Raw genomic sequence first — 72,089 nt, forward strand, 5'->3', positions numbered from 1 at the left:
TTGTGACTGAGTCATTTAGCTATTCATTTAATACGTTATTGGCAAGTAACACACCTCGCGTTGCAGAATTATATGCCTGTTAGTCAGCTCTGTCACTACTGACGGATTCACTTTTTCCTTCCTAATGGAAAATAAATCCCTAGCTGGCAAAGGCTGAAAAATTATTTCCGTTGCTAGCTCTAAGTTTCTGTTAAGTCTGATGCGACATTTGCCATTGGCCTGGTTCTTGCCATGCAGCCGCATGCCAGGAAGCAGTGCAGTTGGTGTCCACGCTTCTGACCAGCTGTGTACTGCATGGCTGCTCTGTCCACCTGGCCCTCATCTGGCAAAGCGTGATGCTTTTGGGTATGCCAGGAGGCTGAGTGCGTGCATTAGGGCTGCCTGCAGGTTGTCTGTCCCTGGGTAGATGCTTCAAGAACACTCCCTCTGGGGCTGGGCTGGAGCGTGCAGCAGCTTTTTTTTCTCACCTATGCAGCTGGATAATAAAATTCATGCAAAAGACAGAGTGGATGTACTGTCTTAAACTAGCATTGTGCTATATTTGTCTGGCTACACCCACAGGACTCCTCTTCTACTTTGTTTTTAAGCAGGAAGCTAAAGGGGCAGCACCCACTCAGTCTGTGTAAGCAGCATGGAGGGAGAGGGTTCAGAGAACACTGACCCCAGCCACAAGCCAGGGATTAAACTTTTCTGTAGTGCTTTTCCACGTCACTTAAGACGGACCAAAAATTTAAGATAAATGAAAGTTTGGGTGGTTTGTTTTTTTTTTTTTTTTTTTAAATTGGTACTTTTTTCAAGTTTTGCAACAATTTAGCTTCTATAAAAATAGTTCCATGTTGTGTACTGTCATGTCAAAGGCTGACTTAGAGAAGCTGTGAGAGACCACGCTTCTGGCTCCTGTACCAGTGCTTTTCTGAAAGTTCTCTGAATGCTGAAAAAGGTTTTCTTGGAGGGAGGGACTTGCCCTCAACCAGTGTCTTTGGCTTTCCCAAAGGCTATTTAGCTGCTAATACTGCATTGAGAGACCAGCGGACAAATCACAGTACATTACTGCAGGCATGTTGCTCTTCTTTTGAATGTGGGAAGGCTGCTGCATCACAGGAGTGCTAAAGTCTTTTAAATAAAATGGTGTATTAGGGGTGCGATACTAAGCCTGTCCTTGTTTGAATCTCAATAATTCTGTACTGAATTACAATTTTAACAATTGCCCTTGCATGTTTCAAATTACCACAAAATGGGCATATAATAAGGAATTTAAAAAGATTATTAGCCCAGTTACCTATTTTTAAGGAAGCAAGATGTCTTTTAGGAAACTATATGTTGTGGTTTAACACCAGTTGGCAACTAAGCACCACATAGCCACTTGCTCACCCTCCCCCACCCCGCAGTGCAATGGGGGAGAGAATTGGAAAAAAAAAAGTAACACCCCTGGGTTGAGGTAAAGGCAGTTTAACAGGACAGCAGAGAAAGAGGAAGTAATAATAATAATAATAATAATAAAGATAAAAGAATATACAAAACAAGTGATGCCCATCCAGTTCCTGAGCAGCGATCCCTGCCCCCTGGCCAACTCCCCCCAGTTTCTATAGTGAGCATGACATCATATGGTATGGAATAGCCCTTTGGTCAGTTTGGGTCAGCTGTCCTGGCTGTGCCCCCTCCCAGCTTCTTGTGTACCTGGCAGAGCATGGGAAGCTGAAAATGTCCTTGACTGCTATAAACACTACTTAGCAACAACTAAAACATCAGTGTGTTATCAGCATTATCCTCATGCTAAATCCAAAACACAGCACTATACCAGCTGCTAGGAAGAAAATTAACTCTATCCCAGCTGAAACCAGGGCAAGTATAGTGTTTGGGACTAGAGGCATTTTTGTTCAATGAAGGCTTTGTAAAACAGGTGTGTTTTTTGAAGGACAAGGTTGGCTTTTTCTACCCTTTTTTAGAAACTTAAGATAGACATTTGATTCAAATAGCTGGACTTCTAGAAATGAAGCAAAGAGGATTTTTATTATGATAATTTAAAAAGTGCAAGGTTGCAATATTTTGAGAATATATGTAGGTATGGAGTGGTTGAAAGCTTTAAGTCTAGTTCAAGGTATATGTTCTAACAAGTGCAGTTGAATTAGTAACTGGTGGGTATGCAATAGCACTCTAAAGCAGGTTTTGATTGTTTCATGTAAACATTTGATTCTGAATTTGTTCTCCTCCAGCTGTGATGAAGATGTGATGAGCTGAGCAGCAACTACTGCAGTTGATGTAAAATTAATCGTTAATGTAGGACAGGTGAAGTGCAAATTGCACTTTTAGCACTTTCTCTCTGGACTTACAGATATCTTTCAATTTCTACTGCTGTCAATTAAATATGTTCCCCTTTGCAGTGCTGGGTTTCCTACTGGCTTGAAACAACAGGCACAAGCTATAGAGTCACTGCTCACTGGTGAGGGGATGCAGAGCTCGCAAAGAATTCAGCTTGGCTTTTAGAGCAGGACTGTGAAGTTAACCTTTTTTTTGCCTCTGGCAGAGAGGCAAAAAGAATGAGTGCAGTTTTCTGCTTCTGAAAATAAAACTTATATAGCTATTCTTTGTAATAATAACTATCCAGGGCAGTTGGTTTTGACCTTATTGATTTATGGAATGAGGAAGAATTAAATTCTCCAGTGAGAACATTTAAAAAATTTCATTTATGTTGGTGGTTGAGCACACACAGATAACTTGCCTCTGGGGGAACCTTTACTGCCTGTGTATATGTTAGGAAGTGGTGGAGCTCATTTTCAACAAATCTCAAAGGCAAAACATTTGGTGCAGATGACCCAGTACTCGTACATAGAGGGATCTTACCTGAGACTAATCTGATTCTGTGGACTGAATGCCGAAAGCAGTTGTTGCACCTCTGGTTTGGCTTCACCTGAAAGGAATCTGTCTCGTGCCCTGTGACCGCTTCTGGAATTGAACCAAAGCATAGGAAGTGGGGATGACTGGGCCATCCTGTTCAAAAGTGAATTTCTAATATGAAGTCAGTGGTGACATTGACTCGGTGTAGCGCAGTGTTGTCTAGGGATATGCAGACTGCTGTATGAAAACTTGGTCTGGAGAGAATGATAGCAGATATTTCTATGAACTCTTCATCTTCGCAGAGTCTTTCCTGGGACACTGCATGAGTTTAACCTTCTCACCCTCCTTATTTTCATACTTTTATTTGAACACCTCTTAAAAACTTGGTGCTTATGGAATGGTAAAGGGTTTCCAGAGTTCATTCAGGCTTCCATGTGATAGGTAGGGTAGTACTGAAGCCCCTGGGGTTGAGTGGTCTGGAAAGATCTGATCCTACAAGAAATTAATTTTTTTTTAAGTTTGAACAATCTGAGCACAACTTGAAACAATTTGTTTTTTAAATCCATGTTTTTGCATTGCTGCATTTTTAGGTTGAGTCATTATTTTTAATTGAAGCCAAGTGCTGACTTCAGAATGAAAAAAGTTACATTAGAGGTAACGTGGTGGGAGGAATGACTGAAAACCTGAAATCTTTGCATGAAAATCAAAATTCTGTCAAAAGGCTGATTGGTTGCTTGGTTACAATTTTTTGGAAAAAAGTGGCTGGGAAGGGGAACTGACCAGGGAGAAGTTTCTGCTAATCCTGCTTTTTTAAAGTCCCTAACCCCTTCTGCAAAAGGAAGAAAGCTGGTATGTTACTGTACTGGATGTTCCAGGGTCTGCTTGACAGGCGGCGAGAAGTCATTTCATGATCAGTGAGTTGCTTTTGAAGTGCAAGAATCTGTCTGATTAATAGCTAGGATTGTTTTCAGTGATGTGTAGCTTCAGTGAGGTGTAACAGGGATAAATATTTCATAACTGGGTGATGTCTCAGGTTTGTGCTTCTTGGTTTTATGACTGCTATCCCATCCACCAAGCAATCATTTTAATTCATGTTCTTCAAGAATTGCTTGCTGAGAAATATTTGTGCAAGTGTTTCCTTTTAATCTGTTCTACCTGAAGCAGCCTGGAGGAAGTTGGCAGATGCTAATGGAGTGACTGTGCTCCTTTCCTTTTTGCTTGGTGCTGGGGCTGGTAAGAGAGCTGGCTTAGATGTGTTTTCTAAATGAAGCGGTTTACAGAATTCACGAGATCTGGGAGAAGAGATACGCGATGAAAAACAAAAGGGAAAATAAGGGGCAATGGTAACTGTGCAACTAGAAATTAATCTACTACTATTATTTATTTTACCTAATCTTAGATGGATAAACTGTTGTCTGTACCATACTTCATACTTTTATAATGATGTTACGGAAGGTTAGTGATGGTCTCTCACACTACAAAAAGAGTTGACAAATTAACTGCAAGTCTTGCCTCTTTCTGAACTGGCTGTCTCCACATCTGATGGGTGAAAGCATGTGTCCAATTAGCTAATATTCTGGTTTTTGTTTGGTTGGTTTTCTATTTTTTTTTTCCTGTTCTGTTATATCTTAAATAGATTGTAATTACTAATTGGAAAGATGTAGCTTTTATAATTTCTTTTTCTCAAAACTGTTCTGAATAATCTGTAGACATTGTCAACTGTCAAATGCTCCTGAAGGCATCACTGAGGACAGGAACAATGATCCTGATTAACTTCATGGTTACATCTGTATCTCCCAGAAATCCAAAGCAGGCAAATCTGTCATGCAATATGATAAACAGCATCTTACAGAAGAAAAGAAATAGGGCAGGGCATGGATTATATGAATCTATTTGGAATGATGTTTAGATGGGGAGAGAGGGAACAGCCATAGCAAATAGGAGGAAAACTGTTTTTCTGTCTGCTTTGTCACCTGGTCTACATTGGTTAACTAGACAGTTCCTTACTTCATGTTGGTGTTTGGGCAGAGATTTCTGAGAGGTGGGAGAGAGAAGGATAAAATAGAATAGAACAAATAGAATCTGAAACCATTGTATGTATGTATGTATAAGTAGAAACAACCTTGCCTTTTTCTAAAGTTGGTGGGTATATACTGGGGAAGCCTCCCATATCATTGCTTTTCTTGGCCAGGTAGTGATGTTTAAGTCCCTGAAACAAACTACTTCCTGTACAAGTGTGTCATACAAGCAACACTGTATGTATCTTGGAAGCAGTAATTTTATTTAGCATTATCTTATAAGAACCAAATACATAGTAATATTTTGTCAGTTTTCTTGCTGTATAAGTTACAGCCTTTTGCAAGGCTTCAAAACCAAAAATGGATGCTTTTAATCCGGTTGGCAGACTAGTTGTTTTCATTGCTCTTCAGGATATGGATATATTTACCCCCTCCACCTCCTCAATGTGTCATTTGGAAACAAAATAAGAAAATCTTCAGGTCATTGTTTTATCTTGGCTGCTCAGCCTGCAGAAGCTGCTCTACATCAATGAACTTGGGGGGATGTATGTGTGTAGGTAAAATAATTCCAAAATCCCAGCAATCTAATTTAACAGTGATTAAAAACAATTTACAGACTTGCAGGTGCTCCCGTGGCAACACTCACTGACAGTGCACCTAGGTGTGCAGGTTGTGCCTGCTTCACGTGGGAGAACTTGTGTCTCATAAGAACTTTCAATTTTGCTTATGTGAAGTCTAGGAGCAGACTAACTTCATTGTTCCATTAAAATCTGGCCCTTTGTTAACCATTTTTAATAGCAATTTATTCCTTATTCAAACCGTATTTTCTTTTTGTTGTCCACCAAGTTTCTCAGTTTTCGTTCAATTTCTGAACTGGCTGAGTATGTGGCAATATGAGCTTTGATAGAATATGTAACATGAGTAAATCCTTGCATTGCAAATGCTTTTGCAAGATCTGCAGATGCACTTCTAGATTTCTTCTCTCCCTCCCTAACTTGTGGGAAGTGTGGGAATCAACTCCTCTCCTGCCTGCTTCACCTGGAAGATGGGGTTGTATGATTTTGTTAACTGTAAGCTGAACGAGAGGTTTGGGCTGTCTCTTGACCAGTCTTTAGGATTGTTGGCTTGTCATCATTTATGAGATCAAGCTCTGTGTTATTCTTCTCAATTTGTAATATGAACGGGTTGGAGGGAAGAAGAAGCCTTCTAAGTGATTCATGATTTTAAAGATTCCACAAGAATTTATAGATTGCTTGAAGTCAATGGCTTAAGCTTTTTGGTGTTCAGTCCATCAGTCCTGCATCTTTCTACATGCAGAGGATAAACATGAAGCAATTATACATGCCTTGAAATTGTAACACTCTTAGGAAAAAAAAAAAGTGTGTTTTTGGGTTTTGGGGCTTTTTTAAAAACTGAATTGAACATTTTTGAATCACAACATTATTTTTCCTGTTTGGAGGAATAATTCACTCATGAGCCTCTACCCTGTTTTCATTCTAAGATGTGAGATAGCAAACAATTAGATATGCAAAGACCTGTTTCTTTTATTCACCTCAGCAGCACACTGGTCTGCAAGCAGCTCTGCTGATTTGAATGGAGTAGTTTCTGAATAATGTTAGAAGAGTTAGAGCATATTTAGAAGGTCATATCTGATTCCAGTGAGGCTACAGCTGTGCGAAAGTGTTCAAAATTAGTATGAGTTGCCAAACATGGCCTTATTACAAATGGGCAATTATGCAAATGTGAATGTGGCCTTCCATGTCTGGAGTTGTCTTCCTTCAATAGTGAAACTATACATTCTAGTGTTATACCACCTTAGATCAAGGTGGTGTGCAGAGTATTTCACCTATTGTCTGCTTGAGCAATGGACTGTTCTTGCATTTATTTCAAAATTCTATTCTATGGGTTTGTACATAAAATTTCAGTAGAAATAAGATTGTTTTTCTTGGTTATCTTTTATGGGTCTTTTACAAATAGCTCATGAGCATCACCCTAGAGCACAAAACCAGTGGCCTAGGATATAAAAAACTCATTGCTTGTCACTGAAGTAGAAGTGTCTCTAGAGAGGAGGATGATGGGTTTACGCTGAACTGGACACAAGCACCATTTTTTTTAGGAGTAAAGCTGTCTTAGCCAATTGAATGTGCTAGCAGAATGTTAAATATGGAGTCAAATGATCACATTCATTGACTGAATAATATCCCTGGTGTTAGTGTATCTTTTGTGAAATAAAAAATGTGTGATGGGGTCTTTGATGACAGTAACTCGTGAACCCTGCATCTTTCCCAAAGGCCTTGATGGTTTTTGTGTGTGTGTGTTAAACCATATAACAGGGTCACTGGCCTAACCATGCTTTTGGCCTAATCCAGACAGCCTGTGCATGTTATTAATTTTAAGCACGAAAATGTTTTTGTTACCATGTATAGAAGCATTGAAGCGCTGCAGAAAATGAAGTGACAGCTATTGAATATGTACTACTGTTTCTCCAACTGGAAAAATCACCTGAACGTTTTCTGAGATCTCATTGTTCATTAATATGGAGACACTAGCAAGCCGTCTTGGGAAATTATATAATATCAAACATAGGGCATTCTGTAGATGGTGACACTGAAAACAGACTCTGCACTATGACTGCTTGAAATTTGCTGGATAACCGTGGTGTGATATGATGCTTGGGAGGTGGTAGTAAATATCTATTTTCATTACATTGTATCTGTGTCCATTCCTGGGGTAAGCTGAAGGCAAACATTTTTGGACTAGATTTGATCAATGCCTGCAATACTGAGTTTGGCCCACTGACTAAATTGGTCAGACAATGTGGTTCATGGACTTCAATAAAGCTGTACCAGAAGATGTCAGTACTATGCTGGTTTACTACCATCACTTGGTTCAGTCAACAGTTGTGAAAAAAAGCTGTAAGAACTAACACTGGTGTAGTTCTGTCTACTATACATGATGTAGAGAAGATGTAAATGAACACCAAATCACTGTTTGATCCAAAATATCAAATTATCTAGAGGGATAACTCATCAAGACTTTTTTCTGTTAGTTGAATTGCAAGGTCAGAATAATCACTGCAATTACTTGGTGATTCTGAATGTGAAGATATATGGGTATATATGGTGGTACTCTATAGTCACCTTTTTCATTTAAATCATAAGTTAATCTCCATTAAAGGGAAATCTTTGAAATAGAAAAGTAGATGCTGTGAAATAGGCAAAATCACATTTGAAGCATTGCATCCAAAGAAAGTGACACACAGAATATTACGCACCTGAAAAGTAGAGTTCTTCCAATATAAAACTACATATGGCTAGGAAAACTTGTACTAGCCACAAATATTGAATTGAACCCATGAATCTGATGAAGCTGTGCTTGGCCCTTTCTCATCAGCACTTCTGTGAAGTTCCTATTCCAAATTTCAGCATGTGGTCGAGGTGCCATTTGAAAATGGCTCCTGTATGAGGAAAGATGTCCAAATCTTCATGATATGCATGGTTTTAACAATTATGTTTATGTACACTTAACATATTTGTTACCAAATTATGATAGGTAAAGGCTTAGATATCTGTTTTTTTGCAGCTGATTCCTATGAAAATACGATGAGTTTTGCTTATGACTGTAACAGCTGGTATTACATGGTACCTGGTGGCCAAGGATATGAATTCAACTCCTCTCTCTTTTTAAAATGATGTGACAGGGAAAAGCCTGTTGAAAAAGTGAGAACAATAAGCAAGGTTCTGTAATATACCAAAGAGTATCCCTGAGTGCAGCCATAATGCAGCTATGTAAGAAATAACACTTGCCTTGCTGTTAAGGGAGAAGTATTGGGAATAGCAGCTAATTACTTCCTAGATCTTTAAAAAAAAAAAAAAAAAGAGACACTCGTGACTTCTGCTCAGAGATAAAAGTTAAGGCTTCTAAGGAAAGCTGGGCAAGCTCTCTATTTAAGAATTTGTTGCCTGATTGCAGAATGCCTTACTTGATTAAGAGAATGAACATTAATGAATTGTAGAGAAACCTGGAAGTGCAGCATTTGGTGTATGTGTGTTTGTTTGGAAATGGGGATTGGAAGTCATTAGGAAGAACACCTCTGTCTGTTCTCTGCCCTATTACTGGGTAATGAACTGTTTGCTGAACAGCAGCAATGAGAACCTGATGGTCAGCAGCAGCTGATTCTCCATGAAAATGATGACACTTTCACAGAAATAAGTATTGATTTCATTCTCCTTCTGCCTTCTGGCTAACGGAAGTTGGTAGTGGAAGTACTGACACATAAATTCCTGAGTCTGTCAGGAGCCTGGTGAGATATTCTATTGGATAAGCCTTCCCAAGAAGGAAGGCTGGGTGTGGGAAGCAGTGCTGTGTTCAGTGCTCTGGCAGTTCATTTTTGGGGATTTTGCAGACTTGAATGATGAACTCTTTTAATCCTGACTGGATGAGGAATATCAGTCTTACTACAATAAACTTTCTCTTGAGGAGTCTTTGACTATTATGAAATGGTCAGATTGGTCTGTAATACTACTGGTTCTGCAGCTATATATGAAAAAGGGATCAGGCATCCAAATTACATGGCTTTTTGATGCTTAAGTAAGAACAAGACAATCCTTTCCTTTGTCACCCCTCAAGTACTGAACTCAAAACATACTGGGTCTCTTGCTTTTCTCTGCATCATGACTTTCTCTGACTGAAATCTGGTTATTTCTAGGAAGTTTACCTTCATTTTATAACTCTTCATGCCGGGATCTGCCTCCCTTTCATTCCTCTGGGAGCTCAACCGTAGGTCCTGTGCATAGCAGCTTATTTCCACAAAAGCTTAGTCTCATATTATACCTGTTGTACCTGGACAGATTTGGGTTGGTATGTCAAAAATATTGGAAAAATACGGTTTGTAATACCATTCTTTTTTTGCCTCACACAGGAGAAGGCATGCTTCCTCTCAGCTGCAGAGGGAGTTGAACATCAGTCTTCATCTCTTTAGATAAGTAAACAATGAATTATTGCGTAGAGATGAGGGACTATTGTTTCTTCTTCACTTGGACCTTTTGTATGTTGCTGTAAATATGGGCAGGGAGCAAGAGAAATGTCACCTGATTTTTGGTTGGCCATATGCAGCAAGGGCCAGAGAGTAGGGGGTTGTATGGAATAATCAAAACAATAATGTCTTGAGAACATGGACTGGAGCTCTGACTTCCCTTTTAAAGGTCACTTGATCTTGAGGCTGAAGAACCGGTCTCCTGCTTGTTCATTACTTTTCAGATTATGACATTTCTTTCTACAGAGGGCTGGTGAGTGTTTTTTCTCCCAGCAGAGTGCTGTCAGAACATTTCCTTAATCAGCTGAAGGACAGGAAGAAATCTGTGAAGCAACCCCAAGGGTTCTTGGGGAAAAAGAGGGGTTGCTGTGACTGCTAGGTGTGCATTACCTTCTAATGAGACAAGAAATACATTGGAAGATTTAAGTTTTCACAAGAAGTAAACTGACCTAGTTGGCAGGAAGAGAGAGGGTTACATTTTCATAAATAAATTTCTAAGAGTAAATGTGTTTTTCTTTATAGGAGTGAAGAGGAAGTGTGAACCAATACTGTGTTAAATAGGATAAATGTTAGTTGGATGCAAATGCAAACTCAAGGGTTTTTTTTTAATACTCCACTGAAACACTGGATTAATGTTTAATCCTGATGACTATATCCATTAATACATATATTTCTTACTATCTTAGATAAATGAGCTTTTCCAGCAATTTTGTTATTCCCTCAGGGCATGGTTTCCTCTTGCCTGAGTATTGCTGTAATTAGATGATGACACAGTATCGCAGTAGCTATTTTTAAGATATGGTATCTCTGTCACTAGACAATACGTTTAGTTTGGCTTCTTTGTTTTTAATTAATGAAGAGCAGGTCTTTTTGAAGGAATCAGATGATACTCTTTGGGGATATGAAGTATTTAGTATCATAACAGGCAGGGCAGAACAGATAGACTGAATTTAGAAGGTACAGAAGATCTTTGCTGCAAAAGGCAGTTCCCACAAGTCCTTCTATGTCTTCCATTTTCTTGGGTCTCAAAATAATTAAATTCTTATTTTACTAAAGCAGAAACTACCATACTCTGTAATTGGCTTTCAAACAAAAGTTATTGTTTGAAGTTATATCACACAAATCAAGGGGCACTGGAGAAGTTGAACTTCTCTGTTAAAACAGTTTGGTAGGTGCAGTTAACTGAAACCTACAGAATAGCTGAGTTGATGGTGGAGGTTCTTCATATTCTGTGTGATAGCTCATGATGGGAATGTGTACTACTGATGCATGGCTGACATTGGAGGATGCAGTCTGGCTATAGATAACAAATCTGGAGTAAAAAAAAATCCTTTTTAATTCAGCTACAAAGCTGAGGCTTCAATGACTGGATGCATTTTCCAACAACTGTTTACATAAAGGTTTTTTGCCTGGCTTAAGCCATCGCTCCGTTTCTTCCATCTGCTTGTGTGACAGCTATTACTACTATCATTTACATTGCTCTAGTTCACGAGCACAGTAGAATGTGAGTCCTTGGGTGGCAAGTACATTGATTTTCTTCATACCTGCTAGATGCTTGACCTGTGTAGAATCATTCTTAGCACTTGACAACATGAAAGAATAGCTTGTCTAACTTTATCTAAAGTATAATATTAGGCAACCATATTTAAAAATAAAGACCAGAAATCCTTGAATTATAGAATGATAAGGTTGGAAGGGGACCAATGAAGATCATCTAGCCCTGCTTGAAACAGAGGCTAAACTAGCTTCAAAGCTAAGTCAGGGTGCTTATAGCCTTGTTCTGCCAAATTTTAAATAGCTCCAAGAATGTACATCCCCAGACCTCTCAGGGCAATCTGTTCCAGTGCTTATCCATGCTCACTGTGAAGCTTTTTTCCCTTTTATATCTAGCAGTAATTTGCAATGTTGCAACTAGTGACTATTGCTCACAGAATCATAGAATGGTTTGCGTTGGAAGAGACCTTAAAGATGATCTAGTTCCAACCCCCCTGCTATGGCCAGGGACACCTTCCACCACACCAGGTTGCTCAAAGCCTCATCCAACTTGGCCTTGAACACTTCCGGGGATGGGGCATCCTCAGCTTCTCTGGGCAACCTGTTCCAGTGCCTCACCACCCTCCTAGTGAAGAATTTCTTCCTTATATCTAATCTAAATCTACCCCCTTTAAGTTTAAAGCCATTTCGCCTTGTCCTATCACTACATGCCCTTGTAAAAAGTCCCTCTCCGGCTTTCTTGTAGGCCCCCATCAGGTACTGGAAGGCTGCTATAAGGAATCCCTGGAGCCTTCTCTCCTCCAGGCTGAACAACCCCAACTGTCTCAGCCTGTTCTCATAGGAGAGGTGCTCCAGCCCTATGATCATCCTCATGGCCCTCCTCTGGACTTGGTCCAACAGGTCCATGTCCTTCTTATGTTGGGGGCCCTAGAGCTGAACTCAGTACTCCAGGTAGGGTCTCCCAAAAGCAGAGTAGAGGAGGAGAATTGCCTCCCTTGACCTGCTGGCCATGCTTCTTTTGATGCAGCCCAGGATACGGTTGGCTTTCTGGGCTGTGAGCGCACATTTCTGGGTCATGTTGAGCTTCTCATCAACGAACACCCCCAAGTCCTTCTCCTCAGGGCTGCTCTCAACCCATTCTCTCCCCAGCCTGTATGGGTGCTTGGGGTTGCCCCGACCCATGTGCGGGACCTTGCACTTGGCCTTGTTGAACTTCATGATGGTCACACAGGCCACCTCTCAAGCCTGTCAAGGTCCCTCTGGATGGCATCCCTTCCCTCCAGCGTATTGACCGCACCACACAGCTTGGTGTCGTCAGCAAACTTGCTGAGGATGCACTCAATCCCACTATCCATGTCACTGACAAAGATGTTAAACAACAACAGTCCCAATATTGACCCCTGAGGAATGCCACTCATCACTGGTCTCCACTTGGGTGTTCAGCCATTGACCACAACTCTCTGAGTGTGACTATCCAGTCAATCCCTTACCCACTGAGTGGTCCATCTGTCAAATCCATGTCTCTCCAATTTAAAGAAAAGGATGTCATGCGGGACAGTGTCAAATGCTTTGCACAAGTCCAGGTAGATGATATCAGTTGCTCTTCCCTTATCCACCAATGCTGGAACCCCATCATAGAAGGCCATCAGATTTGTCAGGCACAATTTGCCCTTAGTGAAGCCATGTTGGCTGTCACCAATCACCTCCTTATTTTCCATGTGCCTTAGCATAGTTTCCAGGAGGATCTGCTCCATGATCTTGCCAGGCACAGAGGTGAGACTGACTGGCCTGTAGTTCTCTGGGTCTTCCTTTTGTCCCTTTTTAAAAATGGGGGCTATGTTTCCCCTTTTCCAGTCAGTGGGAACTTCACCGGACTGCTATGACTTCTCAAATATGATGGATAGTGGCTTAGCAACTTCATCTGCCAGTTCCATCAGGACCCGCAGATGCATCTCATCAGGTCCCATGGACTTGTGCACCTTCAGGTTCCTTAGATGGTCTCGAAGCTGATCTTCTCCTACAGTGGGTGGTTCTTCATTCTCCCAGTCCCTGCCTTTGCCTTCTGCAACTTGGGCAGTGTGGCTTGAGCACTTGTCGGTGAAGACTGAGGCAAAAAAGTCGCTGAGTACCTCAGCCTTCTCCATATCCCAGGTAACCAGGGCTCCCATTTCCTTCTGGAGAGGGCCCACATTTTTCGTAGTCTTCCTTTTATCACTGATGTACCTATAGAAGCTTTTCTTGTTGCCCTTGGCGTCCCTGGTCAGATTTAATTCTATCAAGGCTTTAGCTTTCCTAACCTGATCCCTGGCTGCTCAGACAATTTCTCTGTATTCCTCCCAGGCTACCTGTCCTTGCTTCCACGCTCTGTAGGCTTCCTTTTTGTGTTTGAGTTTGTCCAGGAGCTCCTTGTTCATCAATGCAGGCATCCTGGTGTTTTTGCCTGACTTCCTCTTTGTTGGATGAGCTTAGAGGAGGTGATCCTTGAGTATTAAGCAGCTTTCTTGGGTCCCTCTTCCCTCCAGAGCTTTATCCTATGGCACCCTACCAAGCAGATCCCTGAAGAGGCCAAAGTCTGCTCTCCTGAAGTCCTGGGTAGTGAGCTTGCTGTGTGTCCTCCCTTGTGTCTTAAGGATCTTGAACTCCACCATTCCATGGTCACTGCAGCCAAGGCTGCCCTTGAGCTTCACACTCCTTGTTGGTGAGAACAAGGCCCAGCATAGCACCTCTCCTCGTTGACTCCTCTATCACTTGGAGAAGGAAGTTATCATCAACACGTTGCAGGAACCTCCTGGGTTGCTTATGCCCTGCTGTGTTGTCCCTCCAACAGATATGGGGGTGGTTGAAGTCCCCCCTGAGGACCAGGGCTTGTGAATGTGAGGCTGCTGCTATCTGTCTGTAGAGGGCCTCATCTGCTTGGTCTTCCTGGTCGGGTGGCCTGTAGCAGACCCCCACTATAATGTCACCTGTCTTTGCCCTCCCTTTAATCCTGACCCATAAGCTGCTTGAAATTTGCTGATAACCATGCTGTTATATGCAGACTGATTAGAGGAAATAAAGATATTCTGTTCCTTAAGTAGTCAATACATTTTATTGCAACTCCATACTAAGATGCTTCTTGGCACAGATCAGTGTTGCAGTAGAAGAAATCCTTGTAGTTTTCCTACAGTGGGAAACCATAGTTTCCTAAACCACAGGAGACCAGGTTTAGGAAACTGTAGGAGTTGGTGGAGGAAGCACTGAAGGGTTGGATTGACTTCAGGGGTGATTGAAATCTTACCTAAAATTTTTCTTCTTTCTGTATCAGTTTGTCCCTTTCAAAACTTCATGTCCAAAGTAGATTTCTTCTATCTGAAAACAGAACAAAACAAAACACATAATTTAAAATACAATTTGTGTTTCCAACAAAGAATTTTCACTACATCTTGACTTTTACATAGTGCTCCTATTCCCCAAAGACCACTGTGTTAACAAATTGGGAAAATACCATGCATTTGGAACTACAGTGATGTATCAGAGCTATATGATCACTACCTTTTGTGCTTTGTGGGCTGACTGTAGTTAGGCCCTGATGAAAGGGCAGCGTGTTTCACAGTTACTGGTGGCTGCTGATTAGACAGAAATTAAGCGTTATGCTGTCAGAAAGTCTCTTCAGCAGCATTTCTTTTTTTTTTTGCATCAAGATTTGATGTTCTAGTTCTCAGTTTAGGTCCCTGCTCATGAAATTTAGTGTTATCTTTTGGGATTTTCCTTCTGTACCTAGCATACATCTGTGTGCTTATATACTGTTACTTTTATACACAGTCCTGTTAAAGGAGTGTTATGTAAAACAGTTGCTAAGAAATTACATTTACCTCTGAGATCCTGAAGTTAGGCTTGATCTGAGTCAAATGAACAGGTAATATTGGGAAGGCATGAAGAGTAAAGATTTCAATAAATAGAGATGGAAACAGAATCCTGGTGGTTGGATATTGGGATTAAGGATACACAGACTCAAGCTCTTGCTCAGCTTCAGTCAAAGGCTTTTAGCATAGATTTTCCTGCCTCTGGCCAAGAGACACTGTTTGAACTTTAGTTTCTCACAGGCCAAGCCAGGATTTCAGCACTCATGCAACTTTACAAAATCTCTCCAGTGCCAGTATAGGACAAAACCTGACTTTAAGGGCTGTGATGAGACCAAATGACTTTTAATCAGTTTTCATGAACAATGGTAGTAAGCATGATATTAAATAACTACTTGCTTCCATAAAATGTATGACTTGACAGGAATGTTGATATGAGTTTTGACTTAGTCTTATGTGAAACTCGTAAGCCAAGAAGTTTAAAAGCAGAGAAATAGTCTTGACACTTTGAGAATAAGCTCTTTTTCCATCTTTTTCTTTTCTTGAGTCAGCTGCACTCATTTTTGTTTTAATTCCATTTTCCCTAAATGAAACAACCCTTTTTCAGTCTCATTTTGAAAGAATACAAATAGTGAGTCCAGCAAATGAGGTGTATAAATGTGTGAATTAGACACAAAATGTCAACACACAGTTGGCCTTTTTTGCATTTGCAGTTGTCATTGCCAAGGGAGTAAGTGACATTCAGCATTGGCTTCGGTGTTATATTGTAGCATGTCCCTGTGGCAGTATCCCAATGAGGCAGACAGAGTTTCAGAGTGAGAAGTGCAGAAGCAAATATCTTTTTTTTTTTCCTGTGAGTGGTTTCATGATGTTTTCCTTTGTGTGAAGGTAACACTGAAATAGCATAATCTAAGGCAAGTAAATTAGTTGTTAGTGAAAGAATTTCTTCTAGGGTGAGAGTTTTCAGCAGAGGGGAATATGAAGAGGAAGGATGCCTCAGTGCTGGAGTGCTGACATGAGTCTTGGAGACCGAGGTTCATTCAGCTTCTTTCTCTGAGAGCTACTTCTTATTAAATTGTTCTTTCCTCACTACCTCTGCTGTTTGAAGGGCATTGAAAACAGAAAGCTGAAAGGCCTGTGAAGAGCTCAGGTTGTTAGCTATTGAAAGCCATGTCAACATTTTTACGATCAAAATTATGATTTCTAGTCCCAGCATTCTGGTGGAGTTCAGAATCGCCCAAGGTTCAATGGTGGGCATTTTGGGCAAAAGTCATCCACGAGCCTTTATACAAGGGAATGGTGCCACCTATCACTCTCTACGTACAGGGGTAACTTGAAAGGACAGGAAACCTTCTTGACAGGACAGTTACTTCCTGCAGACAGAGTACTTCAACCTCAAAGGAAAACCACTGTGCTAAATAAGCTTCTCAGCCTGTAATGTGAATTTTTGAGAGACTGTTAAAATTACTGCTAACTGCTGCCCAGTCTGGTTTTACAGACTGGATATGGATCACTTGTGTTACAACATTTGTGGATCATAACTGAAGTGAGTTACTGCTTTATTCCTCTGGATTTAAAATAGGCTAAGATGGCAAAGAGCAAGTAGGCTTAGGGATGGGAGGATGAGGACATAAGACTACATGTTAGAAGTGGTGATGCTTGCACTTCATCTAAGTAATTCTGTTTCTGCTGTAAAAACACTTAACAGGGCACAGGAGATTTTTTCTTTGGAGATTTTTGAGCTCAAGGCTTTTCACTGGTTATCACTGAAAACACATATCAGCTACGACTGTTTGAAATTTCTGTACAAACTGAAAACTGAAGCAGCTGTTACTATAACAGTCCCACTGGAAAGTGCTTTTCTGCTAGTGTGTTTACCTAACTGAAGAGGATCGTAGAAATATACAGACAGCTCTGAATATGACAGGAACAATGTTAAATTAGATTGTTAACTTTGAAAACTTTTTGTAAAGAAGTATTTTTTTTATAATTATACTATCCATTTGTTTAGGAAATCTAGCTGGGTACCAGGAGCTCTGTGCAAATGACTGTCTAGTAGAATCCTGCGCCCACAACTAGGTGAGCCTTGTTTGAGTTCATTGCTTTTGATTTACTTAAGTAGGGAGAGGAAAGACAGCCAAGAAGGAAGTTTTCAAAACTTAAGTACTCAGTCAGATAACTATAAAGTTAAGGATTTTCTTTTGCGAACAGGCTCCTGTTTTGCGCAGTACACTCTACAGTTCAGGAATCATATGCAGTAAAGCTGTCTCTGTGGCCTTTAGTGCTTTCATATGCTCTGTAATATATTTGTGCAACTCTTTCCAGTTGGAACCTTGCCTCATTTAGATGGACTGGCGAGTGATGGAGGCAGCTGTTCATGTTTATTTTCATCCTTGTCCTTAAACAAATGGACTTTCTCATTCTCAATATGCTTGTTTCACACCCTGTGGTCAGTCCGTTTGTCTACTGAAGGCCCAAACTACTCTCAAACTGGTAAAAATCTGAATTGTGTTCATTAACTTTACTGGATTTATTCCAGATTTACATGGCTGTTACAGTTAGAGTTTTGCTCAAAATAAGGCACAGATGCTGAAGAAGACAAAACAGCATGTGACTCATACAGTTGGCAGGGCTGGGTTAATCTCCCTGAACATCAGCTTATTTAGACATACACCAAGTAATTATTCCACACCATGGAATAAGAGTTCTTAAAATGCTTTTTAGTATTGTGAAATAACAATTCTGAGCAGTCTTGTTTCCATATATTTGTTAGAAAGTGCTTGGTCTAAATTATGGCTGTGGGTTTGAATTCAGCAAGCTAAATCATGTGTAGGTGAAGAAGTTGCTCTTTATGACCTTGAATTTGCAGCTAACTTATGCTTTTAGATCCTTACACCACTTGGTCCCCGACTTGGTCAATGAGATTAATATTGGGTAGGTGTTGTTTAAATAGGCTTTTATTCAAATTTCTTGGACATCAGGAACTCAAATATCAGTTCAAAACCCAAAGAACTCCCTTATTCCCCCTCCTGATACGTTTAAAATGCTTTGCTGTATTTGCCAGACTGTGCTGGCATTGTATGCAAAGGATATGCCTATGCATTCATGAGTTTGTGTGATTGCACAGTACTTGCCTACTGGGTTCTTTCATTTAGAAACTCCTCCGTTGAGCTGGGAAGTATCTGAGGCAGCTGCAAACACCTCTGCTTACCTTCATCACCTACACGTTCCACTTTAACAAATGGAAAAGAGTTTGCCTAATAGAATAGAAGTACATCACTTTGCTTTCACAAAGTACTTTTTGATACTGCCATTATGAGAGATAGGTGAGATATTTTCAAAGAAACAATAAAATTGGCTAATGTAAAGGTATTTTTAACTAGCCCTCGAAGATGTGTTTCCCTTCTGAATGTCTCTTATTTATCCTTCATGTTTCTGGATTCAATATATATGGCATTATTTAAATACAATTTGGTGTGAGGTATTCTGGAGCATACATTATTTCTTGCTCTATATATGTATAAATGTGAATTTTAAGAAAAAAACATACCTTCCTTGTGCTCTTCCTGTACTGTAGAATGGAGATTGCATCATTCCACTTGATGTTGGTTAGGGTTAAGGCATTTTTGGGGCTGTATTTCTGGAATATGGGAGGGCAGCTATCCCAGCTAAAAGAGCTGTCTGGCTGCTGTCCCATAGCTTTGCAGCTTAGTCAGAGCAGAAGGTATCAGTGAGATCACAGGGTAGAGAAGAAACTGGTGAATAATCACAAAGGGCCATCACTAATTGTTATCGCTTGAATATTTTGATCAGAGATAAGGCAATGACTATAGCTAAGGAAGAAAAGGGAGTCCTGTGATTGAGGTTGAAGTAAGGTGTCCTTATTTTCTACATTTTCCTGTGAAGAGCACAAGCTATTCATTCCAGGAGAGGCAACGGGATAGTCCTGTGAGGTGTGTTCTTTTCTTGCAGGAAAATGGAAAGCGGTTTGGAGTAAATAATAGCTAGCATGTATATCTCAGACTAAAGAGACAAGGCTAAGGCACTTGTACTGAGAAAGGCAAAGTAGAACCTCAAAAACCAAACCAACAAAAGCCATAAGCTCTGGTTGCTGTCACGGCATCATGCTGTTGCATTGAGTACCTATTATCATGGCCCAGAGAGCACTGGGAGCCTCAGTTGCTTGAAAGGCTGAATTGCCCTGACCAGATTCAGCAGGGACCTCCATCCATGGCAAGGAGCACCAGACAGAGCTCGATAGGCAGCCCTGTCTCTAGCAGTCCTGACTTGCTGCCTGAACATCCCAGACTGACCCTGGACCTGACCCTAGCTCACCCTGTGTGATGGTCCCCAGCCTCTGGCACTGTCCCCAGCCTGGCTCTGCTCAGGTTCTGTGGGGCTGTCCCGTTTGGTGGGGCAATGCCCTGCCTGGGCCATGGTCACAGCCTGGCTTCCCTTGCAGGGAGCAGCCCCCTGCTCCCTGACACCTGTGTTCAGTGTTTGTGTTGCTGAGCTAACAAGAGCTTTCTAAGCTCTTTTAGGCAGAGAGGGAATAGGAATGCATCCAGGATGAATGTTGCATCCTCATGGCACCATAATGGCAGAGAAACTGGCAAAAGGCTCATTATGCTGTAATAGTCAACACGTTGTCGGGAATAACAAGTGGCTGCTAAAGTTTTAGTGTGACTTAAATCTAGATAGGCCTGCTATTTTTTCTTTTCTATAATCTTCCATATTTCTTGATTTTTATGTGGAGGAAGATTGAGTATCTGCTTCCTGAGACCAGTGGAGATTAGGTGAGAGCATGCAGATGTTAATGTCTCTTGTACTTGGACATGAACTTTACAAAATGTTTTCTTTTTTCAAGACTTTAGGGAAAAATACATTATTCCAGTTCCTAATTTCCAAATGTGTACAGAGTTGCATGTGGAACTAATTAAAAAAGGTAGAAGGCGTTATCTTCATGTAGCAATATTGTGTCAGGGACCATTGAGACAAAAGTTCTTTCTGCCTGCTCAAGCCTACCAAGCCAAACCTGTGGATTTCTGGTGAGATCGTTCGTACTCCATGGCATAATTGCATTGTGAAAATGCTATTTTATTTTAACAATATAATGAAATACTCACTCCTGCATCACAGGAATTGTCATAAATATTTTTTTCCTTCTCTTCTCCTGTTCTCTCTTTCATTCCATTTATCTTTTATTCTCAAATAATCTTTGATTATTTACTTGCTGCACAGTGTTTGCTGGGTGGTATATTTTCTTTAACAATCTTACTGCAATATCCGTAATACAATTAACTTTCTTACAGTATTCAAGGTGTAATATCAATAGAAAGAGAGATAAAAGGCTTTTTAATTTGTATTTGCTTATTTACAAAATCTTGTGCAATTCCTTGGAAAACAAGGAGTTTAACTACTTATTAATGCCGTTTTGCAGGTACTATATTCACGTGCCTTTGAAATGAAATTGTTCGAATATTGGAATATGTCAGAAAGAGAAAATTTCCACTTTCTGTAATCCTTGACTTCTGGTTGACCATCTGATTTTTTCACATTCCAGTTAGCTTTGATATGCTCTAGGCAGGCGCTCTTTGTAGCGGGGAAGAGCTCTGGCTATATAAAAGGCTGGAAAGGCAGTGAGGCAGTTGAAGAACCCAGGCAAAAGAAAGACCAGTTGTTGGTGGTGCAGGTGTAGAGCTGACAACAGAAAAAGACTTCGTACTTCAGCCTTTAAGATAATGGTTCCCAAATTGGTAGTGTTGAAGAGCTGAGTGTCGCTTTACTCTGAAGGTTTGCTGCTCCTTACAACAAGGAGAGCCTTTTCAGGGTAGTAGAGGCTACAGAGCTGTGACCAGGGTAGAATGGCCCCTTTGATCCTAGTATGGATAACTTTGGAACATGTGGGAAAGGTGGCAGTGAGCAGAAGCTACAAAGCCAAATTCTGAGCTGCACTGTTGGGGCACCTGAAGTCATCTAGTGGATGTGTAGTTGGTCCCGTACAATTTCGAGAATCCTTAAGACAGCATTATATTTTGCAGGGCGACAAATTACTGAGCTGTATAGATAGGAGGGGCAAGGGCACGTAGCACAAACAATTGATTTATTCAGTCACTGAGTCTTTCAAACCACAGAAGCATCAGAAATAATCTCTAACAGAAAGAAGTAAAAATGCAGATGTATGTAGTGCCTCCTTTCCTTCTCCCCTGGAGCATTTTAAATTCATAAGGCATCATCTTTCTGACACTGATTCCTGTCTCTTTGCAGGTCAGCAGGGTGTTCTTCTGGAGTGATGGTAGGCTACAGGCTATACCCATGATTATCTATCTGCAATTATCTGCCTTTTAAAACTGTGCAGAACAAAAGATCACCAATTTACCTTCACCTAACAAATGGACAGTGAATGTTTGCAAGCCGCTAAATTTGAATAAAAGCCATTTGGAGTAAATAGTTAACATGGCTGACACGAGGAGTCTGCTGCAGGTTTTGAGCTCTTTGTATTCACTGGTGTATTGCTGCAAACTACCAGAAAGACAGAGGTAAAAGAGAGGAGATGGTTCCCCTAGAACAATAATAGAGCAGCAAAGTGTTCTAATATAGCTGGCAGGTTTGCTTATCTAATGCTATTTTAAGCTAATGAAAGCAGTATTTCATCTTTGGATCAAGGTTTATACGTATTCTTACAGTGGTGAGGGTTGTCAAAGTAATTGATGTACTGCCAAAACTGCAGTGAGGATACAAATAGATTCTTGTGTGGGTTGGAGTAGATCTCATGGTAATTTAGTGGCAATTGGTGTGTGTAGGAAGACTTGTTCTGAGGTGAAAACAGTCCATTGGTAATGTAGATCTTGAGGAAGATAGATGTTGCCTCTCTGAATTGGGCCAGTAATTTATCTAACCTTGTATTTTGCTTAGATCAATGGCCAAAACTTCAGAAGAAGATGCAACCATTTTTTAATGGCCTGGACTAGCTTCTCTTTACATCTGCGTATGATGGTTATGTTTTGGCCCTTTAACATGAGCAAAGGTATGGTCCCTGTGATCAGCTGCTGGTACGGATGCTTTGCGGGAGAGTGAGGAAAGTATTCATTGAGCTTGCTCTAGGTACCTAGCAAGGATGTGATGCACCACGCTAACCTTCAGAAGCCAGCATTTCTTGTATGTCAGCAAATAGCTGTGTGATCTTTCTGGGTGGCCTGACCGTGTTCTTCGTTCTCCTCCCTGTGCATTCTCGTGCTACAGTGCAACGGCACAACCCCCTTGTTCTGCGGTGTGCTCTGTGATCCCTGACACAGACTCCTCCAGATCAAGCGCTTGGCCACAGCATATGGCAGCTCTTATTCCTGCTTCTCATCATAAGAAAAACAAGGCTCAAAGGTGAGGCAGCAGTGAACCCCCAGGTCTTGTTCTGTTACAGACTTACGCAGTTACGGTGTGGATCTCTACTGGAAGCTCAGAAGTGTTTCTAGGTCCTTCACTTTAGATACAGGAAAGTGGCTTTGTGTACTTGATAGAGCCATTTTGTGTTAATTTATACTGCCCAAAGGTGCAACTGGGGAGTTAATGAAGACTAGCAAAGGTGTTGAATATGACTATGCATTTCACTGAATCAACAAATCCTTATGTTTCTTTTAATACAAAAAAATTTGATACTTCTCATGACACTACCCAGTTAAACCATGTCTTCTGCTCTCTTGAAATTAGAAAACAAGCTCTTAGATATGTGCAAGAGATGGATGATTGATTTCTAATAATGTATCTTAACTGAGGTTTTTTATTTTAAGAAGCTTCACCTTATGTTTCCAAAGGTGTCCCTTTTGGACAAATCTGCTTTCCAAGTAGAAGTGATGACATCTTGTGATGTGTCAGAGAGAAGTAGGCAGAGAGCTGGTCCAGCGTTTTGGTTTCTTTCTTTCCAGTGAAGAATGGCAGGGGCACTGCAGGCAAGAGTCGGGGAAGACTGAGCCCAGTAAAATATAGCCAAGGACAAAGGTGGGTGTAAATGACCTGATTACAATGAAAGGAAAAGCATACTGTGTTCAGTCACTGTTTCTGAAGAGGAACTGTATATTTTTTGCTGTTCCTACTGCTATACGGTTTAAGGTAGATCCTGTTTGCATTACAAACCTTTTTTAAAAACTGCAAAAATACAGGGCAATAAATAGCATTTTGTTTGGAGAAAGCCTACCAGTGATCTGTTACTGCTATGAAGCTCTAGTAATCAGTCACTGGTGTTACTGATGTAATGTATGTACCAGTTGATATGTATCAGCTAGATGGTACACAGATGACTTATTTGCTTGTTTTCACTTTGCCTGCTTTGGCATGAGTATGACTTGTAAGCTTTAAATATGTGAAAAAGTAAAAATAACAATGATAATATTTTCCTTGGCTATCCCAATTACCATGCACACCATCTAGATTTGTTTTCTTATGCAGTTTAGTTACTATGGTCCTGCTTTTTTTTTTTTTTTTTTTGGTCTGTGTCATGTGTCCACCCAGGATATTACACTAACCAGATCTGTGAAAATATTTAGGTGTCTTACGGACCTTTTTTGTTTGTTTGTTTTCTTTTGCAGGGCGTGGCTAGGGGTAGGAAGCAGTACTATTTTAATAGTTGAAGTAAGACAGTGATTTCCATTTTCTTTGATGTAGGTACCCTTTTCCAGTTGAGGTGAAGGCACACTAATAGCTAATTTAAGTCTGAAAATGGATTTGCTTTTCTTTTGCCTTTTATGAACTTCACAGAAATTGCCTGTGATCTTTCAAGGGTTGTTAGATGATTGAGAATCACTGAAGTATCAAAATTTGTATACAATGGGAATCGATTGAAAACAGTTGTAGGATTCTGCCAGTAGATGGTGCAGTTAGTAAAAATATACTGTAGAGACTTCAGCATGAATGAACAAATTTGGGGTTTTGTGACTTCTGACAAGATCTTTGGCTCATGAGGCAAATTAACTGGTTGGTTTGATTTAATATTTTCTTCTGTTACAGTAAATGTTGTGACCTGGTAATCTCAACTACAGAATTTAGAGAAAACTATAACTGCTACAGTACTCAAAATGATGAGTTTGGAAGTAAATTTGCAGTTATTCTGCTCAATGGTTGAATATGCTGTTAGGTTAAATTCTCTCTACCCTATATAGTGCAGACTAGTACTATGACAAATCTAGTCTTTCATACTTGGACAAAACATTTTGGAGCTTTCTAAGGTCACCTGCAGCTGGACCTTTTTGAGACAGCAGCATGCTGCAACTTGGTTTTCTTTTAAATTGGAGGTTCCCATACTTTAAGAACTAACAGACTACAGTTAATTTGAATGTTTTCTGAGAAATGCTATGTTCCTTGGAGGTACTGTGAAAAATTGCTGTAAAAACATTCTTCAGCATGGCTAAACTGATAAGCTACAGATTTTTTAATGCAGCTTCTAGAGGCTATGCTTGGAAACCTTTGGCATAAAGGATCAGTTTCTGCAATATATTTCAAAAATATTAGGGAGCACTATGAAGAGCTAAAACTGTCAGTATTCCAGAATCTGAGCTTGTTACTGATAGTAATGATGAACATCATTAAACTGAAGTTGTTGGAAGGATTTTCTTTAAAGTTTTAAGTTGACAGAAGTAAAGGTATAACGTATACCTCTGAGTCTGTATAAAACTGAAAGTATAGTTCTCAGGTATGAATTGACCATTTATTCAAATGGCTAGGTACTCAAATTAATGACTTTGTGATAACACAATGAAAAATTTCACAGTATTTAGGAAATTCAAGGAAACATTTTATGATGAGCTGCATCAGTCCTTTAGCTTGTGAAGCATGCTATTGGCCATGGAACAGTCAAAGTAAAAACCATTTTTCAGTTCTTGAGCACAATCTAAAAATGATAAAGATGGGATCAATAGCTGTCCCACTACTGTGGTTTTTGTTTGTTTGAATAACTCTGTAGGTAGTGTTGACTATATGTTTTGGAAGGGCTGAAGACAAGGCAAGAGAGGAAATTGGGAATAAAGGGAATAGTAGGGGGTAAAATTAGGGGAATTTTTGTAAGTTTGGCTAAAAGAACATGTGCAACTCTCCTGATGGGTTGCTTATTTTGCTCAACACTACGGCCAATATTTTCAAAAGCAATTAGAACAGTTGCATGCATCAATTTCATGCACCAAGTGAGACACCTCTTGCACTCTCTGCTCTCTAGAAATGCTGAATTACTGCTTTGCCTTTCAAAGGGAGATCTGTTCTTTTAAGATGCTGCTTATTGAACATCTGAAAATTAAGCGACTCGCTATCACTAGTAGAGTATGGTGAATTAGGCCAAGGTTGAGGAATGAGCTGATATTGATCATTTTGGCACAAAGTGGATAGGAATAAAGTACTTGTAAAACTACTGATCCACTTTTTATTTTTTAGGAAGCTGAGCTACTTTAGAAGAGTCATCCTGCTTTTTGACCCACTCACACTGCTAGAGAGAAGAGGTTCAAACCAGAAAGCTTTTGATGCTTCCTCTGCATGGCATTGTCTTACATAGCTTTCCAGTTAATAAATGCTGTGTTTTAAGCCCAAGCAGTGCACCAAGTTCTGCTGAAAATTTATTTTTGTGAACTAATTTCACTTCCAGGATTCTTGGTCCCTGCTGCCCATTGAGAGTGCTGCCTACACCCCAAGCCTATCAGCAAATCAAACCACCCCAAGACTTTCCTGACAGTTGTTTGCAAGCTGCTAAGTAAAGCCTTGCATCTGACACTGTGAATCATGGTATGCAATACCTAAAATGGCAGATGAATTGCCTGTTTCCCCTGAAGTGTTAGCTCCTCTCATCTTACACCGGGATTGTAAACTTTGTGTTTCACTGTATGTGGTGTTTGCCTGGTGTTCTGAGGCTGGGGGTAACTCGCAGGTGCTCTGTTTGTCAGCAGGTTATGAACTTGATGTTCTTGGAGAGTTTAGGGACTTTTTAACAAAAAACATGTTATTTCTTTTGGTCACGTTGCTTCTGTCATTGTTCCACAGGTGGCAAGAGACTATGCATTCCTAATCTTCAGTCTTCTCAGCTCTCCACAAGAAGTACATGTGCTGTAAATATCACACAGCTCCTTTAATTAGGTAATTAGCAGTGGAATGACAATGCTAAGAAATCAGGACTGGAAAAAATAATAGACTTTCTGGGCCTTAACAGTCCATCAGTTACTACAGTAATCTTTTAGTCTCATTCCTTTATGATCTAATATCCTCGGTGGTACTGTCATGTCTATAATTCTGTTCCTATCAGTGAAGCTGCACAGCCTAATAGATCTGTCCCAGGTAAGCAGTTTTCACTCTGCAAAACATAGATGCTTTGCCTACTCAATGGTCCATGTCAGCTATTAAGTACTGACAATGATATTCTCTGAATAGCCTTTCAGCAAACAGCTTATTTCTGTTAGCTGGCACAGTGCAACTGTAATATCATAGGGTGAAGTGTTTTTTGGTTGCTGGTTGGAGTTCTTGGTTATTTTTATTTTTCAGAAATGCTTTTCCGTATTCAGTATCAATTCAAGCAATAGTGATATCTTTATGCAAGTATATTGGGTCAAAAGTATGTCCTTACTCAACGTGGCTTTTAAGAAATTGGTGCACAAACTGTGACCTGCCATTAGCAGTTCATCCTTCAACTTACAGAACACATTTATTAATCATCCAGTATGCTTTGCCAGTTGGGAAAAGCTTTGAAGATTCATTGTTTCAGGGTTCATCAGTTGGGTGTTTTTACCTTTTTTCTTTATTTTCTAAAGAGAGAAACAGTAAGAATAGGATCTGCTTTTATGAAGTGCATTCTTTGACTTTTTCCACAGTATGCTGTTACTAAGATGATTAATTGCTCAGGCTAGAATATAGGACTCTTTTCAGAGAGACTTCTTTATCTGATAGAGGCTAAATTCATTGGGGGTGGGGAGAGGAAAATACATTGGTTTTGGCTTACAAAATGGTTTGTATATTTTAGAAGTAAAGTAAAAAACCCCCAGCATTTCTGAGAGGACAGACATGAGAGAAAAAGAAAGGAAGCTCTGGTACTGGTACTATGCATAGTTTTGCAAAGATCCAGACTAATTTTAAATAAACTTTAAAGTGCTCGGTTACAGGGAGAGATGGAGCAATGCCTTGTTTCCACAAATACTTGCAACGTAGCTCAGCTAGTTTGTAGCTTCAAAGACAAGCTAAACAAAAAGATGAAGTAAGTCCTGTTTGTTGTTTAGGAGCTAGTAGACCAAGCTGGCTGGCAACAGGAAGAGTTAATTCAATGTGTGTACACAGGAGACCTAACTGTGCTTTTATAGTAGTGCATTTGTCTGCAAACTAAGCCTCTGGACCCTCTGCATGACACCTTGTGCAAAGTCATTCACAGTTGCGTTGTGTGAGGTACTGTCTTCAGGAACATCATCTCGAGGGAAAGCCATCTGGGTTTGTGTTACTGGGGAAGTGTACTTGATATCACCTTTCTAGGAGAAAGGTTGGACTGTTGTCCTGTGGATCCAGCTGGCTCCTTGGAGTGTCCTGAGAACGGGGTCACCTCTGCTGGGATGTTCTCTGCACACCTCAGGTGAGATGCTGGATGGTGTCTAGAGCCCAAAGGAGGAGCTGGAGGAGAGGCCACTCAGGACCCAGAGCTCTGCATGGATTTTCACAAATAGTACTTTCTGCAAATGAAGAACCCTGCTGATCCTGGTGAGAGGTACAGATAGTCTTGGGAAAGAGAATGCAAACAAGCTTGTGTGCATTTGTTGTGCTCTCTTTCCAAGCTTAGATGCTGTCTGGACCTCGGATAACAAGTGCCATTTGTTGAGGATTTGCTTTAGTCTGGGGATGGATGAACAGCAAAATCTCTCAAAGAACATAACAACCTGTATGACAATAGTGATAAGTAAAGGATCAGAAGTAAATTCTGACTTGCTTTGTGGCCTAGAGACATACAAATATCTTTATCTTATCCTCTGTTCTTCAAAGGGTGGTCTGTGTGGATCCCCTGTTTTCCCTCTCTGTATTTCACTGTGTATGCCCTTCTGCAGTGAGTGTTGAGCAGATGGACTGGACTGGCATAGGTTGAGTTCCAGCAGCTGGTTCTTCTGTAACACAAAATAGGGAGGGATCCATCTTCTTTAGCAGCTATGAGAATGCCTGTTTTGCGGTGCTGACAAAATTGGGTTCAACTGCAGGACCCTATCTATGTAGGAATGTTTCTGGTGGTTTGATTCTTCTCCAAAGCCAGTCCTGCTTTCTGTTTGTGTCACAATGAATGGTCTGATACACTGTACACTACTGAGGAAAGCTATGGTGGCTTAATGTGTATCTCTAAGCTAGTGTGAACCGAGCCTGTGGCAGTGTTAGAGGTGATCTAAATCCAGGTGGCTTCGCTGGCTGTAGAGATTTTGACTGGGATGGGGAAAAATGAGGGAAAATCTTGTGAGGAGGGAAAATCCTTTTCCTTCTGCCTCTTTCTCTCTGTCTCTTTCCCTACCAGCTTCATGAGAGAAAACTTGTAGCTTTCAGGTCTGTATATTTTCCAAAAATTATTGCATTCTGTATATAATAGGTTGTTTCTTGTAAATGAAAAATAAAAGAAGGAATTTGGGCTCAGTCTAGAGTAGATTTTCTGGTTTTCCTTGAGGATTTTCATTTCTACAAAAATAAAGCAAGTTTTGTGCATAGACTTCTGTATTTTAACAGAACTTCTAATCTTTTTATACCCAAATAGCTACCCCTGCTTGTCTTCCTTATCACCATCCCAAGCTGCTCCTCCCACTCCAGATGAAACCTAAGAGCAGGTTGGAGTACTGGAGGTGTCCTTAGTGGTCAGACTGCATCTCTTAATCACCTCAGAAGGACAAGTTCTGTTTTTCAAGGAGTAGGTTAGAGAAAAAAGGAGCAGCACTGGAGCGGAAAAAAAATTGGGGCCTATTTTGGAATGCAAAATACCTCTCACCGCTATCAGCTCTTTTGTTCAGCCTTCAGAAATGCAAGCATTAATCCTGTCCCAGAGTTAGAATATCAAGCCACTACTTCTGTTGAGGCTTTCCTGCCTTCCTCTCGGTATCACTTATGCTGTATAACTAAATTTTGAGTTGTGTGAAATGATTAGTTATTATATGTGGGTTGAATTAGCCATACAATACATACTGCTTTAGATGTAAATAATGCAGCCAGAGGACAGACTAGATGATCTCTGGAAATTTTTCCTGCACTTTGATTCTGTTATGGATATGATGAGACGGTGATGGGTTTTTGTTTACCCAATGTGGTTGATAGGTTTTCCCTTTGAAAAAAATGAAAGATTGTTTTTGACAAGTTACTTCTGCCCCAAAGTTCCTTGCTCCTGCTACTTCATCTTGTCCATGAAAGATGAAAGACTTTTGCTACCTGCTCTAACTGACTGAGGGACAATGTGCAGAAAAAAGGGAAAATCCAGTGGGAGATGGAGGTGAAAGTAATGTCAGGGCAATGTATATCTTTATCTAAAATGGTCTTAAATATATAGGAATTTCTTATATGCAGTACTGGTGTGTGTGCAGCAATATCTATATAAAAATACCATATTTTGCCCCCATCTGACTACGATAAGGTAGGAGCTTTTGTAACTGGGACATTTGTTAGTAATTACAGTACAGATTTATCAGACTAACAGTTATATCTAGGGGGCGAAACAAGAAACAGTAATAGCACAAAAGATGCTTCAGTAACAAACTGGATAACAGAAAAGCTGATATCCTCCATCAGCTTTTTTACTCAGGTTGAGCAATTGGATCAGAGAAGTCAATGGCACCTTGTACACGCGATGTACAGGAGCATCACTGTCTGTGGATCCCAGCTGGAAAGTAACATGATAGCACATTTCTTCCTGCCAGCGGTGTCCCCTTGTCAGCAAAATTGTCATCATTAATCCTCTTCTTTCAGGTTGCAAAGCGGCTGTGAGAACGCCTGATTGGCCCCATTGTCATGGTGGTACAATATTGCTTGACTGAAGTTTTCTGATGGCAAAGACTCTGCATACTGTGAAGGTTCTGAAAATAAGGTTGTACAAATGTGTTCTGTGACATGTTAGCACTTTTTAACTATACATCAGGTATTGTTCTGCTTGTTTATAAAATGTATTCACCACAGCTTTAGGTGGTGGCTGGAAGAGTTGCTTGTTGTTTGTGCTGTGAACAGTAATGTAGTGACATAAACAGCAATGGCTGCTTCTAGGATGTTAGGAAAACTGAAATTAGCCCATAAACATTTTTATCAAATTTATTTTTGTTATTTATATAAATACCTAGTTCTTTAGGATGTACAAAACTGAGGTGGATGTTTCATGCAAACAAACTACCACAAATTCCTTCTTGTGTTTTTTGCTGCCATATTGGCCAGAAATATGAGCAGTCTTCTGCCTCTATAACATCAAAATATTAGAAGGTCTGTAAAACAGTGCATTTCTATTTTCTCTTCCTTTTTTTTTTTTTCTTTTTGTTTTGTGCTGGGATTTTTTTGTTTGTTTTTTGTTGAATCTTCAGTGCCAGGAAAAGTACTGGAACACTGTTTGAATCTGTCTGGGACTTTTTCCATTACAGAAGATACACACATTTGCTGTTTTTTTTTTTTTTTTTGGGGGGGGGGGGGTTTAGTCCTAGAGGACTTTTGTCATTTGCACCCTCAGCAAGTTTGCAGATGACACCAAGCTGAGTGAGTAGTGCAGTTGACACGCTAGAAGGGCAAGATGTCATGCAAAGGGACCTGGACAAGCTGGGGAGGTGGGCCTGTGTGAACCTCATGAGGTTCAACAAGGCCAAGTGCAAGGTCCTGCACCTGGGACGGGGGAACCACCAATATCAATACAGGTTGGGGGATGAAGAGATTGAGAGCAGCCCTGCGGGGAAAGACTTGGGGATACTGGTGGATGAAAAGCTGGACATGAGCCGGCAATGTGCGCTTGCAGCCCAGAAAGCCAACCGTATCCTGTGCTGCATCAAAAGAAGGATGGCCAGCAGGTCGAGGGAGGTGATTCTGCCCCTCTACTCTGCTCTGGTGAGACCCCACCTGGAGCACTGCATCCAGCTCTGGGGCCCTCAGCACAAGAAGGACATGGACCTGCTGGAGTGGGTCCAGAGGAGGGCCACCAAAATGATCCGAGGGCTGGAGCACCTCTCCTACAAGGACAGGCTGAGGGAGTTGGCTGAATTCAGCCTGGAGAAGAGAAGGCTGTGGGGAGACCTTATTGTGGCCTTTCAGTACTTAAAGGGGGCCTACAGGAAGGATGGAGACAATCTTTTTAGCAAGGCCTGTTGTGACAGGACAAGGAGTAATGGATTTAAACTAAAGAAGAATAGAGTTAGACTAGACATAAGGAAGACATTTTTTACAATGAGGGTGGTGAAGCACTGGAACAGGTTGCCCAGAGAGGTGGTAGAGGCCCCATCCCTGGCAACATTCAAGGTCAGGTTGGACGGGGCTCTGAGCAACCTGATCTGGTTAAAGCTGTCCCTGCTTACTGCAGGGGGTTGGGCTGGATGACCTCTAAAGGTCCCTTCCAACCCAAAGCATTCTGTGATTCTATGGTGTCTAAAGTGTATTCAAGAGTTTACCTGCTTAATACTTTAATCTACAGTGAAGGTAGGAAAAGAAGGAAAGTTGGAATATTAGGGTTATAATGGGGGGTAGAACATGTTAAGTTGTAATGAGTTATCTGGAGCACAAAGGGAGCAAGCACAGAACCAAAGAAGTAAGATTTGATCATTGTAGCAGAAAATAGGGGCAATAACTTATTTTTGATCCTAAGGAAGGATGGCAGTATATTGTTTTAATAGTATTGGAATTTGAAGTAACGGAGTCCTTGATGGAAGATGTAGTAATGTGTAAGGAGTTAAATGCTGATCTCAAAGATACTTATGCTGGGAAAGGTGAGCATGCATGAGCAAATGTGGTAAAGGATATACGTGATATTATACTTGCAAGATAGAATCATGAAGAAAGTACTGGCCTTGGCTACTGTGCTTACACCATGTCATTAAGCATATCTTTAAGACTTTTGTATATTTTGTCTGCTTCTGTGGTTGTGCGAGATTTGTAACAATTTATAATTAACTAGTATACATTATTATTTGAAAAAGGTGGGGGGCAGGGAAGAGAACCTATGGACTTGGAATTGATAAAACACTTGTCTAATCAGCATGCAGTTACACTAACTTTTCTGAGAAGACCTGATTTTGGGGCAAAGCTTACTTACTTCCCAGATTATTCTTCTCTATCTCATTTTAACAGGTCAAGAGAAAGGAGATAGTCAAGATAAAACCTCAGGAATAAGACAGTAGAGACATCTTGTCTCACTATTTTTCCGTGATATCCCTCATGTGGCACTTGCTCCTCACATACGTTAAAGCAGGCCAAACTGCAAATGTGAAAAGTGTGCAGCAAAGTCTCTCTTGGCAGGAAACTTAAGGGAGGTGATATAGTGACAGGGAAGGATATGTTAGTTTTGGCTGCAAAGTGCTTGGTAATTATTTGAACAAGAACATCTTGACATTTTTTTTCCTAATCTTGATCCCATACCTGCTAATCTGTATGTGATGTCTGTCAGAGTTCTGCCGATCAGTTGACATGGTTAGAGATTGTTCTGTCTCTGCTTAAGAAATGTCTTTTTCCCCATGCCCCATGAAAGCTTGAAAAGGAAACATGTGATGACAAAAAGACTGAACTTGATGACTCATAAAGAGGCCATGCAGATAGAAATGGGTGCCTTTATACAGCCTTAAAACTTGTGCTTTGATTCAGAATGCAAGTTACATTAAACTACTTTCTTTGTTTTGGGTTTTTTGGGGTTTTATTTTTCGTGGGGCTTTTTTTCGGTTTTGTTTGTTTGTTTGTTCTTTGAAATAAATACAGTACAAAAAGCCCTCAGGAGTAATGATGAGTACTTAGTGTTCTTGCAATTCTGGCCGTTTTTAAGGGACTTCACTATAGATTTTAGATCTTACCTGTACCATGTTGGTGGCTTTTGTCCTCAGACGGACATATGTGATGAGGGGCCTGACAGCAGCATCATAATGAGTTCTTGATTCATCAGATCTCTTCGACCTGTTCTTAAGTCTTGCTGGCTCAATTAAGGGACCTGAGGCTGCACTTAAACATATTCCTGAAGGAGTTTGCTCTGAAGCCAGGCCTGAAACCTTAAAAAGACATGATTTTTTTAAATTATTTTTTCTTTTTTTTTTTTTTTTTTCCCCTGCTAACAGGCTGGTGAACCTTGATCTTTCCAGGCTTTATTCTCTAGTGTTTTAGTGTTTTGGCAAGCTTCCTTACTGCAAGCATTGCACATCAAGTGAACAAAAAAGCACTAATTGATCAATCACGAATAAACAATATAGTCCACTTGGCCACGAATAAGTATTTCACAGAAAGATCTGTGAGAACAAAGATATAAAAAGGCCATTGTTTAAGTAGCTTCCAATGAGATGTGAAAAGAATTCATGAGCAGCGTTATCACAGAAGAGGGATGGGAGTGGCTCTGTTCAATTATTGGTTAAAGTCTGGTTTTTTGTCCATGTCTTGATATTTGTTTTAGTAACGTTCTGTCCCTGTGAATATATTTGTTTGGCATTCTGTAGAAAGCAGCTTAAATTGTGTGCAGAAAGGTGCCATCCAAGACTCCTGATGGAGCATTTAAGGATTGGAGAGGTTTGTATTCTGAATAAGATCATCATTTGTGCGTATAGACTAATATCACAGTACACTTAGCTACTGCAAAGATTATCAGTGTTGGGTTTTTTTTGTTTTGTTTTGATGGATCCAGTGGTAGAATAATATATTTTGGTAGCTGGCTGGTTGACCATATTTAAACTAGTGGATATATACTATTAGTAATGAAATGTTTTAAAAAGAGAAACAGTAGCATTGCAACACTTTCCCTCACCTATAATGGACAAACCCCCACAGTTCTCAAGTAAAATTTTTCTACTTCTAAAAAAATTTGTATTTAAACAAGCACTGCACTATTTGATGCAGGAATAGAAATGTGGTTGTTCATTGGTAGCCCTGGTGTGCAGCCATGGTAAGTGGTAGGTAGGGTGTTGTTGTCTGACATTCCCATTGAAAATATGCTGTAACGAAGTTTGTGTTGGTAGCTGCAAACTGCATGTCTCTTACGCCAGGTTCAAGAGCAGCTATAGGCTGTCTTCCTTTTTTCTGTATTAGGATGTTGTCTTTGATGCAGAGACTGCAGAATGAAAAGCTGCTTTGGACCCTTTCCAGAAAGTTATTGAAATCAGTCTTCAGTAACTGTATAGGCTTTTACTGTGTACCAAGGTCACTGAGCTGCATGAGTAGACAGGCTTGTTAAAAACAGGATTTGAGTATTTTAAAAGGTGTCTTTTTACAGTCTGAATAAATAAGCAGGAGCCTTATAAAAGTATGTTGTAGGTATAACATTTACTATATATCTCCTGATCTTCTGCCTTTTTTTCTCTCCAGCTGAGGTCCTGGTGGTCAGTTTTAACATCTCTAGCAGCTTTCCAACACTGGTTAGAAAGCTCTGAAGCTCTGAAGAGAAGAAAAATACTGGTTACCCCACAGTTTCTGGCACTGATAATTAGAAATACAAGTGCGTATCTTTTGGGTGGGGTGGTGTTTTGTCTTTATATACAAAGGAGGTGATAGTTTTGGATAAAGGTGCTTGGTATTTTCCTGGTGAAGTATTGTTCTCATCAGAAACAAAGTCAGCATGTCAAAAATTCACTCCTCTGTCTAAAGCTTCGTGATAGTTACGTGTTGCACAGAGCTTTTTCAGCTCTTGAGTAAACTGGATTTTCTGGGTTAAAAAGGAGGTGCAGGTGCCAAAGTGGCTTTTACTACATCTACTACACTACTCTCTACCATAGTGCGAGGCCTGGATTCAAGTTTATCCTCTACCTGCATCAGACCAGTCACCTGAACAAGGTGAGTGTTAAGACACCAAGATATAGAATCATAGAATCATAGAATCATTTAGGTTGGAAAAGACCTTTAAGATCATCCAGTCCAACCATTAACCTACACTAATATATGAATTGTTTTGGGGTGGATCTTTTATTTCTTCTCTGGAAGCATTTTACTTCATGCTCACACTGATGCACACATTTGGTAACTGAGCCTGGGTGGAGGCATGGAGGAATAGGTAGAATTAATTGCCTCGTGGCTGTGCTTTTTTCATGTTTTAGGAGTAGGTCTTGGCTGTCTAGAGCAATAGGGTCTGAAGGGTCTGGAGCACAGGCCTTATGAGGAGCGGCTGAGGGAACTGGGACTGTTTCGCCTAGAGGAGAGGAGGCTGAGGGGACATCTTTTTGCTCTCTACAACTACCTGAAAGGAGGTTGTAGTGAGGTGAGTGTTGGTCTCTTCTCCCAGGTAGTTAGCGATAGGACGAGAGGAAATGGGCTTAAGCTGTGCCAGGGGAGGTTTAGGTTGGATATTAGGAAAAATTTCTTCACGGAAAAAGGAGTCAAGCATTGGAACAGGCTGCCCAGAGAGGTGGTGGAGTCCCCATCCCTGGAAGTGTTCAAAAAGCGGGTAGATGTGGCACTTCGGGACATGGTTTAGTCTAGTCTACCCTTGATTGGTTTAGTGTGGACTTGGTAGTGTAGGTTAATGGTTGGACTGGATGATCTTAAAGGTCTTTTCCAACCTAAACAATTCTATGAATAGTGTCAGGATAGCTTGCTGAATCTCACGTGCCTGTAGGAAAGGCAATACTTGCAGATATCCTCAGGCTGTTCACTGGGGTCAGGATAAGTCTTTAATTTACTTACACTACGTATGCATAATGGAGAAGGACAACACTTTATAGAAAATGGCTTGTAACTAGGGTTGACTACGATTTAAAAAAAAAAAGTAGTATCATTGTGTAAATGCCCGGAGGAGGACTTGGAAACCTGCAACCTATGGAAAACATATGGCCTACAACTTAATTTCTTATGACTAAAGGCCAAATGTTTACTTTTTCAGTTGGCTTTTTGTTTTTTTTCATGCTGTTATTAAATATTGCTAAGGTCAGAATAGCTGGCCAAAGAAGCTTCAAAGCTGTCGTTATCCCTCAGCAAGGGTAAAGACATCCAACCTTTATTGTAGCATTTCTGTGAACTATGAGTGTGTGCAGTCTGTTTAATGCCTAGAAATTCACAGACTTGACCCCTGCCTTCCTTACAGTATCTTTTTGTAAGGGAAAATTTTCTAGATGTACTTAACTGACCGGGTGCCTTCAGCACAACAGAGTTATTAACCACTAAGGCAACATAAAACTTGTAAGTGCAGCTGCTGCAGAAATGGACAGTGAGGAAACACAAAAACTGTGCCTGAAGACAGAAGAATAAATAACAGTATGGTGATAATTACCTTCTGTAGGTATTGCATTGTGGTAGTCATCAGAAACTTGTTTACTGTGTCTGCCTTTCCCTCTGTCAGTGATGAGTTTCCCTCATCCCGCCATGCTAGCCTGCCTGCAACCTTTTAGAGAAGTTCTCAAGATTATGGATGAAATGTTAGGAGTAATTAGATAAAACATTACTGTAAATTCCTGTGGAAAGAAATACATTTATTAATTACCTTATTTGAGTTCTGGCCAAGCTTAGCTTCTTCTGTATATAAATAATTGGATGAACAGATAAACAGTTGGGTGAAGTAATTTTGCTTTATCTACCTCCAGACAAAAGGCAACAAACTGAAATGACTAAGGAATCTGAAATCTGTTGCTCCAACATTGACTTGTTTAATCATACTCAAATACCTTACCCTCTGCGCAAACTGCTGAACACTCCTTGTGTCTGACTTCTGTCAGACTCAGGAGCCCTCCTAGAGAAAGGTCAGTCTTTTAAGCCGATGGTAGGTTGTTGCTGACATGAGTCAGGGCGGGCTGAAGTCCTAATGCATGTATCTTCAGATGTCAGCAGGTATTCTCTGTAGGTGTCCAAGGAGTGGGAGATGAGCAGTTCCAATTAAACCAATGTGCACTGTGGCATATTGACCTCTTGGATTTGATAAGTGACACACCTTGTGTCTGAACCTTGGGATCTGACTTAGGATTAGTGGTGGCTTGCAAATATTCAGCTTTAAGAGTTGTGTACGAGTTATACAACTGAATATATATTGTGAGCAAAAATAAGAAATCAGAAATCAAAGTTTTGGAATTGAGTGAATCATAGGCATTACGGCAAACTCAGATGACTAAGCAAAGCTATTGAATTTGATGCTCCATCAAGTTGTAAGCATGTATTTGGTGTGATTGTGACTCAGCACTTGTGGGTGAGTCATTCCTCATCACTGGGACCCCAGCGCTGTTGGTTTTCTGGCTGAAAAAGAAAAGATGAGGTGGGAAGAGATTTAAACCTACAGAGAAACTTCACAAATACAAAAGAGAGGGGGAAGTTTTACCCCCACTTAGACTATTTTTCTTGAAAGACTATTTTTAACTTTTGAATACGGTATTTTCAGTGGAATAAGATGACTTTTCACAGGAACTTTATAGCGGAGGCTTTTCATATTTTATTTTGCAGAAAATTAATTTGTGACTATATTGAACTATTAAAAGAAACCTTTAAAGCAATGCAGTTTGTTTCATCCGTGGCTTTCACACAGATGGGTTTAAAATAGTTCACACCAATAGCTCAGTTGTGAGAAGACAATAATAGTGGAGGGGGATTGAAATCAATAACTGCAAACAGGAGAATAAAGGCCTGAGAATATACAAACATTTAATGGAATTTGTATGTGTAGTAGAAACTGCAAAACAAGAGGGTCTTGTCAGCAGTGACAATATTCTGAGAAGGTGAGGGACTGAGGGGAAATGAGAGGTGAAAAGCAGTGAAATCCTCACCTCAACTCTGATGTGTCTATGTGTTTGTCATATAACAGGGCAGTAATAGAATAAAGGTGTCATGGTATGGGTCCTAACACCTGTATCCAGCCAGAGTGAGGGTCCCCCACCTTCAGGCATATGATGGTAAGGATGATAGTGTTAATCTTTTTGTAAAGCTTCGAACTTGTCTATTAGTAGAGATGGGTTTGCTTGGGGGGACTGACTGGTGTGCATTGGTATGTTAACCTGTTGTACCAGATCTGAGGATCAGGAGGGAAAATTCTTTTTCCTTCCCTGTTCTATTTGCTAAGTCTGGCAGAGACCAGGGGGAAGTTGTAGTTTGTGTTGTAATGTACAGCATGGTTAGCTGCTTGGGAGCACCCGGGGATCCCAGGTAACACATTCTTTGCACTCCTGTGGGGCCAAGGCATTGGCAATGATAAGCATTTTTTTTTTTTTTCGTCCTGTGTCAAATTGTGGTTGTGTCTCTGGCCCTTTTATTGCAAGTCCCAAGTATGTTGCAAGGTTTGAGCAAGTTCTTTGTGGCTGTTCTGTGCAGGGATGTGTAGAGTAGTCATCGAAGCAATCTGCTGGACTGAGTGGCTGTTGCACTGTATTGCTTGAATAGAGGAGCTAGATGTCATGACCCATTCCCATCCATGTATATGGTACTAGCTATATGTATAGATTATAAAGAAATTCCAGAAGAAGCATCAATTCAAAAAAGGTGCAAAATTTGTGGGGTTTTTCTAAATGCAGCTCAGTAAAACATTTGCTGGGTGTGATGTGCTGTAAAATACCTGCAGTGTCAGATTACACCCTTTTTTTTATCGCAGAACATGATAAAATCACTGAATGTGGCAAAGAGACTGTCATATGTGCTCATTGCTTATTTTGATCTTTAGACTTTGAGTTTGGTTTTCAAATGTAAGCGCCTCCATAGGATTTGCAAATCTCTGATGGGAATGTGGTTTGTCATGTTAGGTACAAAAGCACTCCAGTATCCCCACCATACGCTGTGAAGGAGGCTTTGACTATTTGGCAATGTTACATTAAGGAACATAGAAAGAGGTTATTCAGGACAGACAAGGTCTGTGAAATACATCTGGAGGACTTCATAAGTTAGGACAGTAATTTTTTAAGGAATATATCATTCTTCTCTTACACATACACTTCCAGAACTATGGGGAATTATTGCTGGCATTTGATTTTTACTTAGAATGACATAATATTTCTTACGGTTGTGCTTTCACTGCATATAGTTGGTGATGACTGAGCTAACATGGAGTTAGGCTTAGAGTCTGAAGAAATAGATATATGGCAAAGCCCGTAAGACCTGATTCAAAATGTTTTAGTTCAAAAAGCCCATAATGAGATTTATGCAAATTATAAAGGAAGATATCTTGGTAAAGTGGGAAGAAACAAAGGAAGATCCCAAGTTAATACTTCCTTTCATCCTTATTTTGTTACAGCACATGAATCCGGTGATGCCTCTGGCATAAAAGCATCTGTGTGCTAGTGTTAGCCCATCTCTACTTCTACATCCTCAGAACATGCTGGTGTCATGCTTTCAAATGAGATCATGTAATGCAGGCCTGGAGGTTCTACTTAAAAATTCTGTCTAAGCTCTGAGAAGTTAAGAGCTATTGAAAGTAACTTTAAATTTGCATACTTGCAGTGAAAAATAGTGGCAAAGTAACAATTTAAAGTCCCTCCGTATTTTCCTCAAAAATATAACAAAGTAGTTCAATGTCATACACTGCAGGGTGTTGAGTATTTTGAGTATTTTGCTCAAATAGTCCAGAGAGAATAGTTCTGTTTCTCATCAATTTTTTGAGATTTCAGGTGTTGGCTCCCCCCCCCCCCCCCCCCCGATTAGAACAAAACTGGAATGTTTTGATGATACTGCATAACAAAATTGCACAAAAATTCCCCATTTTCAATTTTGAAAGGCCAAGATTTTAGTTTTGATCTCTTTAGCTGGAACCTGATCCCACCACATCTTGGATATCTTCCAGGTGAAAATTTGACCTGTTTCACTGGAAATGTTCTAATTAGTTCTTGTTCCAACTGCAGAGTCTTTTAAAGCCAGAACAAAGCAGAAGACTGTTAGCAAATCTGAGCCAATGAAGGCACAGTGTGCAAAGAATTAAACCTAAGGACCCTAAGAAGCAAAAGTGTAGTCAGGGTTTTAGACCAGAACCAGCTTAGCTTAGAAGTGCCTTGGTTTGTCCAAAGAATTTGTCAGTTCTGCTCAGTTGCTTGTGTAGGAACATCCCCAACCCCACAAACTCAAAACACTGTAGTATTATTTCTTAACAGAAACTTCTCTATCTACAGCTGTTCTGCATGGCTTCTTCACTTTCTAAGTTTTTCTGCTGACCTGAAGCCAGTGTGAAAATATTTCCACGGCTTAATATTGTTTTATTCAGATTTTAATTGGGAGGGAAGCTATTTCAATATTAGGGAATGTGAATGAGATGCTGAGTTTTCTTGTCAGATAATGGTTTTGTTCTTCCGAAAGGGACCAGCCTCTGAAGTAACATTTTCAGTGTCTTTGCTTGTCTCTGCTTGCAAAACAATGACTGCTCCTTAGTAAGGAGTCCCTATTACTGTTTTGAAGGCAGATGTTAGGAAGAAAGCAAAGCCATATTTGTTCCCCCAGCCCCTTACTTTCAATCAAATACTTATTCTTTTATTAGTGTGAGCTTTCAAGTATTCTCCATGTGGAAGAGAAGAGAAGAGGAGGGGTGGTATTTGGTAAAAGCACAATTTGGGGTTTTTTGTCGACATTCTCCTGGTCTATTTTCTTCATCTCTCTCATGCAGTTGTCCTTGTAAGACTGAGATAGGAGACAAGACATGCTATTTATACTGCAGACATTTCAGTTTGCAACTCTTTTTCTAAGCAGGAGTAGATATGCTGAAAGAGAGTGGACTATTTTTAGGATGAAGAATCTTTTTCACTGGGAAAAGGCCATATAGGTGTTAACATTCCCTTTCCACCATTCACCAGCTGAATCAGAGTCCAGCTATGCACTTCTGCAATACCTGAATGGGTGGTGTTTGGAGGCTCTAAGAATAACTGCTGTGAATGATATACTGTGAATGAGCTTTCCTATGACATTATTAATTTTTTACTGGAGGAGATCTTGCAGCATTATTTTTCCATGGCATCCTCTCTTACATTACCACAGCAATAAATGGATGTAAAAGACAAGTGTGTGTTATTTGTCTCTGTCCCATACATAGTATGCTAGGCCACCACTATCCTCTTTACTTCTGAGAAATGTTGAAAATATAGTAAAGGTGGAAGCTGTTGCCACCAAATGTCATACAGTCCAGTTATGTGGAGATCTTTATCATTTTAATTTTTTGTGTTCTTTGCTAGTAAAGAGATACTGAAAACATTTTCTTTGCTCTCAAAATGTTAATGTTTGTAGGTTGTTACTTTATACTGTGTATGTAGCCAGGCAGTTAGTGTTCCTTTCATTGTTATTAGCCGCTAAAAGGATTCAAAGGATTCATGGAACCCTTTTGTATACCTGACTTTGAAAAGTACACTTGTTTGTGTCAACAGTTAAACCTGTGCATATAATCAAACAACCATGCTTTTCATTGATTCTTTCTCCCCCCTCCCCTGGCCATGCAGTTTGCAGTCATCATAATGAATTGCTTTTTTTGCATGGAAATTGAATTCACTTTATTGTTCATACATATTGGATTTAGCATGGCATGCTACATACCAATAGGCAAAAATAAAGTGCAATGCTACTCACAAGTATTTCTGTAGCTGTTCTACAGTCTTTCTCTGATGGGGATACATTAAATAGGTTTCCTTAATCTTTGTTTAGGCCTTGAGACTTGAAGTATAAAGCAGGAAAACTGAGACACGATGGCAAAAAATGACCAAATCAGAATGATCTTCCCTTCATTCGTTTTGCACAATTCCTTTTCTGATATCTTACTTTTCTAATGTTCTCAGTTTTCCTCAATAATAGTTGCATGTTTGGTGTTTAAATAGTTTCAAACCCATTTATTTCCTTTCCATGAGAACTTTGTAATAATGCCCGCCTCTTTCTGTGAGGATTTATAACTTTGGCTATCAAAACATAGGTATTGGGTTTTCACCTGTATTAGGGTTGGTGTGGACCTGGGAGATAACAGGTTACTTGCAGGTGTTAAGGTGGAAGGCTTGGGATTTCAAAACATTTTAAGACTTGCCTTCAGTTAGTGTTAACTCAGTATTTGGTGCATTTTGCTTAGATATGGGCAGACTGTTCTCTTGCCCCTATGTTTGCTTGTATACACAAGGAAATTGGTTGCTCCCTCCTTACAGTCTGCCTATCAAATTTGGAAGGTCAGAAGAGTAAGCTGGGCACAGGGACTTAAGGTCTTGCCTGTTTACCTTGGTGTCTTATCAGTAAAGAAAGGTGGTGTCCCTGTGCCACAGGGATGTAGGGCAGAAGCAGACTATTATCATCTGAGAAGCTTTGTTTCCCAACATAGTGAGCTCTGATGGAGCTGGGGCCTTACTTATGTAAATTTTTAAGCAGAATTATCACTGCATGGGTATTTCTGGAATATTAAACAGTTGTACTGTGAAAGTCTTGTCTATGTAAAAGAACAGTTTCCTGAAATTGTTCAGTAGTTCTTCATACTTTTCTAGTAAATATTGATCAATTTGCGATCAGCAGAAGTTGATCAGCTTGCAGCAAAATTGGAGGGTGCTATTGGTGCCCTCAATAGAAATACATGATTTTTCTCATGTATTATTTGTTTAAAAAGAACAACCTTCAAAGCTCAATATTTGAAAAACATTTTATCTATATGTATATATCAAATTAAATTAACTCCTTTTTTCACATTATTTGCTTAGATTTTGTTCTGAGATTTTGATGAGTGCTTTGTTACCAAGATCAGCCTGAAATCAGAGGTGGCCTATTTTCAACTGGACAAGCTATGCAGGGAATTGCTCTTGCAAGATCACTTAAGTGGTGATTTGGATGCAGTGAATGAAATGCACAGGAAGCAACAAGATAGTCAACTACAGAAAATATTCAGAAAGAGCAATGTGGTGGGTCGACCCCAGCCAGCAGCAAAACACCCACCCTTCCTCTCTCTCACTCCCCTCTCAAATATGGGTAACAATCTCTTGGGAAGACAAATGCCATAATGAATGTTCCCGCATCCTGCCCATTTCCCTGAGTTTTTGCAGCTGAGATAATGTCGTATGGTATGGGATATCCCTTTGGTCAGATGGGGTCAGCTGTCCCAGCTGTGTCCCCTCCCAGTCTCTTGCCCACCCCCAGCCTACTGAACTTTGTGTGTGTGTGAGGCTGGAGAGAAAGCCTTGGTGCTGTGCGAGCACTGTTCAGCAACAGCCAAAACATTGGTGTGTTACCAAAACTGCTTTAGCCACAAATGCAAAGCACAGCACTATACAGGCTGCTATGAAGAAAGTTAACTCCATCCCAGGCAGACTCAGTAAAAACAAACAGATTTTAGGAAACTTTTTTTTTTTAATTGCATGTATCTGTATTTGCGTCTTAACAGTATAAAAGATAACCATCAGAGATTAAGTGGAAAAAAAAGAAAGAAATCTATTAGGTCATCTCCAAATTCCATGCTGACTTTAATTAGTATACTGCTAGTCATAAGTAAATGAAATGCCACATTAATGACTGAAATATTTCCTAGAATGCATAGACTCTTTTGCGTGATGGAAAGCATCTGAACTGTAATTCCAAGATTAAAAAATAGGTTGATAGGTTTCTCAGGATAATATGTGCTTTGAGCTATTAATTTCTAATTTTTCCTGACTGTAGCTCAGACAAAAGTATTACCCAAAGTACCGTAGGATACCATCTGGCATCTCAGTTCCATGTAAGAAGTGCTCAGTGAGGTTTCTCACTCAGTGGCATTAAAATGTATTATTCAGTGAAGAAAAACTGGAAGAAAGGCCTGGAATCCAAAAATCTGTTCATGATTCTGGGAAAGCTTTTCATTTCTGTTTCAGGAGCAGCTGATTCTGTTTTGATACAGTTGTAGAATTAAACTTGGATGAACAATAGTGTATTTAGTTAGATGTTTACTCATTTGGTTCATTGTGGCTCGTCACAGTTGGACGTGCTACTTGTAATAATCTATGTTCTGCCAGAGCTCCAGCGCTGACTTCCCTGGTCTCCTGTAGAAGCAGAGAAAGGTGGAAAGTACAAAAGAGATTCAGCATGTTCCCCATGTCCTGTTTGAGGGTATCCATTGCTAAAAACACAAGACTTTGCCTAGAGATGGACAGTGTTAGCCTCCTTGATCAGCACATGGGTGACGAGCTTGCCAGTTTGCACTTGCTGAAATGAGTGCAACCTCACAGCCAGTAACACACTCTGAAAAGTGATCCTTTGCAGACTCTGAAGTGCTCTCGGTGCATGTCAGTGGCTGCATGGGAATACGTCTCAGAGGTGGTGTGCCCTGGCAGTTGCTGGAATACCACCTTGCTTGATTCTGATCTGTTGCCCTTGTGAAAACAATCCACAGCTGCTGGTTTCATTTAAATCCATGTTGGACTTGTGATCATACTTTAATGTCATGCCTTCACTACATCACTCTGACTGAGGTCAGATTTTTATTTAGACATTTGTAAACAGTTACAAGAGAAGCAAATGTAAGATGCAGTCCGCCTCTTACACTTGAACATAAAGATGCTTCCTATTTGTTTTAATTGTATTTCTTGTCTAGAATTTTTTCTCTTCTTCAAAATGCTGTGTTTGAAGTACCTGTGGTCCCTATGGAGTGATTTCCCTTAAGCTCTGGATGCCTCTGATAAAGACCTCTCCTTATCTGTCTTTTTGACGTTAGGACTTTTCTACAAATGGAAGTGCCATAGATGGCTCTGTTTACAGCCAGATACCTTTGTACCACAGTGAGGATTTATCATTCTGAAGTGATGCCTAGTTACATAAAGGGCACAGGAATGGTGTAAATAGCTCTGAGTGTTTGGGAAATTAAGGCTATTTCCTTTTGTTCCTGGTTAGCAGCTGATAAACAACCCTTTCTCCACTTTCTGCTGTTGAAGTGGAGGCTGATAGTATATTCATGTTGAATATTGGACCAAGTATTTATATGCGCATTTTGATAAGCTCTTGACATCTTTTGCATTGTCAGTTCTCTATAGCAGAGAAGACACATAATGCAATATTAATGAAGATGGTGCAATTAGTAATAAGCCACTTTGCTTGGATACATCGTCCCTGTTTATGAAAGGAGAAGTGACAGAGGCGTGAAGTGGTTGAATGGATTGTGGCTCAACCATCTCTACATGAGGGCCAGACTAGCTCTTTTTAGTCTCTGGAGTTTCATGAATATGGCTTAATAAACAGAAAACAGCAATAAAATATATTTCTGTATCTGAGTAGTTTGTGCATTGAGCTGACTCCTTTATTTACTGCATACATATGTTCTGTGTGTATATAAACACATGCATATGCACAAAACATGCATTGCACGTATATGATATCTAGATGTGTAGAGACACTAAATATCAGCTCCTTCAGATTCAAGTAGGATATTGGGTACTTAAAGTTTCCAATGATTTCTTTCTTGTTTCCTAGGCAGAAGACTAAAATAGATGTCAACTGTTTAATTTTGAACCTGTAGAGTAGGATCTACTAACTGGAGACTAGGAAGACTAAGTTAATGTAAGTGCCCCTGTATAGATGCTTTGGGTAGAAGTTGAAGATTTTGGAAAATAAGCTTTTGCAAAATATGTGAATGCTATAAAATTGAGAAGCAGATACCCACCCAGTCACTCAGAAATTACTGGGGGTAGAAATGCAGTCATAAATTTGGTAAACATGCAAGTTAGCAAAAGCAATGTCAGTGCTAGACACACCTTGATATTTGCATCACATCTCATGAATTCTATTAATTCATGCTGTATTTCAGGTAGAAAATCTTTCTGGAAGTGGCAGTACATTCATCAAGTACATCAGTGCTCCACAGGTATAATGTATAGGTAAGGGACTAATGGATTTATCAGTGTTACCATAATTGTTGTTTTATATCTTTATTTTTATAAAATTTTCCATGGTAACTGTCCTGCTGTCAGCAGACATGCAGCCACTCTGTGATCAGCTCATTGTAGACAACTGTAAGAGACGTGATCTATGACCCAGCATGATTCCTGTTGGAGTCCTTATTGTGATACTGTTTTACTTTCCCTAATCTAAAAGGGTGTCTGTGGCTGTGCATGCATTTCTGCCTTTCATATGGGGAAATCTGATGCCTGACACGGAATAAACAACGTGCTGTTCAGTGCTGAAAATGCAGATGAATGCAACAATACCTTGCAGTCCTTCCCTGTGCCAGAAATAGCAGAAGGCATTTAGATTTCCCTCAACTGGCTTTTTCTTGGCAGAGAATTAGATGGCACTAGAAGCATAGAGAGATGCAGCGTGGGGTTCCCAGGGCCAGCTGTCGCTCAGCTTCGAGACCCAGCTGTGCCTGTGTGGACCAGCAGAGGCAGAGCCAGTACATTTCTTTTGCAGACCTCGGTAATTGTTGAGCTGACCTGCAGTAGGCTGTGGATCAAAATGTTGAGGATCTAAAATGGATTGGCTGAAGTGCTGTGAGGAACACAAGATGAAATGTGATAATAGCCGACTGATTTTTTTCACGGCTCCTAACTCCCTTTAGTGAAGGCCATCCTTGAAACTAGGTATGAGTGTCTAGTACCTGTAAAAATTGAGCAAAGTCCTCCACTCTCCAAGTGAAGGATTCATACTCATTACTGCTGGGTAACATTCCTTTGTGTGCAGAGGGCTTGAATGAGACTTAAGTTGTACAAAATACCCCACTGTATACAACCTCAGGAAAGGGATATACTCTACACTGACGAAAAAAGAAAACAAACATTTAAATACTAAGTCTTTATTGTGGAACAACACTTCTTTTTTTCTGCATAGAAAAAGATCCTGTATTTCAGCACTGTAGAAATGTTATGTTCTTTTTCACTCAGACTAAAACTTATAACATGAATGATTTCAATAAAAGTGAATGCTGGTTTTAAGTATGGTTCTGTACAACATATCTTGAAGTAAAGGCATACACTTCTGCTTGCTATATCTGAATTATAAAACAGCAGGATCTAAGTTGAACTATGAAGCAGCAGGATCTAAGTGGGAACCTTTTAAGGAAAAGCTAACATGGGTGATCAACAGTCAGGCAATCAAGACTAATTCCTGCTGAGCCAGCACCAGATCATGCCCCTAGAATGGTGCAAGTGATAACTAATTGTGAGGATGCACGGGGAGAGAGAGGGAGAATATAAAAATGCTTGTAACAGCACATTAATAAAGTGTATCTACTCTTGGAAACGTTGCCAATAGGATTTCCAATCCAGTAAGCATTCAAAACTTCAGTTCATGAAATCATCTTCTGCAACCCAATCTCCTTACAGTGTAGCATGGTCCTTGCTACAGTGCTGGTGCTCAGGAGGTGATATTGCCTGCCTATCCTTTATTGCGGTAGCATCATTATATTTGAGCACTCTTTTGTCTAAGTACTTCAGCCTGAAACTGCCTCAGTGCAAAGAAGCTCAAAGAATGAGTTGGGTGATAGGTCTACAAGATAAACACTGGATTGCTTCAAGGTAGAGTGGTGTTTTCTTGTTTAAAAGGAGAGTGTTAATCAGTGCTTTGAAAAGAAATGCTTTGTTTAGGAGATAAAGAGGAATGTTCTGTGAAAATCCTTGAAACAAACCAATTACTCAAATAGTGGAAAAAAGCTGGGATGTATATAAGTTTCCAAAAGCTGGAACCATTGCACAGAGTTTAAAGTGTTGGGCAGATTGGTGATACTCTATGTTCTGAACACCTTCATAGGTTTCAAATTTGCTTTTGTTCCACAGTGGAGTTAGAAAGAGCTTTCAGAAGTTCTGTGAATTGTATCAGAAAGTTTAGGTTTTAATATGGTTTTCTTTCATGTGAGTGCAGAGCCAGTGCACAGTGATTTTCTTCCCATAAACTTGACTGGAATTGGTGCACTCGTGAAAAAGTCCCAGCTTTGACAAGGGTCCATTTCCTAGCATGAACAATGGACTTCATCAGGTCATTGGTACTTTTTCAGCATTCCTAACAAGCCAACTTGTGCTCAATTACAATGAAGAGAAATTTGAATCCTTTTGCCTTGTCAAAAATGACACTGAATCCTACGCAACATGTTATCCTCTCAGTTAATAGGATAGCGTCAAGAGTGAAAGTGGACTGTCCTCTTTGCCCTCACAAAATATGAAGGGAAATATGACTTAACCAACTCAGCTCATCTCTGCTTTCTCTTTTCCAGACACTGTTGATAGACTGCATCAAAAATTAGGTTGAGACTGCGTCAACAACTGTGCAGTTTCATGACAGCATCCATATTGTAGTCCTGCCTGTGCACTGACGGCACGCAGCTTCTTGGTCTCCCTATGGATGCTGAGGAGACCAGGCTCGCTTTCATCCATTTCCCATCTTTCATGTCTGACCAAAACATTTCGAGTTCAATGATCATAGGAGAAGACTCGCTGTGGTGTGCTGGCCCTCATCTCCCTTCATGCTCAAAGGAGGGCAGTGATTAATATGATGAATGGTTCTCTGGGGTGTTGCACAAGGGTGAGAGGTTACAGTGCAAGCTCAGCCACAACCTGTTTGTAATCCTTCCTGTGGGACAGAGGTGAAAAGCTGTCTCATGTAACTGTATTTCTTAAAATTAATCAAAATCTATTCTTTCATTTGTGAGGCTGAATAGAGAGAGATGTGTAAAGAAGTATTTAAAGAACAACACTATATCTGATTTAGTAACACCTTATTTTTAAAACTCTGTTATTTTTAGTTAAATCAGTTAGTGGAAGAATCACAAGGAAATAGGAGCCCAGTTTGCTGTAAGACCTATATTTTCAGCTACATTTCTTTAGCTGTAGAGAGTGTTGCTATATAATTCTCCCTTTGGCAAGGTCTATGCATCACCATGATGCGTCTATAAACAGAATGTGAAGCGCTGTGCTTTGTTAGATGAAGCCAGTAATTCACTAGGCACTCAGACCTGCACTGAACTCTCCTTCAGGACGTGGACCGTGTGCTGCTGCTGTTCAAGGCAGGGGAAGCAGAGGGCATTTAGTACCCCAACGAATGTATGCTCCTATGCAGACTGGCATCCTACAAAAAAAGAAAATCTAGCAGTAATATGTGCTAATTTGCATAAGTGGCTTCTCTCCGAGTGTATTGCACTCTGGTGTATTTTCAGCACGCTTGCTGTAAACCACTTGTACAGCTCAGCAGATGCTCTGTCCTCCTGAAAAGTGTAAACAAATTGCTGTGGTTAATGATTATAGCTGTTAAATGTTTGTTTCTGGTAATTTCTGCAGTGTGTTGGGCTTTTGCAAGATATATATATACACTTAAAAAAAAAGATTAACTTCCCATTCAAAAGCCATTTTAATTTGTCAAGATTTTTATCTTAGGTCTAACTTTGCTTCAGGCTGGACATGGCTAATAGGGGAAGAAACTTTGGCAGGCAGGCATCCAAACAGTCAGTTTCTATTGAAGTAATCTTCCCAACCTTAGGCACCTTTGAAAAATGATATTCTGATGATTTCAGCCAGGAGAGATCTTTTTAGATGACATCTTCAAATGTGGTGAGTGTAAAAAAACCACACAATGTTCTCTATACTCATAACTTTAAAATCTTGTTTAATACACAGGACAAGTATACGCTAATACTTTGTAAAGGTAGAATGGGGCCTAATCAAAGCTTTATGTTTTGATATAGAAGGATTCCTATTACTTCAAAACCAGAATGCTGTAGTACCCAGATTCGTCTGGGAAGAATCTGAAATAATCTGAAATAATGACATCATGGAAAACACTGTGGTTTTATTCTTAGTTCTTTCCTTTTTTCACTATAAAAAAAGCAATGTGCGCTCTACCTATTGTCTAATTTCTCATACCCTTTCATAATCCAAAACTTAATCTCATTCTACATCCACCTCTATTTTTTAGTTTTTATTTTTGTTGCAAAATATTTAAAGTATCTTCTTTTTTTTTTTTTTTAGGGTGAAACACACTGTGTATTTTTAATGTTACTCCTATGCTGTGTTCCTCAGTTAACTGAGCTCCTAGGTTGAGCTTACATACCTGATAATGTCACATGATCTTCTCTATTTTAAGGCAAGATGGCAAAACCCAATGTTTATGATCCATTTCTTTATTCATCTAATATGGCATTTCATATTTTGTATGAAAAAATTAGTCCACAGTTTAATAACTTTTTGGTTGGATCAGTGTGAAAAACTTGAAAACAACTTTAACTGGAGGGGTAAGTTACCATCTTGCCTAGACTGTATCATGTTATTAACCTATCCTTTATTTAACAGACATCAGTAGAGATTGTTTGGTGAGACTAAAAGTGAAGTTCACTGTGTAGGTCACTAGCCATCATTTTGTTAAGTGTGTCCCGCTCTCTGCTGGTAAACTGCAGTTCACTGCATGGTATCTTCTGTTTCATGTGAATTAATGAATTTTTCCAAAAGGGATTGTGTAAATTTGCACACGACTGAAAACCTACCTTGTGTAAATTGTCAGCCCTAGATTAAATCTACATCTATTGAGGATCTTCTCCTTATTTCCATCAGATGTAGAGGATTAATAGTAGCCATTTAAAAAAATTATTGATCAGAAACCTGCTGTTTTGCATTAGAACATTCTGATACCTTTTGTCTTCAAATTTAAAGAATATTTCTAACTTTGTTTAAAAACCAGGTTTTTAACCTCTACCTGATTAAAAGACCTTTCTCTTGAAGAGTTTCCATAGCACTTTCTGAACAGGACACAAATGTGACTAGACTCCCTTGAAGTCAAAAGCAATACTTTTAATTGACATAAATGGAGCCAGATTGACAAATGTATTTACAAGGATTGTTTCTCCCACCAGTGAACTGAAGCCCCTTCAGGGAGTGAGGGCCAGTCTCTGTTTCACCAATTTTCTGGCTGTGTAACTTCATTGATTTCCACTGCACAATCATGACATGTGAAATGGAGTGGGGAGTCAGGCCCTAGGCATGGTGGCTGCACAGCCAGCTCTGTGTCGTGCTTCAGGGTGAGAAGTGTAAAAAGAACCGCGTGCTCTCCTCACAAGCACCTCTGCAAGCTGGGCACTGTCACAACTGGATGCATATCCTCTCCTCCTGTATGCTACATACGGGGATGTGGTATTCACTTTGTAAAGGGTACAGCACAGGAGAGAATTTGGCACCTGGTACGCAAATGCAACCAAAGAGGGGCAGGGCGTGGATCTATACAGTAGTATGTAGCTTTCCTGTGCTCAGGAAAGCCAGCTCAGGCTGGCTCCTATAGTCTGAAAAAAGCAATATCTTTCAATAAGATTTCACTCAGCTGGGAGCATATCATGTCCCAGAGGCTTTTGCATCATACTTTATGTCCATAGTTGCATCCCATAGGTAATGAATTAAAAATGTCTTCATTACCATATCATAGGATATACTAATCAAATCAAATTGCAAATTTTTGTCTTGGAGATTTGTAACTAAATTAAATCAAGATAGAATAATCTTGCCTATTGAAAAGATCTTATCCTAGAAAAGAGCTATTTATTGTTTCATTGCCCATTTAATTTTCTAAATCATGCATTTAAATCAATATGTACTATAATATAGACAGCAACTCTTTGCCTAGAAAGATTTGGTTTTACTGATGACATTAGACAACAAATGATGGGAACATCCTTGATATACCTTGAAATACATGGCAGCATGTAGGAGGAAATCCTACTTGAAAAATTCAAATTGGCTTGAATAGGAGAGCAACATTACATGGGATGCAGGCTATGTAATGTCTTCCATAAAAAGACAGGCAAGTTTGCTAAGTTGAAAGGACAAGTCCTTTCTGTAGATGTGTGCCAGAATTAACATTAACTTCAGTCTTCCTTGTTCTTTCGTTTGGCAAGAGCTGAAAATGAGCTTATTATTTATTAGGCTTGTAGGCCTAATCCAGACCTAACTTGCCCAGGGCTGACAAGAAAACAACAGATCTATGCTGTGCTTGCCCATGGCTGGCTGCAGCCATGGTAGGCTACCACTATAAATAATTGTGTATCATGAGCTGGGGTGACTTCCAGGTGGCAAAACCTCCACAGAACTGGTAGAGCAAGTAGAGGTCAGCTGAAACGCAGAAGTGTGACAATGTGCTCCCCTCCTTCCCCTAGGGAGGAGGGCTGTCCCTGCTCAAGTTGGGCTGGTCCAACACAAGGCTTCCTTATGTGCTACAAAGCACCAGCCAGACCAGATGTCAGTCTGGCTGCAGTGCCAAATTGCCACTAAAGGAACTGAACTGGGTGAGCATTTGGTCTGCAGCCTGCACTGACAGCTTTGTATCGCTGCTGTTAAGCTGCAACTGTTGTCGATCATTTTGTAATCATGTAGTGATCGCGTAATGTTTCGCAGCTGTAGAGCTCCAGTTACTAAGATCTTGGTGCTTGTTACAAATAAATCAGATGTTGGAAGGTGTAGTATTTGCCTCCAACTGTAAATTCTCTGAAAGTTTAGGGGTAAGGACTGATTTTTGGTGTAGGTATTGATCTGATTCAGAAAGGGTAAGATCTTTCTTTGTTGTTCCTACCATAATGTGTAGTCTCCCTATAATATATTCATCTACTGTTTAGACATAGTGCATGTTTTTAAAAATGAACTCTTTGTAGGCATACAGAAAGTGAAGAATTAAGTTCATTTGCCCTCCACGGGCTGCAACAGGTGTGCTAATATGCCCTCAGCAATCCCACATGTTAATATTCTTCATCTCATAGCATCCCTGTGCTCCCATGGGTACTGGCTGCATGACAACAGTCTTACTAAGAGAAAATCCTGATTGATAGCAGCTAGACGCAGTATCTCAAGCCAGCACCTGAACATCCACATCTTCACAAGTGGGAGAGAAAAGTTTCAAGAGCTGAAGGTCCTAAGGTAGTTCTGCTTGTTTATGCATCTAGTTCTGTGAAAGAAGACAAATGTAGGGGCATGGAGATCAAGAAGAGCATGAAAGTGGTCTGAGCTGATTCCGCATGTACTGGGTTTGGCCAGGGTTCAAAAATTTGGCTAGTTTTCTTCATAGCAGCCCATACAATTCTGTGTTTTAGACTGGTGACAAAAACAGTGTTGGTAACACACCAATGTTTTAGCTATTGCTGAACAGTCCTTGCAGAACATCAAGGCTTTCTCTGTTTCTCACTTTGCCCCCTCAGCAAGTAGGTTGGGGGTACGCAAGAGGCTGGGAGGGGACACAGCCGGGACAGCTGATCCAAACTGACCAAAGGGATATCCCATAGCATATAATGTCACACTTAGCAATAAAAACTGGGGGAAGTTTTTTCCAAGGTAGCTGTTGCTTGGCGACTGGCTGGGCATCAGTCTGCCGGTGGTGAGTGATTGCTTTTTTTCTTTCTTTTTCATCACTTATTAAACTATCTTTATCTTGACCCACAAGTTTACTCACTTTTTGCCCTTCCAGTCCTCTCCCCTGTCCTGCTGGGGGGGTGAGTGAGTTACTGGGTGGGGGCTTACCAGCCAGCTGGGGTCAATCTACCACAAGCACAGTGGGTTTTGAATAAGAATGAGACTAGTAAGGATTCTTTTACATTTAATGCTCAGTGGGTAGTATCACCTTATGAATCACTTCCTGCAATTTTCTTTCTTGTGACTGTATTATTAGCTGTAGTATCACAGACTCAGCTTATATTTTGACTGGTAAGGTCAAGCTTAGCTAGCTCTTGGACTCATACAGGCCTAAGTAAGGTCAAGTATTTGGCCTAAGTAAGGTCAAGTATTTGTAGACAGCAGACCATCATATGTTCATTCAATTGAATGAGATTCTGCAGACAGTCTGTGTGAAGGGGTTGAGGTATTCTCCCAAGAGAATGTCTTTATCCCCAGAGAGGGTCATACTCATGCAATGAGTCAGTCCTCTTTCTGATCCATGAAAGTAAATCATGAATCACAGTTTACTAAGTGGCACAGCTTCAACGGGAAGGTAAATTATCTCAGACCAGACAGCCTGTGTATGCCAAGGATGTTCTTTCTGTGGGTAAATATATAGATTTCAACCTCCTCTGGCTGAAGAGGCTACATTGCATAGTGCTTTCCTGAACAATTGATTTAGCCACTGAGCTGTTGGATAAAAGAAGTACTCCAGCCACTAAGAAGCAGAAATATTTGTAGCTGTAATGTTTTAAAATGCCTAATTCTAGAAGTGTGTGGGAAGCATGCGCTGTGCATGCCTCTTGGATTAAATCCTTCTGGGGACCTGTGAAGAACATTTAGTCCCGTATGAACACTGGAACTGTGTTGCCCCAAACTCCAGGGTCCATGTTTGTGTTTCTCAGTGTTAGCTGAGAAGCATTAAAACTAGGATGATATGCATTAATTTACAGAAGAACATAATTCATAAGGTTCTTCTAACACATTTCTATAAGGTGTGGGAGTAACTTACTTAATGAGTTACTACTCCTCAATTCTTGCTTCACCTATTGGTTAGGAAATGTATACAGAAGTAAGGATCCAGCTCCCCAGTTCCAGATAACTGGCTAAGGACTGGACAGGACTTAACCTGTAAGACTGAGGAAATCGGCTTAAATATGGGGGTAAAAAAATAAAAGAATAAGCTGGGAGACAGAGCTTTGTACACAGAGTTTGTCTTAAATTGAACTAGAAAATGTGAAACATATTAACCTTTCACAGATATGTGCTTGTATTTTGCTTGTAATTTTTCAGCTGGGGAAACATGAAACAGACCTTGTTTTGTCTTGTATTTTTGCAACAAAATGAATGTTTACGGCAACACATTAAAAAGAAAAGGTCTTTTAAGATGTCATATCAAAGATTATTATTGAAAAATGTACATCTCAAATTTGTGATTTTAAATTTTCTGTTTTTATGAGATTTGTCTGTATTGAAACTCTTTTCTATTTGGAATAAATGATTTTAGGAATAAGGTTGCTTCCTAGGCTTTGTGCAGTACTAAGGGTTTGAAATTCTGGCATTGCCTAGGAAAAAGGCATGACCACTCTTAGTGATTTTATTCTTTAAGTCAACACCTTTTTTCCCCAGCAGTGTTAGCAAATAAACATATTCACTTATTAGTTTACATAGCTTTATCTGTAACAAATACTGAATTGTTGTAGAATAAAAATAGACTTGCTATGTCTTTTTCAGCTTATTAAATTGGTATCTTGTATTAGTCATAACTTCATGTACAAGATACAACTCTACAGTAGTCCTTGTTATCAAGTATGCCATGGTTGAATGTAGTGCGACATGTTTAATTAGCTTCAGAAAAAGAAAACTGCAAAAACTTCCAAATGCAAAGATAAATATGTACATACAAAACCAGCTAGAACTCCTCCGCATACTTAAATGTGGAGACTTAAACATATCTTATATAGGTAGTTGCTTTTTTACATGTCTTTTATATGTGATTCAGACAAGACAATTTTGCACAGTAGATGACTTCTAACTTTGTTTACTGAACAATTTGTTCTTCTTACCTAAGTATGCTCAAATTTTTTTGTATTGCTGTCACCAGGGATATATGTGTGTGTATGGGAGAGAGGGAACATCTGTTCTCAAGATTGCATTCACTAGGAATGAATGAGATGGATTCGGTTTTATCTTTTTGTGTTGAAGGTGGCTAAAAGCATGAGATATCTTTCTTCACTGACAAGTTTAGGAAAAGCAAAAGGAGATTCAAATACCCATGGAGATTTTCCCTTTGAGAGTCTGCTGATAAATATCAAATACTGTTTACCAAACAGGCTGTTCCATATCATCACAGGGTCAACAACTACAAAAGCAGGCTTGCTTTCTTATAGCAGTGTAGGTAAAAATGATCTTACCCTTTTTTTTCCCCTCAAATGCTTCTTTTTGGCTTAACTTTCCAATTTTGGCTTCTGTTCCTTTATTCTTTACTCTATCCCATTGCCCTGTTTCAGCAACTTAAAATAAGTCAAAATATTTTTTGCCTTGCAAGCATGTTGCTAGTTAATACACAATTTTCTCAATTAGAAACCTTGCTAGCCTATTCACATGATACTTGGGATGTGCTGCTGTATGACAGATTTAAAGGTTCACAGAAATAGTTGCTTTTTCCTAATGCTGAGCAGGAATTTTATTATGCAAAACAACACCTTATACCAATCCTAAATATTTTTACTGTTTGTGGCAGTACTGCTGCTTTATCTTTCCCAAATTTTCTTGATTGCCTTTTGCATTAGGACTTTAAAGAAATATATTTCTGTTTCCTCCACCTCCATAAAGTGGGAATGAGCATAACAGTGATAGAAACAGATGTTAGTGTTTTAACCAGTCATTGTACCAAGCTAGTCACCTGAAGCCTTGAAGACACTTTTGTATAACTTTTTTTATTTTGACAAATCTGAAAAACACAGACTTAATGGGTGAAAGAGTATAATTCCAAAGGCAGTATGAGCCAGGTAGGGATTAGTCTGTCCATAGCTAATGAAAATAGTCTTTTTTTTTTAGGAAAATTATTCAGGAATCTGGGTGTGAGTGCGAATGCATATGGATTGTTGAACCAGATGCTTGCTCTGCAGTGCATTGGTCTCCTTCATGTGAAAACTCCAGGTAACAAAAGGAAGGATAAATGTTTTAAGAGCGATGGCTGAAGGACCTGGAGCCAAGCTGATGAAGCAAAAAGCAAAATCCCTGTCTTGGATCCTCCCCAGGAACTGGAAGGGGAGTGGTGCTGAAAAATACATTTTGTTGACATGTACCTGGTGGAGAGAAGGAGACAAAGAAAGGATTAACAGACCTGAAACATGATTGCGTTGCTCAAGATGTGAGGACATGTTTACGATGCATTTCTAATAAAAAGGAAAGTAAAAATTGTAGGCTACTCATCTAAACATGGAAAGGAAACAGTCTAGAAAAGAGAGAAGAAAGGCACAGGGGACTGTCCATCTTTTCTGGACCACGTGAGACATAAGATGTTGCTGAGATTTCTGGTGAGCTGAGAGACTGTTTCTTTCTCAACACAGTAAGTGTGTTTCTAAAATCTCAAACAGCAAAATAATTGTTGGTAAAGAAAAGAATTAGAGAAGCTTCGGATGTAAGGCATGGCTGGTGGAAGCTGCTGATGGGAATGGCAGCATGAAACATGGCTTGCAGACTGATGGGCACCCCGCTGAGACAATTAGCACAAGCAGATCAGTGCAGCCTAAATCAGGCCTTGCTATCTAGAAGACTTAAGCCTCAAACTGTGAATGGTGGCTACTGGAGTGAAGGGAAAGCAACCAGCTGGCTGAACAGTTGCTTCCCCAGAGGGAAAGACTCTGAAATTTTATGGCTTTAGTTATACTTCAGGAATTAATTCTTGTTATTCTGTTTAGTTACCTTGTTTTCTCCTTTTTAATGAAAATATTAAACTGTTTTACTTAAATTTGTAGATGGGCAGAAGTAGTTGCTTTGAGTATAAATACTATAATTTCCCCAGGTCTCTGCATAGGTCTTCGAGCAAGTGTTTATCTAGGAAGTCCCTTAAATTTGAATGCAGCTGTGTACTTGTCAGCTAAATTGTGTCAGGAAGGTTACACTGAGAAGTGGCTTGGATATTTGGCTAGCCAAAGCAGAGAGATATTGATTCCCAGGAATAGGGAATATAAATGATGCGTACAAATACATCAAATCCAGTGCTGAATTAAGGCTTGGTTTCTGTTTATGATGTTGCAGGAAGGAGAGGTAATCTGGATTTCAAAGGCATACATATTTCCATGTGCATTTCTAAACACAAGATGAGCGGGGACTCTTGTGTGTTTATATTCTGTTTTAGGGTAAATTAACAGTATTTATACCTGGAGTGAAAGACTTTTTTCTTTCTTCTTTTTTTTTTTTTTTTCCCCCTGGCAAATATATTAGTGATCCTTTCCATCCCGAGATGACAAATGATTGCAAGATTCAAGAACAGATACCTGAAGAACCATGTGCTTTCAACACATACAGTCCTTACCCTTACGTGTAAGCAAGTACTGCCTGTGATAATAAAGTTGTCTTGTTAACCAGAAATTTAAGAGATGTCATGCATTGCTGCACTCAGAGAAGCTTCTTTCAGTAGAGTGGATTAGAAAACTAGTTGCTGAGGGACCTTGTCTGTGACACATTTTTAAGTGATGGCATTTTGACTGTTGTTTTAACATACATAACTGCGTTTCTCATCAGCACAGAGTAACAACTCTGGTTCTGCTGTCATTTCAGTTTTATTATGCATATACCCAAAGAGCCAAAAGGATGGATTTTTTTTAATTTGTTTTTCTGTTTGTGTTTACAATTGCCCTCTGTTTAACTGCTGAGAAATTTATTTAAATCTATCATGTTTAAAGTTTTACCTCTTAATTTCTTTTTACCTCTCTGATCCTGAAGTGCCACTCATGTTGCTCTTACTATTGCTTGGTCTTGAGGAACTGTGCTCACTTTCTTTTGGAAGGCTTTAGAAATTCTTATGATTTGGCTGACAAAAGTAGTATTTCTCTGAAAGATTCCTGAAGTTGTCAGCTTCGTTCTCTTAGGGCTGTAAATCATTTAGCAGCAGCTACTACAGATCTGTCAAATCTCATGCGTTATACATAGGGCTCATTCATTTGGTCCCTGTCTCTGGCTCATGTATTTTCAATATCTTCACAGCTCCTCTTCTACTTTTTGAGCCCTGACATTAAGGCAATTGCTGACTGTACAGCAAGTCAGAGGAAAGTTGGGATTCTGCAGAGGTAATGACAAAAATATGGCTTTCCTTAAAGCTGATTATGCCATCTGTAGTAGGGAAAAGTGATTGTCTTTCCCTTATTGTTTGACTGATCTTCCTTAGGCTTGCAGAGTTATTATTTCTTTCACAACAGAGAGGATCATACACAATGTAGAGACAGACAAATGCATACATATGGACACAGACTACTCTTGAACATTACTAAGTTGGCTTTGCTGCATCCCTTCTTTCCATCCCATCCCTTCCACTTACCCTGTTGTGCCTGTGCTCCTCTGTGAAAACCATCTAGGTAGAGGGTTACACAATAGTCGTCACCATCTCAAACTTCACTCAGCTGGAGAACTGTTTGATAAGAATAGCTCAAATGTCTGCTGGTGTTATTTTGAGATCAAATGTAATATGCTGCTCTGCAAATATGTGCTTTCTAGCAAGAAAAATCTTGGGCCATTCCTAATTCCCTACAATGACGTCTTGTTCTTCAAGATTTCTTGGTTGGAAATGCGTACACATACATATTTTTATGATGCACAGTGGTGCTGTCATGTCTCAGATACACCAGACGTGTTGTATTGGGGTTGTGTGACAAGGTCTTGGTAGTGGGGAGGCTACAGGGGTGGTTTCTGTGAGAAACTGCTAGAAACTTCCTCCATGTCCGATAGAGCCAATGCCAGCCGGCTCCAAGACAGACCTGCCACTGGCCAAGGCCAAGCCCATCAGTGATGGTGGTAGCACCTCTGGGATCACATATTTAAGAAGGGGAAAAAAAAATCCTATTGCAACTGCAGCCAGAGAGGGGAGTGAGAATATGTGAGAGGAACGACTCTGCAGACACCAAGGTCAGTGGAGAAGGAGGGGGAGGAGGTGCTCCAGGCACCGGAGCAGAGATTCCCCTGCAGCCCCTGGTGCAGCCCATGGTGAGGCAGCTGTGCACCTGCAGCCCATGGAGGTCCATGGTGGAGCAGATATCCACCTGCAGCCTGGGGAGGACCCCACGCTGGAGCATGGGGATGTGCCCGAAGGAGGCTGTGACCCCGTGGGAAGCCCATGCTGGAGCAGGTTCCTGGCAGGACCTGTGGCCCCATGGAGAGAGGAGCCCACACTGGAGCAGGTTTGCTGGCAGGACTTGTGACCCTGTGGGGGAGCCACGCTGGAGCAGTCTGCTCCTGAAGGGCTGCACCCCGTGGAAGGGACCCACGCTGGAGCAGTTTGTGAAGAACTGTAGCCCGTGGGAAGTACCCACGTTGGAGAAGTTCATGAAGGACTGTCTCCCATGGGAGGGACCTGACGCTGGTGCAGGGGAAGAGTGTGAGGAGTGCTCCCCTGAGGAGGAAGGAGCGGCAGACATGATGTATGATGAACGGACCGCAACCCCCATTCCCATCCCCCTGCGCTGCTGGGGGGAGGAGGTAGAGAAATTGGGAGTAAAGTTAAGCCCAGGAAGAAGGGAGGGGTGGGGGGAAGGTATTTTTAGGATTTTTATTTCTCATTATCCTACTCTGATTTGATTGGTAATAAAGTAAAGTAATTTCCTCAAGTTGAGTCTGTTTTGCCCATGATGGTAATTACTGAGTGATCTCTCCCTGTCCTTATCTCAAACACAAATCTTTTGTTATATTTTCTCTCCCCTGTCCAGTTGGGAAGGGGAGTGATATAGCAGCTTTGGTGGGCACCTGGCATCCAGCCAGGGTCAACACACCACTATATAGTATATGAAGTAGAAATGTCCAGGTAGGAAAAGAAGATATGCCCAGGAAAGTCTGAATATGTGACAGCCCCTCCCGAAGTATGACAGGAGGATTTAAGGCTGCTGAATAAATTAGTAAAAAATAGAGGGCGAAGGCAACTCAATCCATAGTTGGCATTTTGTATTGGGTAGGTAGAGGAGGAGAGAATTACTGTATCAGTAGCTGAGGAACAGAACGTGAACTGTTTTAACCCTGTCTGTTGATGTTACAGAAAAAGTAAAGTGGGTGTTGGAGTGTTATTTTGTGGGGGTTGTTTTGGCTTGCGTTTTTTTTGGCTTTGGGTTTTTGTTGTTGTTCTTAATGATTTTCATTTTATAAGGACATTTCCCAGATTGTTAGCTGAAAAACTTGAGGACTTGAGGATTACACATTTGATAGTCTGAATAAATGTTAAAAAAATGTTACTCTGACATCTTAGGGCACTAATATAATTTTCATTGCTTTTTTCATTGCTAGTGACGTCTGTATTCTTACTGCAACCCACTCCTTGCACTACCTCCTTGCCATCCTGAATAGCTGATTATTAGGTTGCATACAAAAGTAAGAAGCTGCTAAAAAGGAGTCAAAGTGACATTTTAAGTAATTTGGGGCGTTGCTGGATGGAAAGTTAGTTTGTTGTTTTACATCTGATTCATGGGTATAACAGGGTTTGTCAGGTGTTTATCTTTTAGTCTTGTAGTAGTGGTTTTTAAGTGTTTTTTGGATCAAAAATGCATGCAACAAAATTTGATACAGCATCAGAATTCCATAAATGAACCTCAATCTTCAGTGTTTTTTTCTTGGCACTTCTAATTTTGTCACAGTTATGACACGATTTCCCCAAACATTAAAACTGGATTCAACTGCACTATTAGAGCTGTGGTTATAAACCCAGCCAGTACCCATACTATCCGGTGATTAACTAGTTCCTGCAACTGCATAGATATCTACTGATAGATATAACCTGCAAGGTGAAGTGATTGCTCATAACTACTGAGCAGATATCCCCCTACATCACTGCATGAAGACATCAATCCTCTTCAAGGTTAAAAGGATATTTCTCAAAAGAGGCATTGCTGCAGCTCACAAAGGCAGTAATAGAAGAAGGTTTTCATTCTTGAACATTTTTGTTGCTCTTAGTACTTCTGAAGTTCAGCAGGATAAGCAAATGTGCTAGCCAGCAGAAAAAAGTATATGTGGCATAGTTGCAAGATACATTGTCTTCTGGGCTCATCTTCTCTTAATGTCCTGAGTTTTCAACAGCAGAAGCTGTATTTGATGGGACATGCAAAGACGGCTGCCCCTTCCATCTACTTTCCTTCTCTTGGGCTAATCCTCTATTTCAAATGGAAGTAAAATATCTTTCTTACTGTATATATCCCTTAGTTTTTTTCTGGTCAAATTATACTGCAAAATGCATAAAGGTAGTAATTTTGTAAATGATTTTCCGATATTATAGATGCAATTTTAAGGAGTTTGTTTCCAGTTCTACTGGTGATGTAAGTGCCTGGCTGGGTGTGGATTAGATCCCTTTTGGGGCTATTCCTCTGCTAATACTGAGACTTTATGCATGTAGAGTATTCATTATTACATGAGCTACTGTCACATCCATCCTTACCAGGAAGGAAAACTGACTTCATAAATGAGATGTGTGCATCTGAATCTGGGTTCAGTTTCCAGTGTTGCCCAAAGCATTTTTGTATGATTTTGGGTGAAGGAAGCATTATTCGTATTCTCCCTAAAGTGGCAGTTTATATTTCTGCCTCAGAGCTATTTGGGGAGAACAAATCCATTAATATATGTAAGAAGCTCAGAAACTGCATTGACAAGAATCATAAAAATCTAGACAAATAGCAAAAGCTTTTCTGAATGAAAGAAATTGGAAGGTAACAGGATTTGGTCCGTCCTTTCCTCTCTTCTGCTTTTGTTTTCGTAATTGTCTATTGTCTAGATAAATTCTGTAATTTCAGAACAGAACCTGGCATTACCATAATATTGAGGAGAAAAGTGCATGAAACAAAAATGAATAATTTTTTTCATAGTGTTGTAATATTGTACTCCAGTGACATTTAAGCAGGGATTCATTTTTTTTTCATATTCAAAGAATGTACTATTTCTTACCCAGGATCACATAATGCACTCTGTAGTGGTTTAACCCCAGCCAGCAACTAAGCACCACACAGCCCCTTGCTCGCTCCCCCCAGGTAGGATGGGGAAGAGAATTGGAAGGGTAAAAGTGAGAAAATTCATGGGTTGAGATAAAGACAGGTAAAGCAAAAGCCATGCGTGCAGCAAAACAAAACAAGGAGTTAATTCACTACTTCCCATCAGCAGGCAGGTGTTCAGCCATCTCCAGGAAAGAAGGGCTCCATCATTCATAGACTACTATGTGGTTACTTGGGAAGACAAACAGCATCACTCCAAACATCCCCCCCCTTCCTTTTTCTTCCCCCAGCTTTCTATGCTGAGCATGACATCATACAGTATGGAATATCCCTCTGGTCAGTTGGGGTCAGCTGTCCCGGCTGTGTCCCCTCCCAGCTTCTTGTGCAGCCCCATCCTCTTCGCTGGTGGGGTGGGGTGAGAAGCAGAAAAGACCTTGAGGCTGTGTAAGCACTGCTCAGCAGTAACTAAAATGTCCCTGTATTATCAACACGGTTCCCAGCACAAGTCCAAAACCTAGCCCAATACTAGCTACTGTGAAGAAAATTAACTCTATCCCAGCCAAAACCAGCACATGCTCCACCCCTTATTCCATACCATTTTTGTCGTGCTCAGGTCCCACACTATCCAATACAGCCTCATTAACCACCCCCTCCCCTTCCCATCCTCTGATATAATACACAGATATCATTCCCTTAGTCTATGGACTACCCTTGTAAAATGTCCATAAAATGTCCATTGAGTTCATTTAGTCCATGACTTTGGGCTCTGCCTGTTAAGGTGGTCACTCAGGACAGGAGAGATGGTGTGCTGCGTGGCGTTATTTGGCACCAGAGCCAGCTCAGGTCGGGTCACTGCTGCACTTGTACTGGTTCTTGTAAGGCTTGTTCTCCATTGGTTCAGGTGGTTCCTGCTGTAGTAATTCCTATAACATGCACCTCAAATCCCAGGTTACAACAATTTGAAGGTATAGCCATTGCAATCTCCACCCCTGGTCTCTTTGGGCCAGGTTATAGGGTTTAACATTGCAATGAACTTCTCCCTTTGCTCCTAGCTTGACTAGCAACAAGGGGTTCCTGCTATAGTAATTCCCATAACACGCAACTCAAATCCTGGGTTGCAACATGTGGTGGTACATCTCCCCCGCCTCTGTTTTTCTCCTTCTGTTTTTCCCCTTCACTTTGGCCGCTTTACAATCTCAGGAATTCCAGGCCGCAGCTTTTGTGTAGCGAGTTTATGAGCATTGAGCATTAGGTGTTAATAACTTTCTGTCTCTGTACACGCAAAATATTTTGCGACATGTTAATATGTATAGTGTAAGTTTCTGGAAGAGAAAATACGCTTGAGAATACCATCCCAGCTTTGACAGTACCAACTTATTTTGAATATTTGGTTAATATTATATCTTTTCCTACTAATCTGTCACCAGACTTGATGCATAAAATAAGGCATCTGTTTTGCTGTTTGCAGGTGTTATGTGAATTTTAGAAATAAATCTATAAATAAATGTACATTTTCTCTTGGACTTTGGGGTTAAAGTAAATGCCCAAGAATCAGTAACGATGGTCTTTCTTGACTTGCAACAATTAACCATAGGTTTTTAGAGCCATAAAGGAGCAAATTCCACTTGCTGTATAGCAAGTCTCTGGAAACCAAGATCAGATCATCTGTCTAAAGTTCTTTTTCCCCTTAACAGCCAATTTAAAATATCAATGTAAATAATCTTAGCCTAACATAATCTGTATACAACTGTTAGCTCTAAGACTGAAGCAGTTTGCATGAATTTATTTGTTTTCTTCTAACAAAATAACTGTGAGAATTGTATGTAAATAATAAATGGAAGAGCTGGCTGCAGCATGAAAGATCTTAAGAGCAGGCAAAAAGAGTCCATGTTTTTAATTTGGAGATGAGAATAGATGGTCAATGCAAAAATACATTCTGTGTTAATTTTAAACTACACGCTTCCAGGTAAGTGAGAGAACACAGTGAAAGGGAAGAAATGTCTTGTAATGAAAATAAGTTTCTCTTCAGCATAATGTGATGGTCCCTGTTGTGTGTTCCCCTGAGAAGTACACTGCACTTGTACCTTCTGAGATGTACAGCGGCTAACCACCAGGTAAATGCCTTGAAAGCATCTTCAAGTGTCTCTTGGTTTTATTGAAACAAGGGCCTGTGTGAGCAGGCTGATTTTGACAGAGCACTGAGTATTGCACGCTGGGTATGAAAAAAAGAGGTGGCAGTTGGCATGTCTAAAATGTTTCATGACTTTATTGGAGTTAGTATTGGTAGAATAATGAGGTAGAGCTGGTAGAATAACAGATTAGAATAGCAGCATCCATGAAGAGGCTCCTTCAGTTCACAGGTGTTTGTTAGTAATCTTGTTATTTTGCATTTTATTAAAATATTAAACTGTCTGTTGCTTTAATCTAGAAAAAACTATTTTAGTACTCAAGTGTTTACAGATTTTTTTGATGCAAATGTCTTAATGTCAGTGTGTAATACAAGGTTTTTTAATGCTATGGTGACTTATGTAACTGCAAATTGAAATATTTATTTGGATTAAATTAAAATGTTTTGAATTAAAATCTATATGTCATTTAAATTATTATTGGATAAATCATTTGTGTTCATCTAGAGCAAGGTGATGCATCTCTAATCTAGATTTTTTCTTAGCTTTTAATAATCCAGTAACACATTGGAGAGCCTGGGTAGTTACTGCTGTCACTCACCAAGCTGACTTAGAACTGCCCAAAGTGGCACCATCTTGCTTGTGATCTTTCTTTAGTTTCACTGCCTCTTGGAACACAAACATTTCTACTCTATTCCCAGTGTGACTGTAGACGTTCAGTAACATCTAAAATTACTAGACCTGAGGATTTTCTTACTGCTCTCCTTTGTCTTTTCAACTTAATAGTCTCGTTTTCTTCTCTTTCTTTTCCTGCATTTTTCGAATTGTGTTAAAAATAGCCTTGAACTACTGTCAACAGTAAAAAAGGTTTTGATAAGTAATTTGTTACTCCTTCAGCTGACCTTGCCATGTTTCTTTTATCTTCCTCCTTTCCTCCAGAGTCAGCTGTAGAGCTCTGCTTTGACTGAGTTTTAGAAATGTGGTATTGAGGCTCTGGCTGCTTTAGGCAGAAACACACTGAGGATCTCATGTGGGATAGCAGATTAAGTAACACACAGTGCATTATATAAGGGTAGTTTATAATTTAAATAACTGAATTAACATAGCCTGTAGGTTAGCTGGCAGCATTTGCCATTCATACTGTATTAACTAGTTTTAGAACTCGCCCAGTGAGGATGAGTGGAATGGGACTGGTGCAGTACACACTGTAGATGCTGAAATTTACAAACAAAACTTAAAAAAGATTTGGGAAGTACTTACTTGAAATATTGATCATTGTAAACAAAGAAATACTGCTTTTATGAACATTTATATTAGCAAAGTCAGTGCTAACTTATTGATGGAACAAAATAGGAAAGTTATAAACAGTATAACTAAAATACATGGCTGAATATTCAGGAAATGTTTTCCTACTCTATGCAGAGACCTTAATTTGAGTACTACTGCAGAGACCATAGATTAAGTATACCCCAGAGTGCTTGGCATGCAATCACATTACAATTTAAGGAGAAACTGAAAATTCTGACCAAGGTAAAAATTTTCAATTATGCATTTGGTTTTGCTCAGTGAAGCTTCTTTTGAAGAGAGGGAGATAGATGGAAGATTAGGAGGAAAAATTTCCTGTGCTAACTTCTGCCTGGTAAGGTATGAAAGAACACCTATAGCTTTAATGATACCAGAATTTTGCTTTTCTTCTAACTGATTATAACCTAGCATGAGATCATATACTGCAGACATCTGGCAGAATAGCTATAGATGAAAGCACATTTCAATATTTTGAAAGTAAAAATGATTTTTGGGATTTATGATTACCATAAGGAAATCAATTACAAGTGCAGAAAATGTAGCACTAACTCTAAAATGGCAAAAGAATAACTGAACTATTAAAGGTCTGAGTTTTTGATAAATAAAACATTCATATGTGCTTAATTTTGCCATATAATAACAATATGATTCAATTAAGGCATTTCAATATAAGTAATCTGAGATTAGGTTAAGATCGTTTCTAAAATGAATTGGTTTCCTTTTTTAATGACACTTGATGTGTGATGGATGGAGAAGTGTTTTCCTTGCCTGCTGACTCTACCTGGCACATACTCTGGTGAGGAAGTGGCTGAGATTGAGAATGTCTTTCAAGAAAATCCCAGAAACAATCAAGCCTGGTCCATATCTGTCTTTCACACTTTGATTTTCTAAAAGCATGTTATTTTCCTGCCAGTGGCTGGATGTGGAATATGGACTGGCTCTCTGACCCATTCTGGTGCTCCAGAGCATCTTTTCAGTTGATGATGCAGTCTCCCATCTGGAATTTTGGAGGCTCCAGCTCTGCACTCTGTGTTACTGCTCATCACTATTGTCTTCACCAAAATGATTCAGCAGTTTTCCCCAAGAAAATTACTAAGCTGCAGGTGTTCTTTTTTTTTAACTTGAACTCTGTAGTACCCTGTATAACTAGCCATATGCAATAATTATTTGTCACTAATATGATAACTGTATTATTTGTCACTAGTATAATAACTATAGAGCCTTACATCAGAGAACTAGTACATTATAGATGGGAAGCATGTCAAATTATCTGCATGTGACCTGAATATTTTCCACAATAATTCACCTTTTGACTCACCCAAGTAGCTTATCAAATGCTGCTGTAGTTTCTTTTCTAGTATGTCAACTTCTGGAGGTTTCAAGCTTATAATTTGACATTTTCCTCTTTAGTTGCTTTTGCCTCACCTTTGTTTCTACTGGGAAGCCACTAAGCATGCTTGTTGCAATACACTGTGAGAGGCTGTTTTAACTTCTGATCTACACATATGGTTGTAGGCTCATTTGATACTCTGTGGGTTATTAGGTGTGTTGGATGCTAATAGGTTAAAACATAATTCACTGTTGACCTGATTTTGCATTCTGAGGATAAGAGATGTTTGTGAATCAGGTGGCCTGTATAGAGATTATTTTAGAGACTGGTGCTCGCTTATTTTTTAATCTGTTCTGTACATTGGTAGCTGAAATCCAAAAGGCTGAACTGGGTTATGAAGAGATGTAGCAAAATATATAATTTATTTTCAGTGAAACTTACAACATAGTGTTGATTAAAAAAACCCCAAACCTCATAGCATAGAAAGTTCATTATGAGGATTTTGTGGGAGGGGTATGGCAGGGGGCTTAAAACACTGGATTTTGTCATTATCTCTTCCTCCTTGTAAGCTCTCTAATACTTCCCAATCCCTGCCATTGAGTGACCTTTGCTTAGAGAGTTGGATGGCAGCCCTTGACAGAGCCTTACAGTCATAACAGAGTAACAACAGCTGAAAAATCACCCATATATCAGACAAAATAAAAAGGGAAGGATGAGGGAGAAGAAATAGAATATTTCCTTTTTTCTCTTCCTCTTTTGTCTGCTTTCAGGTGTCAAGCTGAAAATGAGTCTTTAGGTGTGTTAAAAAGATAAAGGCAGAAAACATGGGCTTAATTTTTTAAATTATTAAAGATTTTTTAAGACCAAATCTGGTCTTGGCATGTTTTCAGACAGACATTTCCCACTATTCTGTAAATCTGTGCCAGATACATATGGGCAGCATAGAGGTAGTGACATTTGGGTTAGTCCTAAAATTAGAAAGAATCCTGATTTAGGGCTTGACTTTGTAAATATTTTTAGGAACCTTGATTTCAAAAGTAGATGGCAGTTGTTTTCCCTTCCATGAAGGCTGTTGCTCAGTTTTTCTGAAAACTGAGTGCCTCTGTAGGGGACTACACATTTGCTTTTTTCAAAGGGTGGGAAAGAGGTTCCCAACTTCAGTGAATTTCAGTGACAAGTAGGCATTTAATTTACTTTACTATTTTTTAAATTCTTCTTTAAGACTTCAACTTAAAGCACTTTATTTCTTGCTATTACCTTTTAGAAATCTTTAGAAATACTTTTTTTTTAATTAATTTTTTATTGTATTGAATAGTCCAACCATTGAATTGTCCAATGGAACCAATTGAATAGTCCTGTCATAGATGCCTAATAAAGAGTAGATCTCGCTGCATAGAACCAGCAAAATAGGGGCAATAGTAAATATATGTTGGCTGTTGTTGATGGTACCTCACATTTTGTATTCAGTTTGCTTAACATTTTAATTTTTGCAACCACAAAACAGAAAACCAAAGAAAAAATACATTTGACACTGCTCTTATGTGTCAGTTGTATCTACTTCTCAGTAGATTATCTTGTTGTGGATGTAAAGTTCACTAAGCTGTAGGTAAGCTTTTTGGAAGAATTGGATTAAGGAACACATTCAGACAATATCCATTGTATGTAGACATATATAAGCATGTGAATGCTAAGAAGCTAGATATATTTTTTAAATTAATATACAGCTCCTGAATTTACAAATCTGTGTTGTTAAGTAGGTGGATGTAGATGGATGTTGAAACATACTGTAGTTAAGACTTTGATCTATGAGTGAAAACACTTTTTCTTAAAAAATAAGAATATTTAGTAATTTTAACTCTTGCTTCTATTTAATAACAGTGGCTTAAAGGAAGAGCAGTATGCGACTATCATGACTTTGAAAATTAGAATGAAGTGATTTAGATGAGCATCAGATGTTTGAAGTGAGATTTAACTCAAAACATAAGGGAAAATAATCTACAGCAAAAACCTCATGGAACATTCTCAATAACGGTTTCTGCTGAGATTGTGGTATGGTATAGGAATGCTCTTCATTGGTGAGAGAGATCGTATCCACTTCCTGCCCCAATACCAGTTCAGGCAAGTTGTATCTCACATGTTCTCACTCCAGGTAGGCCCAGAGAATATGTGATCCTTTAATGTTACCCATCTGAGATCTAGTCAGCTAGGTTTCCTCTGTAACACCGTCTGGCAACTCTTGTATAAGTATCTCTATATAAGAGGATGAATCATCCTCTGGGATAATAATCTTCCCCCATTGACTAGGAAAAGATACTAAATGACTGACTGACTTACGCCCTTGATTTGGTTGTTTAAAAGTAAGGGAACACAATTTTACCCTTAAAACTAGTATAAGTTGCATAAATTTAAAGTAGCCCCTGAAGCTACTCTATCTTAAACCAGAGTTCAGGGTATTACAATTCCAAAACACAGCAGAGAAGTCAGGGTTGATTGTTTCCTAATGTTATCAGATGAAAACAAGGTTATTAGAATTTGAAATCTATTTTCTATAAGTAACTATTGCCCTACTGGGAAAATATACATTTTTAGATTCTTGTAATAAGGGTTTTCGCCATTTTAGCCAAATAGGCAGCTAGTCAGCATTCACAGAAAATACCAATCTAGGAGTAAGAGTATGTTTAGAAGCCAGATTTGAGACTAAAGCAATAGGATAATAATTCTGTAGTTCCCCGCACTGGAACCTGTTACAGGTGCATGGGGACGCTCATATGCATCCCCAGAATTAAAAATGGACTGGATATGGGTGAAGAACTGTCAACTTTTTTTCCCCTGGAAACTCAATTTAACTTTGAAGTCTTCATTAAACAAGACATTTTTTCCTCTCTAACTTTTTCATTAAAGTAAAGCATCTTGTAGGTGTGTGACAGAAGATAGACAGTAGAAATTGAAATGCAGACTGGAAAATATCTGGAAAAGTGCTAAATGACTTCAAAGGTAGTATGGCCATGAATCCAGATGTGTTTGACACAAATTAGGTAAATTGATTTCATTTTGTTTTTCATTACCAAATTATTACTGTTTTTAACCAAAGCTTTCTACTTGTACTCTTCTGCCAGATTTTCATTCATATGCATAAAACTACAGGGAGCGATTTGATTGCAGTGACTTCTTTAATATTCATAGGATAATTTACATTGGAAGGGACAAAACAGGGTCAAATTATATCAGGTTGCTTGATGCTCTGTCTAGTTGAATGCTGAATATCTCGAAGGATGGAAATAACACTACTGCTCTGGGGTCCTGTTCAGTATTTGAGCACCCTCACAGTTAAAATTTTTTTACCTGAAACCAGATTGGAATTTTCCATGTTGCAACTTGTATGTGTTGCCACTCATTCTGTCACTATGCACTTCTGAAAGGAGTCTGGCTCCATCCATCTTCACCTATACTTTCCATTAGGGTGTATTTGAAGAGGGAAGTAAGATACACACACAGAGCTCACCCCCACACCCATAGCAGTCTCTTTTTCAGACTGAACAACCCCAGCTCTGTCAGCCCCTTCTCACAGAGAGTATGCTCCAGCCTCCTAATCCTGTTGACTGTCCCCTGCTGGACCTGCTACAGTATGCCAGTACCTTTCTTGACTGGGAAGACCAAAAGTGGTACAGTGCTCCAGACGCAGTCTCACAACTGCTGAATTGAGGGGAATTCCCTCGACCTGCTGGCTATGTTCTTGCTCAGGCAGTTCAGTACGTGGTTAGCTCTCTGCTGCAGAGCCATGCTATAGACTCATGCTCAACTTTTTGTCCACCAAGACACCTAGGTCCTTTTCTGCAAAGCTGCTCCCCAACTGGACATCCTCCGCCTGTTCTGTTCCTTCTAGATGCAGGATTCTGCACTTGCCATTGTTGAACTTCATAAGGTTTCTGTAGGGTCATTTTTTCAACATGCAGGGATATTCAGGGTCTCTGAAAGACAGCCCTGCCTTCCAGTATGTCAACTGCTCCCCTGCATTTACTATCATTCACAAACTTGCTGAGGGTGCTTTCTTGATCTTGAAAGAGGTGATTTTGTTAACAACTAGTTAGGTTTAGTATCATTCTGAGAAAGTGAAAGTCTCTAGATATTTCATATTTGCTCTAGGTGTGATAGACTTTAATCTTTGTTTCAAGGCTTCAGTCTGGAAAGAATGACATTGATTCTCAGTAGAGTCATATGATTGAAGCAGAAGTTACATGATGTGATTAGACTAAAGTTCAGGTGAAAGGATTATAGAAATATGCGATGCAAATGTTGCTGTTGGTATGAAGAAAGTATGAATGGGAACATTTGGGTGTGAAAGCACCAGAGGAAATGGTGAAAGAAGAGATAAAAGAATTACATGTGTTGATGGCATCTAGGTCAGTATTTTAATAAAATCATAGCACATGTGTATGCAGTTTCTCAGTAACATTTAGTTTAGGGAAACAAAAGCCTAAACCAAAGGACAGGCTATAGGTAGAAAAGAAGATACAAAGGGTGAATACATATTGTTTAATGAGTCATAGACGTGGCACAGGATTAAAAGTTTGCAGTCACTG

This window comes from Pelecanus crispus, chromosome 2, assembly GCF_030463565.1.
Source record: "Pelecanus crispus isolate bPelCri1 chromosome 2, bPelCri1.pri, whole genome shotgun sequence".
Classification (NCBI taxonomy): domain Eukaryota; kingdom Metazoa; phylum Chordata; class Aves; order Pelecaniformes; family Pelecanidae; genus Pelecanus; species Pelecanus crispus.